Source organism: Macrobrachium nipponense, chromosome 8 (genome assembly GCF_015104395.2).
Source record: "Macrobrachium nipponense isolate FS-2020 chromosome 8, ASM1510439v2, whole genome shotgun sequence".
In the NCBI taxonomy this organism is placed as follows: Eukaryota; Metazoa; Arthropoda; class Malacostraca; order Decapoda; family Palaemonidae; genus Macrobrachium; species Macrobrachium nipponense.
Window position 1 is genome coordinate 46,315,766 of NC_087203.1, and position 72,089 is coordinate 46,387,854.

The 72,089-nt window shown below is 36.4% G+C and overlaps 1 protein-coding gene and 1 pseudogene across 1 annotated transcript; both read left to right on the plus strand.

The window, feature by feature from the left end:
* Positions 1-13,345: 13,345 nt before the first annotated feature.
* On the plus strand, positions 13,346-21,347 carry LOC135223078 (cubilin-like; annotated as a pseudogene).
* A 5,764-nt stretch (positions 21,348-27,111) lies between these two features.
* On the plus strand, positions 27,112-45,506 carry LOC135223252 (cubilin-like). Its single transcript, XM_064261738.1, has 8 exons — positions 27,112-27,272; positions 36,968-37,257; positions 37,636-37,775; positions 39,451-39,575; positions 40,497-40,563; positions 41,756-41,923; positions 42,810-42,923; positions 45,042-45,506. Exons 2-8 carry the CDS (start codon positions 36,999-37,001, stop codon positions 45,207-45,209), a joined length of 1,041 nt encoding a protein of 346 aa, XP_064117808.1. The 5' UTR covers positions 27,112-27,272; positions 36,968-36,998; the 3' UTR covers positions 45,210-45,506.
* Positions 45,507-72,089: the final 26,583 nt, after the last annotated feature.

Here is a 72,089-nt window from a genome sequence, read left to right on the forward strand (position 1 = left end):
TTTGATGAATTGTCCAAGTATACATTTCGTGGAACATTTATACGAGACCGTGAACTGCCGTGTGGAACCATCTGTGTAATTAGGGAACATCCATTACTCATGGTAATGAAGGGATGACGTCATGATAGCCTTCCATGATTTCCATATGCCCAGAACACCTTTTTTCTTTCTTTCTTTTTTTGGGAGCATGCGCAGTTCAGTTCAGCTGAGAAATTTTCCGTGTAAGAGTTTATGTACTAGAATTTTACCGAAATGCAAAAAACAATTCTGCTGAAAACTGTATTTGGTTTATGTATTCCACAAGAAAATTTTATATGTATACAATTTTGTCTACATGTAAAAAATAAAACAACTGATTATTATTGTTAGTTGGTATTTAGTATAGAAAAAATTTATATAAAATATATTTCCATTTCATATTAACGGTTGATATTATGAAATAAATTATATAGAATATATTGTCATTACTATTAACAAAAATGTATATAAAATATACTGCCAGTTAATATCATAAAAAATTTAAATAGAATATATTGCCAGTTATGACATTAACTGGCAATATATTCTATATGAATTTTTTTATGATATTAACTGACAGTATATTTTATATAAATTTTTTATAATAGTAATGACAATATATTCTATATAACTTATTTCATAATATTAACTGGCAATATATAGAATATATTGTCAGTTAATATTTTGAAAAATTTGTATATAATATATTGCCAGTTAATGTATAACAAATTGATATAAAATATATTGCCAGTTAATAGCATAAAAATTATATAGAATAAAATGCCAGTGAATGTTATAAAAAAATGATATGAAATATATTGCCAGTCAATATTATAAAAATGTATATATAATATATTTCCAGTTAATGTTATAAAAAATCATATATAATATATTGCCAGTTAATATTAAAAAAAATTACATGATATATTGCCAGTTAGTATTATGAAAAAAAAAGAGAAAAATATGATTACCAGTTAATAATGACCACAAATATTAGATAATAGAATATAGCATGAAAATCTTATAACCAAATACTGTACTATTGATAATTGATTGTTACAGTAAGGTAAAGTTGTTGCCAAATTCACGTCACTGGCAAAACGACTTTAACTAGTTGGCACCCAAGTGCCAGGTGAACGTGTCGTAACGTCCAGGAGAGCCAATTAGTGTCACCTTTAGCCCCCTCATTATTCACTGATTATGGCTGACATGAATTTTCATGTCTCACAATTGCACTTTCTTTACACAGGAATTGAGACCCTGAGAAAAACATTATTATTATTATTATTATTATTATTATTACTTATTAATTATTATTATCAGTATAAAGATGCATCTATCACCTTGTGGTGAATTTTATTATCATTATTTTATATTCGTTATTATTATTAGTATTTTGTATATTGTTATTACTTCTGATAATAATCTTTATTATTAACATTATTATTATTATTATTATTATTATTATTATTATTATTATTATTATTATTATTGAAGACTCTCTTTTAAATTATTCTTTTTAAAACAGTACATTCTTATTGTTATTATTATTATTATTATTATTATTATTATTATTATTATTATATTATTGCACTTCTTGTTGATATTCCTCTTAGATCTTAGCATCCATTTAGACTTCAAGTAACATCTGAAGTTTCGTAGAATGAAGCTGCAGAGTTGGGAACACAAAAGGACCTTGATCAGGAACGAAAGTTCCGAAGTGCCATGTATGTCACTGCGGTTTTAGGCACAACCCACACCCCCTCTAATCACTGCCAAGAGCAGGTTTTTCAGCCTGCTCCCTCCGTAAGAGGTTGTTAGTGCTGTCAGTGCACCTCATAAGGTATACCGTAGGCATTACTTAAGGTTCTTTTCAGCATCCCTAACTTCAACCCCTTTCATTCTTTTCGCTGACTCGGGGAGTGAGCCTACAAACTACTTTGTTTTTCTTGTTGGGGGGTAGGAAAGGTCTATGGAAAAGCCTAAAAAGGAAAGGTGTATTGGGTTGAGTTAAATATACTGGAATTTTAGGATATGATATTTATGATTTATTTATTAGAATGAAAATGTAAAAAGTAATTAATGTATAATTATGTTAAATATAAAGAAAAACTTTTCTAATAAAATATAGCGTATTTATTTTATTTTTCGTTGGTGAAACAAGTCTCTATATGACCATAGATTTTAGCACGTGCCCGAGTAAGCTGGAGGTCGGATCACGCCTTGTTTACTATACCTGCGCTCTTATTCTCTTTTATCCATCGTACTTTCCACACTCTCTTAACTATTGTTTCAATGTTTTTTCAACGCTGAATGACCTCGTAGGTCCCAACGCTTGGCCCTTGGCCTAAATTTTATGTTCCAATTATCTATTTATTACTTTATTATTTTTTTCTTTTTAATAATCTAGATCTCTTTTTATATTTCCCAATACCTCGTCTTACTTCTTCCTAATGAACACCATAATATTCTTTGGAAGCTTGAATTTCAAGTCAGTGGCTGCTGAGGTGGTGGGCTTTTTCCAGATGAGTAGGTTCATCTTCTGAACAGAATAATCATTTGATAATAATAATAAATGCTGATTTCACGGAGCTTATTTTTTAAGAATAAAAATAGAGAAAGGAAAACGGAGATGACCTGGATGGATTCTACTATACTCTGTTTTTTTCATCTGTCCATCCTCCTGTGGTGTTTGCGTATGGTAACACAGCGTCACGGGCTATAAATAATATCCTGTTTCGAATATTAACAGTGTAATTCGCGTACAGTAAATTATTAAAACACTTTTTAGTTGCAAATGTATACCCAGATATCCTTTTATTTACCTAAAACTTACACATAGCGTAACTATTTAAAGCTCCGGACGCAGTGTTACCATGCGAAAACACCACAGGCAGATGGACAGATGGAAAAAAACAGAGTATAGTTCGAGGTTTCACAAACACCGCTGTGCATTGTAAACCCCACGAGGAATCAATTAGTATCAAAGAAAAGATTAGAAGGATAGTATTACGTAGATTAAATGAGACCGTTACTTCTTTCTGATGAACACCATAATATTCTTTGATAGCTTGAAATTAGAGTTAGTGGCCCCTGTGGTGGGTTTGTTCCATGTGAATAGGGTTCATCTTCTGAATATATTAATAACAATAATGGTAATAATAAGTACAATGAATAAACCAGTGATCTTTTTTTATATTTTTTCTCGACTAGCTAATATTAAAATTGTATGATATCATACCACTGAATCAGGTGTATGTTCTGTAATTATGGCTGGCAGAAGAATTCGTTCCTACAGGCAACACAGAAATGTCACTGGAATTAACAATATACCCGAACATAAATGATTGTGTGATTGGAATAAAAATGATTAGTGAAGACAATTAAAAAAAATACAAGATTCAGAATAAATGACGAGATAGAGAAAGTGGATTAAAAAAAAGATGAGAATTTAAATTACTTCCTTTTTATAAAAGTGTGGCTTTCATATACAGAGGCTAATCATTCTCTCTCTCTCTCTCTCTCTCTCTCTCTCTCTCTCATTGGTAAAACTTGAAGGATTTGTAATTTCTCCACTTAAATGACAACGTAAGTATCCTAGTCTTCCTTTATAAGTGTCATAGCACAAGTAATATTAGTAGTAGTAGTTATATTACAGTATTCTGATAAATAGATCATTATTACTGTATAGATTGTTCAAGAATTTGCTTATATTTATTATGATACTGTAGCAGCAGTGGTGCAGTCTGTTTGAAGTATACAAACTTACACTGAATAAGTCTAAGTTATATATTGCTTATACAGCTAGGCGACTTAGGGCTAATTGGTGACCGCTTAGGAATGCGTACTCGGTCGGTATTCAGCCCCCTACATCCATCTGTATTGAGCTGGGCCGTAGGTAACTATTTGCAAAGGCCATCAGGTTGAAATGAACTGGTATGGGTGCAATAAATGAGATGGTAAAGAATACTGTCATCTGGGTCAGCCATTATTGATTAGTTCAAGTATAAGTTAAAGGAAAGGTATTATTCAAGTAAATTAAAAAGTATTGCTTAAGTTCATCAAAAGATAAGTGAGTCCCCGGTTTACGACATGTTTCGGGGTTATGGCGCTTACAACGCTGATCTAACAGAAGAAATATTGCTCCAAAATGGTAGAATAATAAAAATGTGGAGTTTTATTTATGTAAAACTCAATAAATACAGTTTACATCGTTTTCAATACACCCAAATCATTAAAATTAAGGTTTTATTGGCTGTTTCGACGATTTTCAACGATTTTTCGGCTTTCAACGATTTTCAGCTTACAACGCGGTGTGGGAACAGAACCTCCGTCTTAAACAGGGGACTGCCATATATTTATGAAAATATATTAATTAAAAAGTATTACTTAAGTTCTCAGTTTGACAGAGATAAATATAAGGCTGATGATAAACAGTAATGGTAAGTGGTAAAAGTTTAATACTGTCCTCCGTTGGGGGTTAATACCGTCGGTGCACCCCATTCGGTGCACTGTAGGCATTATTTAAGGTTTTATGCACCTCTGTTTATATTCTCTTTCTTCCATCTTACTTTCCACCCTCTCCTAAAAGGTGTTTCATGGTGCAACTGCTTTGAGGTTGTCCTCCTGTTACACCTTTCAAACCTTTTCACTTTAAGCTTCCCGTTTAGTGCTGAATGACCTCATGGGTCCCGGCACTTGGCCTTTGACCTGAATTTTACCTTTCAATTCCAGTTAATAGTGACATTTCCTTCAACAAGTGAAAATGACGGGAATAAAAAAAATAAAAATAAAAGTAGTATAATGTGAAACAGTTAATGGTTTCCTAATTTCATCAACAACAGTTGAAATACTCCTCCTGTGGTGCACTGTAGGCATTTACTGAAGGTTGTCTGCAGAGTCACTTCCTTGGGCAGGCCACTAGCTTCAGTGCGTACTTTGAACATCTTACTTTACCTCCACTCCTGCTTTTAATTGCCACAATAACCCTTGAACCAATCGATATCTTCAGTCTGTATACACACACCAACACAAAGCCTTAGATCCAAATGCAGAAAGAAATTAAAAAGTCTGAAGTCCGTGGCGGGATTCGAACTCGCGCCCAATATGTCAGAATGAGATAGATCAAATTAAAAATTCTGAAGGCCTTGGCGGGGATTCGAATTCGTGCCCATTATGCCAGAATGAGATTAACGTTTAACCACTGTCCACAAAGACTTCTAAACTTCTCGATTACCTCAGTGAGCAGATGGCAGCCCCCTAATGGATGGTGTTCCTTTAGAGATGAGGTTATACATATATTCCATACCCTGACGGATTAGCTTTGTCTTGAGTTATGCCTCTGTTAAGTGAAAAGTATTTTGCAAAATTGTTTCCATCCATTGGCTGAATGATTGTGTATCGTTTTTTGTTACATATACCCAGGGCTGGCGCTTGGAATTGGGGTCCAATTAGAAAATTGTAGAGATGAAGACGATTTATTTATGTCTTAGTATAAAAGCGCCTCAGTGGCGTGGTCGGTATGGTGTTGGCGTGCCACCTCGGTGGTCGCGAGTTCGATTCTCGGACATTCCACTGAGGGGTCAGAGATGTGTATTTCTGGTGATGGTAGTTCACTCTCGACGTGGTTCGGAAGTCACGTAAAGCCGTTGGTCCCGTTGCTGAATAACCACTGGTTCCATGCAACGTAAAAACACCATGCAAACAAACAAACAAAGCAAACAATATAAAAGTGATTTTCCAAGTTAAAATTTTCTGTTAATATAGCAAGTATAATAATGTGAGGAATAATACTTCCTCTGTCTTCATTTCACGTTTTCGGTAACGGTTTATTCCTCTTAGAACAGCGGTCGCCAACCATTCGAACTTCATGGACCACTAAATGTATAATTTTAAATTTGCCGGACCACTAATAAGAATTAAAAAAAAACGTAAATGCATTTATTTGAAATGCGTTTCATGTATACTACATTAGAATAAATTCAAATTTGTAATGTTTAATTTATTGTAATTGATAAAAGCTGTTGGATAGTTATGTTGGTTTTTTTCTGTTAAATGCCGGATCCAAATTTTTAATGTTAAATCGCCTTAAAATGGTAAATCTAGCATTAAAAATGCTAAATTGACAACGTAATGCTCTCTGTCTTCTGTGCAGTTTGTATCAGGGTTGCCCGAAGAGGATTAAGAAAACATAAAAATTTAAACAATGTCCCAATTTTTCTGCGGACCACTAAAATTTACTCATGGACCACCAGTGGTCCGTGGACCACCGATTGGCGGCCGCTGTCTTAGAATATAGAAAAGACTTCAAACGGTAAGCCAGAGGCTGGGCCCCCTTTAAGGCCCGGAGCCGAATTTGATCCAATTGGTCAAATAGGCTTAAAACCGGCCCTGCAAATACCCCATTCTTGTGATCTACCTTCGCGTATAATCCAAGACGGGAATAATTTTACGAGGCAGTTCTCGTCATTTTTTATCCTACCGGGATGAAGCATGTAAGAATTCTCTCTCTCTCTCTCTCTCTCTCTCTCTCTCTCTCTCTCTCTCTCTCTCTCTCTCTCTCACATTCGAAATGTGCATGCTTTGCAACGTTACATATTACTGTTTCGTTTTTAAATGATAATAAATGACATTAATTCTGTACCTTGTTCACATTACACGTTTAAAAAAAAAAGGACGGTGTTCCTTTCGTGTCTGCATTTTTAAAAAGTTAATCAGCTGGGTAAGGCCACTTTGAAGCTTACACTTCGAAAACGCACACACTCCATTCTCACGAAACTTATTCATTCATTCATTCAAACGCTCTTATTCCTCCTCGTGGCTTTCTCTCCCGGCTTCCCATTGGTCTAGAAACCCGCCGTCATCCGACAGCGTGATTGGTCGAGAAGCCACGGGAAGCTCTCTCGAAGGTATACGAACCTTTCTTCGGGCTAACTCCTTTTCGGGGGGCGTTGGTTCAGCCTGGATTCTCGTCGCTGAAGACGCAGTTTTTTCATTTCCATCGCAGGTTTTATTGGATCTGTTCTGATTTAACGGTGAAGCTACGTGACAGTTGAGAGTTATTGGAACTTTGTTAGATAGTGACCCCCAGTAATGTTCGGGAGACGTTACCTAGGACTAATATTTCTTTGTGGTCTTCGTCTTTTTGATATTTGCAGTCTTTTGTTTCGTGTTTTTGCCGTCATCCCCAACGGGTTTGTACTGAACACGCCGCAGAGGTGGACATATACCGAGTTAAAATCCTTGGGGGTCATTATCTTGCAAAGATCAGTAATTTTTGTAAAAAAGAAAAAAAAATATGACGAGTAAATTGGATGTCATGGCCACGATAACATGTAACAGTAATGGCTTTGTCTATAGGACTATACCTTTGTAAATTTAAGTTCGTCCCCTGGTGCTACGATGTCCTTAAAATCTGTCAAATCCAGGCCACAAATATTCTAGAAATTTGTAAAGGAACACGCGAGACCTCTAGGACTATCTGTGAACCTCTCAAGGTATTGTTATCGTTGGAAGCTTATAGGCCTATATGGTATCAGACCTTCGAGGTATGGCCGCAACCATTTCATTTTTTAGTGTGATTAAAAACGCCCATGCGTCATCCTTGTGCAGAACTGGTATTGATAAGTTACACCAGAGTAAAATCCCCATATCCAGTCCAATTTGGTACGTATCGATGACCCTAGTAGTTGTGACGACACAAATAAAATCGGCCCAATATCGTACTCGACTCCCGCCCGTGATGGATTCATTCTCAAATTTTGTCATTATTTGAGCAAAGTTTGAGCTTCGTCGTCTTTCGTGTGTTGGATTAAGGCTTTGTATTTATTGACTAGTTTTATATGTGCTCAAGATGCTTTTGTCCTTCATTTATGGTGTTTTGGAGCCAGACTTTTAATGTATCTTATTTTTATGTTTCTCATTTTATTAGGAGTTCGTAGTCTGTTCAAGTCTTGGGTCCTCACTTTATAAAAATACAGATCATAGAGAGAGAGAGAGAGAGAGAGAGAGAATGTACAGAAACACTTAGATAGCCCAGGAGTGGCTTTTCCATTTTCATTTTTGTCATAGAGGCAAGTTTCTCTTAATACAATGTTGGAGAGAGAGAGAGAGAGAGAGAGAGAGAGAGATGCTCTCTAGTATATTTACTTGGTTTCTAATCGTTTCCTCTTGAAGTACAAAGCAGTTTTATCCGTAGGCTCTGTAACTTACCAGTACTATAGCAGTAGACCGTGGATATGTTTTTGGTACTGAAATCTAAGTAAACATAAGTAAATGTAGTTATAGCCTAAGTGAATGTCAAGTATATTCATACTTATACTTTCTGTATATCAGTCGGGACAGTCAACGTGCAAAATGACGAATAAAAAAATATAAATGAAGTAGTACTAGGTTTCTCACGATTTCCGTCTCGCATACCGAAATGCTGAATTGACGTAACGTATGCAAAAAATATAACCACTAATGAAGACGCGGGTTTTTCTAAGGAGTGGGTGAGGTAATTAGCTATTAATTGGGTAAGGGACCAAGAAAAGCTACCTGCAACCTAACCCCCCCCCCCCCCTCTTTTTGCCAGAGCCAAATTAGTACCAGCTTTCAGTTTTCCCAATTAAAAGAGAAACAGGGTCTAATGAGCATCTGTTAGGGAGGTATGTGAATTTATACGTTACGAGTTTTACCAATTAAAAAAGCGAAGGGTAACAGTCATGGCCTTTGAAAATAGGCGAATATTTTACTAATAATTTGCAGTTCATGACGTAGATCTCCTTAAGGTTCTTTGCAGCGTCCTTTCCTTAGGCCTCTCTAGCTGCAACCCCTTTCATTCCTTTTACTGTACCTTCGTTACTATTCTCTTTCTTCCAACTTTCTTTCCACCTTCTAACAGTTGTTTCGCATTGCAACTGGAAAGTTCTATTCTGTTACGCCTTTGTGTCTTTTTTTACTCAGGTTCCAGTACTTGGCTTTTGGCCTAGATTTCATTTTCTACTTTTTTTCTGTTAGCGTTGTATTCAGACGTAATTTTATGGTGGTCGTATTTACGCAGAAAAGCGATCAGCGAAGTCAGGAGGCGATTGTAGAAGTGGTCAGGGAATTTCTCAAAAGATAATTATGAGTTTCCAGAGTGGAACTCTTTTTCCAGCCTCTCATTACAGGTCGTTGCGTGTAATTATCGGTCGTAATGTGCATGAATTAACTGAATCAAGAAAATTAGGAGATTCGAAACATTCGCTGTTAATTTGAGAGAAGATGGGGTATGAGAGTTTCACAGAGGATTGCATAGGAAAGAATTAAGACAAATCAATAAGATCTATCCCTGAATCTTACACGTAACTTACAGATCATATTGTTACAGGCAACATTAATTTAGTAATTTAGCTGGTGTCTTTGTATGAGTATTTATTAAGGTAATTTAAGACTGATTCGTATGGATTCCCGTAGAGGGGCTTAGTGCCGTCAGCGTGAGGTGCACCGTAGGCATTGCTCAAGGCTCTTTGCAGCGTCTCTTCCTGAAACCCCCAGCTGCAACCCATTTCATTCCTTTTACTGCACCTCCGTTTATAGTCTCTTTCATCCATCTTACTTAATTCCACCTTCTAGCAATTCCTGTTAATTTCCGTTTCAGCGCTGAATGGCCTGATAGGCCCCAGCGCTTTGCCTGTGGCCTAAATTCTATATTCTTTTCTATTTTATTGTCTGGCCTAAATTCTATATTCTTTTCTATTTTCTTGTCTGGCCTAAATTCTATATTCTTTGTGTTCTATTGTCTGGCCTAAATTCTGTATTCTTTTCTATTGTATTGTCTGGCCTATGTTCTATATTCTTTGTGTTCTATTGTCTGGCCTAAATTATTTATTCTTTTGTATTGGGGAGTTAAGAGCGTGCTTGCAGAATCTCCAGTGCTTGACTTCATGGCCTGAATTTCATGGTTCTTTCATTCTTTCCATCTCCAGGAACAAGAAAAATGAAGAGGCGGTTGCCAACTTCCCTTTTCCCGAGAGCAGCGATGCTACTCGTCGTGACCTTAGCGCTAGCCGAAGCCTCTGTTATACCACAAGCTTCGGACGACGCCCAAAGAGAGGCAGTGAATTTGGCAGAAAAGGGTGACGGCTCGCTACCATTGAGCTCTCGAGAAGTGTCGGACAGGGCTCATGCCCTCAGGAGAGCTCGCAGGAGGGCAGAGCAGGAGCAAGCGGCTCTCCACGCCAGGAGGTTCGTCGACGAACAGAAGGGGAACAAAGGACCCTCCTTGAGCGACGTCGATTTCGAGCCGGAAGAGGAGGAGCGCTACAGTACGTATGAATTTTTTTCGATTTTGTGAAGATGTTTTTGTGTCGCATCTAAGATCATTTAATTTCATTGTTACCTGAGCTGTGGAAATGCTGGAAGATATTGTTTTGCAAGTATTATTATTATTATTTATTTATTTTTTTTTTGCTCTATCACAGTCCTCCAATTCGACTGGGTGGTATTTATAGTGTGGGGTTCCGGGTTGCATCCTGCCTCCTTAGGAGTCCATCACTTTTCTTACTATGTGTGCCGTTTCTAGGATCACACTCTTCTGCATGAGTCCTGGAGCTACTTCAGCGTCTAGTTTTTCTAGATTCCTTTTCAGGGATCTTGGGATCGTGCCTAGTGCTCCTATGATTATGGGTACGATTTCCACTGGCATATCCCATATCCTTCTTATTTCTATTTTCAGATCTTGATACTTATCCATTTTTTCCCTCTCTTTCTCTTCAACTCTGGTGTCCCATGGTATTGCGACTTCAATGAGTGATACTTTCTTCTTGACTTTGTCAATCAACGTCACGTCTGGTCTGTTTGCACGTATCACCCTATCCGTTCTGATACCATAGTCCTAGAGGATCTTTGCCTGATCGTTTTCTATCGCTCCTTCAGGTTGGTGCTCGTACCACTTATTACTGCAAGGTAGCTGATGTTTCTTGCACAGGCTCCAGTGGAGGGCTTTTGCCACTGAATCATGCCTCTTTTTGTACTAGTTCTGTGCAAGTGCCGGGCATTCACTTGCTATGTGGTTTATGGTTTCATTTTTCGTATTGCACTTCCTACATATGGGAGAGATGTTATTTCCGTCTATCGTTCTTTGAACATATCTGGTTCTTAGGGCCTGATCATCTTGTGCCGCTGTTATCATTCCTTCAGTTTCCTTCTTTAGCTCTCCCCTCTGTAGCCATTGCCAATTGTCATCGCTGGCTAGTTCTTTAGTCTGTCTCATGTATTGTCCGTGCATTGGTTTGTTGTGCCAGTCCTCTGTTCTGTCTGTCTTTCACCTGTCTCTGTATATTTGTGGGTCTTCGTCTACTTTTATTAGTCCTTCTTCCCATGCACTCTTTAGTCACTCGTCTTCACTGGTTTTCAGATATTGCCCCAGTGCTCTGTTTTCGATGTTGACACAGTCCTCTATACTTAGTAGTCCTCTCCCTCCTTCCTTTCGTGTTATGTATAGTCTGTCCCCGTATTTGCTCTTGGGTGTAGTGCTTTGTGTATTGTCATATGTTTCCTGGTTTTCTGATCTATGCTGCGGAGTTCTGCCTTCGTCCATTCCACTATTCCTGCGCTGTATCTGATTACTGGCACTGCCCATGTGTTTATGGCTTTTATCATATTTCCAGCGTTGAGTTTTGACTTGAGTATCGCCTTAAGTCTCTGCATATTTTCTTTCCTGATCGTGTCCTTCATCTCTTGGTGTTTTATATCTCCTCCTTCCATTATTCCCAGGTATTTGTATCCTGTCTCATCTATGTGTTTGATGTTGCTCCCATCTGGTAGCTTTATCCCTTCAGTTCTCGTTACTTTGCCTTTTTGTATGTTGACTAAGGCGCATTTTTCTATTCCAAACTCCATCCTGATGTCCCCAGATACAATCCTTACAGTCTGGATTAGGGTATCTATTTCCTTGATGCTCTTACCATACAGCTTGATGTCGTCCATGAACATCAGATGGTTGATTCTGTTGCCTCTTTTCTTGAGTTGGTACCCGGCATCCATCTTCTGTAGTACTTTTGTCATGGGAATCATGGCTACTACGAAGAGTAGTGGGGACAGTGAGTCGCCCTGGAAGATCCCTCTCCTGATATTAACCTCTGCTAGTCTTATTCCAGAGCTTGTAAGTATTGTATTCCAGTTGCGCATTGTATTTTGAGGAAGCTGATGGTGTTTTCCTCTGCCCCATATATTTTCAGGCATTCTATTAGCCATGTGTGTGGTATCATGTCGAAGGCTTTCTTATAGTCTATCCATGCCATGCTTAGGTTGGTTTTCCTTCTCCTACTGGTCTTCATTACCATTTTGTCTATCAGGAGCTGGTCTTTTGTGCCCCTACACTTCCTTCTGCAGCCTTTCTGTTGGTGGGGGATGGTGTTTGTCTCCTCTAGGTAGCTGTATAGCCTTTCACTGATGATACCTGTTAGTAACTTCCACATTATTGGTAGGCAGGTGATAGGCCTGTAGTTACTGGCAATATTTCCCTTACTCTTGTCTTTTTGTACTAAGGATGTTCTTCCTGTGGTCATCCATTTGGGTGCATGGTGATTTGAGATACAATGCTGGAGTTGTTCTGCTGTTCGTAGGTGTAGGGCCTTGAAGTTTTTGAGCCAGTATCCATGGACTTCATCGGGACCTGGGGCTTTCCAGTTTGGCATTTTCTTTAGTTGGTGTCTGACTGTGTCTGGCGTGATCTCTGTGAATCTTTGTTTTATTCTCCCTGTTTCTTCTTCCTTGACTTCCTGGAGCCATGTTGCATGTTTGTTGTGTGATACCGGATTGCCCCATATGTTTTCCCAGAGTCTCTTACTTGGTTCGGCTTCAGGAATTTCTGGGTGGTTTTCTTCCCCTCTTAGTTGGCTGTATAGTCTTTTCTGGTTGGTTCCGAATAGTTTGTTCTGTTGGTATCCCTTATTCCTGTTCATTATTATTATTATTATTATTATTATTATTATTATTATTATTATTATTATTATTATTATTATTATTATTCAGAAGACGAACCCTACTCATATGGAACGAACCCACCACAGGGGCCACAGACTTGAAATTCAAGCTTCCAAAGAATATCAAGGTGTTCATTCGAAAGAAGTAATAGAAGTTAATGGGAGCAGTTATTAGAAAACAGATACATTAAGCAATAAATAAAATTATTAAAATACTACCTGTGTTTAACGTAGACTAATTTACCATCTTAACGAACCGTCTGTTGGCGTATGTAATAATTACGTAAAGAATTTACATCGTTATCCTGTATGCATTATGTGGTTTTGATAGAAATCCTTTCGTTGCAGTCGGCTACTGCAAGAACGCCTACATCCGCATGTGGCCGGGGAACTCCCGAAAATTTTGGTCCTATGGCTACGTCTACCTGAAAGAACCTTACCTGGCCAACTGCACTGCACTATGCTCTATTACTATAACACCAGGAAGTATCCGGTAAGTGAGGTGAAACGAATCCAGGAATTGGAAAGAAATCGTCATATTTGAATACCTTGTCTCCCTGGTATAAAATTTCTGGTTTTTATTCCTTGATAAATTGAATGACTTGTCTCCCTAGGATAAAAATTCTGGTTTTTATTCCTTGAGAAATTGAATGACGTGTCTCCCTAGGATAAAAATTCTGGTTTTTATTCCTTGAGAAATTAAATGACTTGTCTCCCCTGGTATAAAAATTCTGGTTTTTATTCCTTGATAAATTGACGGACTTGTCTTCCTTTTGTAATAATTCTGGTTTTTATTGTAATCGAATGAAATTGATAACACGGTTCGATATATTTTACTTTCTTTATGATAAGGGGGAGATAAATGCTTGCTATGAAAGGTCATCGTGATGATATGGAAGGTATCGTTCACGGACAAAAATAATACTCTCTCTCTCTCTCTCTCTCTCTCTCTCTCTCTCTCTCTCTCTCTCTCTCTCTCTCTCATTTCTATGTTAAGTTGTTCATTAGGCTCTGGAGATTATAACCGGTCTCTATGGGTATTTAGATAGACTGCAAGCTAACGAATGATTTTAAAATGAATATTTATTGCATTTATTTGCGTCTTATATTTCCTATTATTACTAACACACTTTAAATACACACTCATACACACACACATTATATATATATATATATATATATATATATATATATATATATATATATATATATATATATATTAGTGCGTGTTTTATGTATCGATATAAACATATCTGTGGGTTTCGAGTGCCTTCATTTATGCATTCAGCTACGTTAATTACATATTGATATGTCCACTTCTCTGTTGATAGAGCTTAATAACGTCTTCATAATTGCAAGAAGTGGAAAAAATATGTTGTACAGCAAAACATACTCACGACTGACCCTTCCATAGAGTAGGACTTACCACGAGGGAACTCAGCATTTATTTAATTACATTTTTAACTTGTACCCGTGCAATACTTCATGTTTACAATCTAGTCAGACGAAGTTTGGACAACATTCTCACGAGTCTGTGCCTTCTGTCTATGCATGTCTTTTACTGTATGTCCGTTCATATTCCCTTTCCACCATCTTAATCTCCTTAACCCTCTCCTAACAATGGTTTCATAGTGCAACTGGTTTGAGGTTCGCCTCCTGTTTCACCTTTCAAAGTTATGCACTCTCATTGTCCCCCTTTCAGCGCCGGGTGACTTCTACTAGGTCATCCAGCTCTTGGCTTTTAGCTTAAGTTTCTGCATTTCAACTCCGTCTCTGCTTCCACAGAACGACGATTTCTGCAAGTTCGGCTTCAGGGTCAGAGGATCATTCGAGGGTCACACGGACTCGTACGCAACCTGTACCGACACCGATTACGTCTTTCTCAATGACTCGAACGGCCATGAAGCTTAGTAAGTACAGTCTTTCTACCTGTTCTTTAATCATAACGTTTTTTATTTCTTCGTGATTTAAAATCAAACACACACACACACACACACACACACACACACACACACACACACACATATATATATATATATATATATATATATATATATATATATATATACATATATATACTATATATATACACATATATATATATATATATATATATATATATACATACACACACATATATATACACCATATATAATATATATAAAATATATATATATATATATATACTAAATATTTATATTATATTATATATATAGTATATATATATATATATATATATATATATATATATATATCATATATATATATATATATATATATTATATATAAGTATATATATATATATATATACTATATATATATATATATATATATATATATATATAGATATATATATATACTATATATATATATTATATATATATATATATATATTATATATATATAGATTATGATAATATCATATATATATATATAGTATAATATATATATATATCATATATATATATATATATATATATATATATATATATATATATATATATACTGCATATAATAAATAAAATACGCAAAAAATAAATAAGCATCGCTCGCTGTGTATAATGATAAACTGATTCAGACTCTCAGGTCATAGACCCTTCATGGGAGTAATTATTTATGAAATTAACAAGCTTGCAAGCAGAAACCAATTACAAGTAATGAGATCTCCTGACTCTGAAGGAAAGTTGACTCAGTGATTGACGTTGGTATTTTTTTTTTTTTTTTTTTTTTTACAATTGAATCCATTAGTAAATATTCTAGATCTTTGGAGAGGGTTGTTAATTATAAGATATATATATGTATATATATATATATATATATATATATATATATATATATATATATATATATATATTACACAATTACAATGTTCCCCTCGTATTCGTGGGGGGATTTGTACCAGACTCTCCCCTCCCAGTGAATAGCTTGAGTCTTCAAATAGTTGAAACCTCTATAAAAACACTTAAAACTGCCAATTTCATTAATTAAAACTCAAGAAGACCTCACAAAAAATGTTTATCCCTGGTTATTTTAAGTTTTATCACAAAAAATGCATTTTATGATGAAATTGATAAAAAAGATAAAAGCTAATATTTCTTATATAAAAATACCGCAAATAGGCGAATTTTCCGCAAATAATGGGGTATATGTTCCAGAGAAAAATCCACGAATACCTGAGTCCGCGAATACAAGGTTTCACTGTATATATTTTTTATATATACACTTCCATATAAGGCGTGTGTACCTTAAAATCAAGTATCACTTGAGATAACTAATCTCCAACTTGTGTCATTTCATTTGTCTCATTTTCCATTACAGTTTCTGTGGAACCAACAGCGTCATTGATTGGACGACTATCGAAGATAACTTCGAGTTTCATTTTGTGGTAAGTCTGAGTATAGAACCAAGGGGAAATCCCCCGTAGGTGGTCAGTGCCGTCAGTGTATCTCACGCGGTGTACTGTAGACATGACTTGAGGTTCTTTGCAGCCTCCCTTCCTTAGGCCCCTAGCTGCAACCCCTTTCATTCCTTTTACTGTACCTTCGTTCATGTTCTCTTTCTTCCATCTTTTCCACCCCTCATAACAATTATTTCATACTGAAACTGCTTTGAGGTTTTCCTCCTGTTACACCTTTCGAACTATTTTACTCTCAATTTTCCTTCCAGTGCTGAATGACCTCATAGGTCCCAGCGCTTTTTGTCGTCTAGGACAGTAGTAGGATACTCTAGTTTTGCACTACATATACTACATATAGGTACTTTAAACTTTAGCAGTGTGTTTCTTGTTTGTATGCATTTTCTCTCTTGCTCACTCTGTGTCATTTTATTTTTATATTCAAAAGAAGTCATGGTCATCTATTACCCTTTCATCCTTTGCTAATACATAATAATGGCTGACAGTAACTATACTCTGTTTTTTTCCATCTGACCACCCGCCAGTGGTGTTTGCGTATGGTAACACTGTGTCCCGGGCTTTAGATAGTTACATTCAGCTTGCATTCAATAATTATAATACCCTATTTCGAATATTAACGGTGTAATTCGCATACAGTAAATTATAAAACACTTTTCAGTTGCAAATGTACGCCCAGATATCCTTTTATTTACCTAAAACTTACACATAGCGTAACTATCCTAAGCCCGGGACGCAGTGTTACCATACGCAAACACCACAGGCGGGTGGACAGATGGAAAAAAACAGAGTATAATCAGTGATACATCTGTATCTTGTTATTGTATAGCCCATAGGTAATTAGCTATTGACAGTTACTGATTAAGAAATCACCACAAATTTCAGCATCTTTCATTTAGGTAATTGGCATCTTTTCATTGTTACTTTTTAGCTATACTTTACAGATTGATAATTGAGCTGTTGATTTATAAAATCAATGATTTAATTATTATTATTATTTTATTATTATTATTATTATTATTATTATTATTATTATTATTATTATTATTCAGAGGATGATCCCCATTCATATGGAAAAAGCCCACCAAAGGGACCATTGCCTTGAAATTCAAGCTGTCAAAGAACATGGTGCTCACTAGGAAGTGAGAGAAGGCAAAGGGAAATGCAGAAAGTAGAGATCTCACTTGTTAAAACGAAATCATAAATGAATAAATAGATAAAAATGTATTAAAATCCAAGGAGAATACCATTAGGGTAATAATGCATTTCATCTTCGCTTGAACTTTTGAAGCTTCAGTTACACGACATCTTCACGTCCACCTTTCAGACTAAAGCGGACAGTCCAAGGGCGAAAGGCTTCTTCACGATCATCGAGAGCTTCAAGCTGTGTGGAGGAGCCTTCACCACAGAGAACGACGGTCCAACTGGAACCTTCACGAGTCCACTCTTTCCCAATCACTACCCGGGAAACGTAGCTTGTAACTGGTACTTTGCGGTGAGTGAGTTCCCCAGCCTCTCTCCTTTTTGTACAATGTAGGTAAAGATTATCATTATGAAGTCTCATTGAAAGTTATTGCTGCTTCAGCACTGGTTGCTTAAACTGGCAAGCAACCATGAGAAGACTTTGATAAGAAAAATAGAGAAGTTACTCTATAGAATCAACAGTGCTGAAGCAGCAATAACTTTCAATGAGAGTTTGAAAGAGGGTCTACTACCCGATTATTATTATTATATTATTATTATTATTCAGAAGATGAACCCTATTCATATGGAACAAGCCCTCAACAGGGCCATTGCCTTGAAATTCAAGCTTCCAAAATAATAATAATAATATTATCATTATTATTATTATTTTTTTTATTTATTTTTTTTTTGCTCTGTCACAGTCCTCCAATTCGACTGGGTGGTATTTATAGTGTGGGGTTCCGGGTTGCATCCTGCTCCTTAGGAGTCCATCACTTTTCTTACTATGTGTGCCGTTTCTAGGATCACACTCTTCTGCATGAGTCCTGGAGCTACTTCAGCGTCTAGTTTTTCTAGATTCCTTTTCAGGGATCTTGGGATCGTGCCTAGTGCTCCTATGATTATGGGTACGATTTCCACTGGCGTATCCCATATCCTTCTTATTTCTATTTTCAGATCTTGATACTTATCCATTTTTTCCCTCTCTTTCTCTTCAACTCTGGTGTCCCATGGTATTGCGACATCAATGAGTGATACTTTCTTCTTGACTTTGTCAATCAACGTCACGTCTGGTCTGTTTGCACGTGTCACCCTATCTGTTGTGATACCATAGTCCCAGAGGATCTTTGCCTGATCGTTTTCTATCACTCCGTCAGGTTGGTGCTCGTACCACTTATTACTGCAAGGTAGCTGATGTTTCTTGCACAGGCTCCAGTGGAGGGTTTTTGCCACTGAATCATGCCTCTTTTTGTACTGGTTCTGTGCAAGTGCCGGGCATTCGCTTGCTATGTGGTTTATGGTTTCATTTTTCGTATTGCACTTCCTACGTATGGGAGAGATGTTATTTCCGTCTCGTTCTTTGAACATATCTGGTTCTTAGGGCCTGATCTTGTGCCGCTGTTATCATTCCTTCAGTTTCCTTCTTTAGCTCTCCCCTCTGTAGCCATTGCCAATTGTCATCGCTGGCTAGTTCTTTAGTCTGTCTCATGTATTGTCCGTGCATTGGTTTGTTGTGCCAGTCCTCTGTTCTGTCTGTCATTCTCCTGTCTCTGTATATTTGTGGGTCTTCGTCTACTTTTATTAGTCCTTCTTCCCATGCACTCTTTAGCCACTCGTCTTCACTGGTTTTCAGATATTGCCCCAGTGCTCTGTTCTCGATGTTGACGCAGTCCTCTATACTTAGTAGTCCTCTCCCTCCTTCCTTTCGTGTTATGTATAGTCTGTCCGTATTTGCTCTTGGGTGTAGTGCTTTGTGTATTGTCATATGTTTCCTGGTTTTATTATTATTATTATTATTATTATTATTATTATTATTATTATTATTATTATTATTATTCGGAAGATGAAACCTATTCATATGGAACAAGCCCACCACAGGGGCCACTGACTTGCAATTCAAGCTTCCAAAGAATAAGGTGGTGTTCATTTGGAAGGAGAAAGAGGAGGCAAAGGGAAATAAAGAAACTAGAGATGTCGCTTATTAAAAAATAAAAAATAAATAAATAGATATGAGTACTTTAACGAGACAGGTCCAGCTAGGTTCTCCCAGAGCTCTCAGAAAGGGTTTGGTGTTTGGAAACATTCATTACTAACATTTATGAAGACACAACTAGATCAGTAGGCCTTATCGAGGGTCATTTCAAACTCCGCCACATGAAAAAGTCAGAGATATCCCAGTTTTTAAAAGGAATAAAGAATGATTTGTATGGCTTTTTGGAGTCTTCTGGCAGTTTTCAGGCACAAACACTACTCAATGGATAAGTCAATGCTTATCTTGAAGGAAGTCTCCGAGTAATTTGTCCTCCTCTGTAATATTGATAAGGTAGATCTCACTGACTGCAGCTTCTCTCAAAGGATTCATTGATTTGGAACCCAGCCTCCTTGGCACCAGCACTAGTCTAGCTGGAGTTGGGGGGTAAGAAACTCCCACCGATTTGCTTGGAGCCGAAGTCATGCCAAGAATGGCAGGAAGGTTAATGCCAGAACCGTTTTTTTATTGTCATTACAAAGGCTATCTATCCTAGGTCTGACTGAAACAAGGAAGAAGAAAATATTTGGTACCAATGCATATTTAATGTTATCTATCCATATACCATATTTTTCATTTATAATCTCAGTCCTATTGCTCGTTTGTATTCTCAGTATGATATGGAAGCTATCAGAGTACTGACTTGAATTACGATATATGTATACCTTCAAATTGGAGTTAGGATGAAGCTGTGCATTCTGTGGTATAAGTGTTCTCAGCAGCACTTCCCGTTGGTATTGGAATCGTTGATGAGAGCCTCCTCGCTGTTATTGTTAGAGGTCAGGTTGTGTTACATCTTCTGTGGTATGGTCATCCACTGTCTTGGGTTGAAGGCATTTCTTCTTAGTTGGTATGGGATTAGCGTCCCACCTCGGTGGTCGCGGATTCGATTCTCGGCCATTCCATTGAGGAGTGAGAGATGTGTATTTCTGGTGATAGAAGGAGTTCACTCTCGACGTGGTTCGGAAGTCACGTAAAGCCGTTGGTCCCGTTGCTGAATAACCGCTGGTTCCATGCAACGTAAAAACACCATACAAACAAACTGAGGCATATATTGCTCTTTGGATTATAGCCCAGTCTTCAAATTTCATAACGTTTGTGTACTAAATTGCTAATTTTAGTAATTCTGTTATCTTTGTTGTTTTACCTCCACATTTAGGCCATTTTCTTCCATGTAGGATTGCTCAGCAAAATGATAGCCACTTAACCATTTCCGTTATGTGAGTACACACAGTTGAATTATAATACCAACAACAGGGGAATATCTCCCTTTCTGCACCCAAGCAGTCAATGAAAAAGGTCCGAAAACACCGGAACCTAGCACTATACCCCTGGGCAGCTAATCGATCTCATCCATTTTCCCACTCTGCGACAGATCCCCGTAGAAGAAGGGTACGAAGTATCGGCCCGAGTCATCTGCAAGCAGTTCGCCCTGCAGGAGCCTTTCAACAACGGAACCGAGTACTGCCTGGATGCCCTGCAGTTCACCTACGAGGCACCGTACCCCTCAGAGACGCAGAGCTACTGCTCGAACGCTTTAGCCGAGGAGAATCACGTCGTCCACAGCATCCACCACTCCTTGTTGGTGTCCTTCAGGGCGGACGAGCTCATAGCAGACACTGGCTTTAATTGCACCTATGAGTACATTCTCTATGGCGAATAAGTGGATCGGTCACCAAGCGGATGGTTTCCTGTAGTTCTACGGAAGGAATTGTCATACGATGGAAGTGGCTTATATACTGACATATATCACCTATGATGCCTTGTAATGGGAATAGATTGTTAATCATGCAAAAAGTTATTGTAAAATATGTAAACCTGAACAATAGGAATCCTTTGTATGATGTGTGTAGAATAAAGATGACACTGTTATGCCATAGTATGCTCTCAGAATGAAGTGCAAGGAAATGTCCTTAATCAGTAACTGAAAGTTTGTTAGAATTTCAAGTGTTTGCACATTCAAACAGACAGAGACTCAGATCATAAAACCTAATCAAGTGTTTGGTTCAGACACCAGAATAAAGAGAGACTAAAACAAAGAGATAAGAAAAGAAAATAAGAAGGAAAGAGAGATGGATGATGAGCGGTATGATCTCTTTGGTATGAAACTTGAGACGCATGACATACAGATACCATCCTACTCAAGAGCGAGTTACGTTCTGGATTGACGTTTGTAAGTTAGATCGTTTGTAATTTGGTTACTGTACTTTCCATGCCTAGCTAAGTACAGTATTATATAAAGTCAAAGCAATACAGTACCCTATCTTTTTCATCCTAAAGCACAACTTCCCCACTGGACGAGTGGATTGCGTATCACGTGTCAGTCTGGCAGCCCGAGTTCGCTCCCTGGTGCTGCCTGTGCTGAATTGGAGGAATTTATTTCTGGTGATTAGAAATTCATTTCTCGATATAATGTGGTTCGGATCCCACGATAAGCTGTATAGGTCGTTGCCAAGTAACCAATTGGTTCCTAGCCACGTAAAATAAAGAAAAAATCTAATTCTTTGGGCCGGCCCTAGGAGAGCTGTTAATCAGCTCAGTGGTCTGGTTAAACTAAGATATACTTATTTACAGTACTGTACGTAGAGAATAGGCTTCCAAAACAAAATTTGAACTTATGGGTGACAGAGGGTAGCACGCTGAACGTAATTTTAATAATTCGCGGTCCCATTTGTTTGTATCTGAATGTTCATAAGTAGGGTGGTCTCTGTATATGCAGATGTCTGTAACTTTAGGACGTGTCCTTGTATACCATCAATAAAGGAACTTTCCTGGGTCTTGCAAATGGAAATAGAATTCTGAACCTTAATGCTGGGTGCTATGCGGCGTTATCATCATTTTTTAATAAGAAAACTACTAATATTGTACAAAACTCAAAGAAAATTCCACACGGAAATACTTTGAGTACTTTCACTGAGACAGAGGGGGGTTGGGGCCAAATAGCATCTAGTTACTATACTGAACTAGATCAAACTCTGCTTGATGAAGGTTTAGTCATTTAACGAGCCCGTTGAGTCCCATTTCTAGACTGACTCGCTTAACGGTTTTGTTTTCAAGTGAGAGGTAAAATTGCAGCAAGGGAACAGCTAGGTTGGAAGAAAACTCAGTGAGATCACTGAAAAAATATAAGGCTGGAAGCAGTGCAGCTATGGAACCCTACAAAGAGCCTTAGTTTCACTGCAGTGCACTCTATAAGGTCAAATGTTGCTGTACTTCTGTACATGCACACGTGAAGAAAAAGAATGACATCCACAATCTGCCGTTACATTTTGAATGGCTTCTGGGTGAAGTTTCTTTAATTGCCAAAACATCCCCAGATGATTCACAGGCTCTATTGTGAACCTGTTTCTATGAAGTGTGTTTCAAGTTTCAGTGACTGTTTACTTAACTCCTCTTTTATCTGGTGTCACAAGCCAGGTTATACATATTGGCCAGTTTGTACCTGGGAAGATCCAGGCATAAGCCTTTTTGTACCTCAATTACTGTATAAGGGAATATTTCTGGCTTTGATAGCTGCCTAGAATCTGGCCTAGGTTATTATGTACCCAGATTTTATACCCGGATGAAGTTTACACTTGACCTTCATATACCTGGGGTAGAAAATAACTTGAAATCTACGTACAGAGGTTCTGCATTTCATTGTAGCCTCAGCTGTTGTGTATCCCTAGAACAGAGTCCAAACAAACAAACAGAACAGAGTCCTCCTGGTGTAGCAGGCCAATGCAAATCCTGGTAGGTAATATCAAAAGCCATTTTATACCCTGGATAAAAAATGGCCCAGACCAAAATTTAATTTGAGTTCCTAGTAACATAGGCTGTTATTGGCCTTTATGGGACAGAATCATCCCTTGCGTAACACCGCTGAGAGTGCTCTTATCCAATTGATACCCTGGGAGAGTCTGCCCAACTTATGGAAGATTCTAGTTTGGGGGATTTTATATTCACAGTATTAAATGGCCTCGACCAGAGTTTAAACTTTGCTTTACGCTAGAAGGGGTCATTACTTGATTTACTTCTTCAGTTGACTTTCAGTTGGGCGACTTCCCCACAGTATCTTCTCTCTCATCAGTAAATAGGTTTTCGACTGAATTAGCCTTCTCAATGACACTTTTGCCAGCTGTATTCGATCAATCAGTTTCTTATGGTCAGTATTATAAATTTTGTTGCTTTAGAGTTCATACACAAGTTGTGAGGTGTCTTAAATGTGAACTGCAATCTTGAGCATGATTTTGACTCCACGTATTCCTGATTAAATGCTGCTCTCCATCAACGCCTCAATGGCGTGGTTGGTATGGTCTTTGTCTGCCACCTCGGTGGCCGCGATTTCGATTCTCGGGCATTCCATTGAGGGGTCAGAGATGTGTATTTCTGGTGATAGAAGTTCACTCTCGACGTGGTTCGGAAGTCACGTAAAGCCGTTGGTCCCGTTGCTGAATAACCACTCGTTCCTTGCAACGTAAAAACACCATACAAACCAACAAACGAAAACAAACAATCCATCAACGCCTGCTATCTAGTTCTGCAGGCATTTGATTGCTTGCTTGGATTATGAAACCCAAGGCACAAAGTAACATGGCCTGTATTCTCAATTATTTTAATTTTTCCTTACCCCTCTTAACCTGCAAGATGGTGTGACAGAGTCAGCTTCACATAAGAGTAATGGGACAGCCCGTGTTAGCTACCGGTCTCCTTAGACCATGCCTTGACTTATGTGCCAAAGGCTTCAGTGTGATGGTCGGCAATTTGAAAGTTGAACTGATAACATTCGATCCTTTTGTGACAACCAAGTTACCTTCTGAGCTTTTTTAGTGATGGCTTTAATTCAGTAAAATTAACATTTCATTGAACCTGTGTCATAAATTTGCCAAAGAGGGAGTACAGAACTCGGTCTTCGGTTTCAAGACGTGGGTATGTAATGTTTTCTTGGGATTCGCATTCAGTTTCGAAGTCAGCCCCTGAGATATTGAATCGGAGATGCCGAACCGAGTACAATACTCAGTGGTGTACGTGGTATCAGAAACGGATGCCTCATAGGAACAATTTGTTGATATTAGGGTTAAATCACTCTTCGACTTGAATATTTGAACTGGAGGTTGTGTGTTCACCTGCGTTTGTTTGTAATCCTTTTTGTTTCACAAAACATCTCACTAAAGTATAGAGAACTGTGAACAGACTTTTGTGCAGTTGGGTAGTGGGGAAGATGATGAAAATAGACCTTGAAATAGATATAGACGCTCTTTTTGAGTGCTCTACAGTCCGGATGAATTCTTCAGTCATAGAGAGCAGAAATTGTTGGGTAGTAGGTATGAGGGCTCAGGATCTCTCTCCTGTTTTCGAATATTTTTGTTGCTTGATTGTTTGTCACCAGATCTACTTGTTCTTTGCCAGTTGGTGCCATGTAAATTAGTGCCATTTAACCTGGGTGTTTTCGGGTAGCCTTCTTCACTGCCTTTGTTTGAGGGTACACTCAAGGGAAAGTGAATTAATTCAGTGTTTTTTCACCTTGATATATTCATTCCTGTTTAGCCATATTAAGGTCTTGACCTGCCACCTCGGTGGCCGCGAATTCGATTCTCGGGCATTCCATTGAGGGGGTTAGAGATGTGTATTTCTGGTGAAAGAAGTTCACTCTCGACGTGGTTCGGAAGTCACGTGAAGCCGTTGGTCCCATTGCTGAATAACAACTGGTTCCATGCAACGTAAAAACACCATACAAACAAACATTCATTCGTTGTCTAGTATTCATTCCGTTTATCTTTCCATCCATGTATATGTATATGGACCATTGCTTTGTAGAAGCTTGCTGGAATACTTCTTGGTTTGTGGCTTATTCAGTGAAAGTTATTGTACCATTATGAATAGCATAAATAAGAATAGCAAGAAAAAGCTCGGTTTTACCTAATATTACTTAGTATTCTTATCTGACATATTGTGTGTGCATTCAGCCACTTATTGCATAATAACATGAGAATATTCCGCTGTGGCTTTTTACACGAAATCCACGCTGGAATTATGCTAATTCCATTTATAAATATCAGGACTTAACGTAAAATCTTGTCTAGCCTTTTACACAAAATCCATCGAGAATGTCTGGCATTTAGACTAAATTTACTCGTAAATTGGTATTTAGACAAAATGTATGCGCAAGTATCTGGTATTTAGAAAAAAGCCACGATAAAGTATCTGGTATTTAGACAAAATGTATTGGAAAGTATCTGGCATTTAGACAAAAGCCCACGATAAAATTTCTGGTATGTAGACAAAAGCCACGATACAATATCTGGTATTTAGACAAAATCCATTGGAAAGTATCTGACATTTAGACAAAAGCCAACGATAAAATATCTGGTATTTATACAGAATCCATTGGAAAGTATCTGGCATTTAGACATAAGCCCCCGATAAAATATCTGGTATTTAGACAATATCCATTGGAAAGTATCTGCCATTTAGACATAAGCCACGGCAAAATATCTGGAATTTAGACAAAATCCATTGGAAAGTATCTGTAGACATAAGCCACGGCAAAATATCTGGAATTTAGACAAAATCCATTGGAAAGTATCTGGCATTTAGACATAAGCCACGGCAAAATATCTGGAATTTAGACAAAATCCATTGGAAAGTATCTGGCATTTAGACAAAAGCCAAGATAAAATATCTGGTATGTAGACAAAAGCGACTCGGAAATGTTTGACATTTAGACAAAATTCACTGAAAAATATCGTCGACATTTAGGAGAAATATCATGGAAAATCTTAGACATTTAGACACCATCTACAGGAAAATTTTAGACACTTAGACAAACTCCTTTCGAGTCGAAGATATTCGATATTTAGACAAAATTCACTGGAATATTTGCACTAAATCCAGTAAAAAAAAATGTCAGATCTTTATATTATTTCATTACTTGCCCTCGTTTTATTTCATTATTTTCCCTTGTCTAGTAAGAGGAAATAAGAAAGAAATACTAACATACTTTTAATACCAACATCTCGTCGTGGAGACCAGTTCTGTGGCAAATCTGGTGGGAGGAATATATTAATCTTTTTTTTTTCCATCAGTCATATGAGTCTGACGTCATTGAGATAAACCTAGCGACCTCTGAGATATTACATCTATGAATATACGTATTGCCAAAGAGATATTACACGATTTAATCTGAAATAACCCGTACTTTTCTCTTACGAAAGACTGTCTCTCTTAGTAAATGACTTCTCATAGTAATATAAATGCGACCTCTGAGATATTACATCTATGAATATACGTATTGCCAAAGAGATATAAAATATAATCTGAAATAAACTGTACTTTTCTCCTACGAAAGAGTCTTGCATAGTAAATGCCATCTTTATAATGATATAAATGCTTCACCCAGTTTCCACGAGTCTTACGGTGCTCACGTATACCTATCAAAGTGTGCGTTAATTATTCAAATGGCATATCATGACGAGATGTCATTATATTAATTCACCGGTCGGATGTAATTCCACCCGGTGCACGAGAAGAGACTCCCTCCTCCTCTCTCCATCCAGTCGAGTGGAAACTCACTCCCCTGTGGAAGGCGGGACACACACACACAGAGCGCAGGCGCGAGAGAGATTCGAGTGAAGACAGACGTTTGAATTTGAAAACGTCCTCGACCGTAACGGTTCTCTCCTCAGGGGCCGTCGATTCAAAGGTATTTTGATATTTTACGTATACATTCTTATTGATTTCTTTGTTAATTTATCTGTTTTTCTAATCGCTGGTCTATTTCTGTATTTTCCCGTTGCATTGTTACTTCTTTCGAACGGACGCCATAGAATTATTTGGGAGCTTGGATTTCCAGTCAGTGGCCCTTTTGGTAGGCCTTTTTTATATGAATAGGTTCATCTTCTGAATATATATAACAATAATAATAATGTCATTTAGATTTAAGGTCGGTATCCTACTTCACGTTCGAGACATCTCATCAAAATGATAACTTTCTTTTCAGTAATACCACAAAATTTTCGTTGATTTTAAGATGGCAACACGCCAGGGTCATTTAGTTAATATAAATGGAGTGATTTGATGTCAGGTTTTAGAAATCTAAGCAGAATAAAGTGTTATTTAGGGTGATGTTTTATATATATATTATATATATACTTTTTCCCATGTTGCCTTGTAAATTATTGAAATCATTTCAACTGCTAAAGATAGTGTTGGATGAAGTTTTGAAAGAGAGAGAGAGAGAGGGGGGTGGGGTGATAAGTGAAATTCTTTCAGTTTGGCGGCAAAATTCCGCTTTTAGTTCCTGATCATGTTCTGTTGCAGTATTTAAGATTCATTGAAGACCAAATTACAGAAATAAGCAGTGATGTTCGCATGAATAGCCCACCTGATTCGTAACCGTGATAGGAGAAGTTGCTTATGTTTAAATCCTTAATATAAATCAGTTGAAAAAGAAAGCTTCCATTTTCTCATTGCACTTGATGCAATGCAATATTTATGGAGAAGGTAAAAATAATTATTATTTATATCCTTTTTCTTTTTGGTCTATCACAGTCGTCTTATTCGACTGGGTGAATTTTAGTGTGGGGTTCCAGGTTGCATCCTGCCCCCTTAGGAGTCCATCACTTTTCTCACTATGTGCGCCGTTTCCAGGAGCGCATTCTTCTGCATGAGTTCTGAATTATTATTATTATTAGTAGTAGTAATAGTAGAAGTAGTATTTGGTGACTGAGGAGAATCGAGCAGATTCTCCAAAGCTCTTGTTTGTATATATATTTTTGATACTTACATTTACAACATTGTGGATTTATTCACCATTTTATTGTCTCATGCTGTTATTATTATTATCATTATAATTATTGTTATTGTTATTATTATTCAGAAGATGAACTCAGTTCATATGGAAGAAGGCTACTGGGGCAATTGACTTTAATTCAAGCTCCCTGAGAATATGGCATTATTATTATTATGATTTTTTATTATTATTATTATTCAGATGGTCCTTATTCATATGGAACAAGCCCACCACAGGGGCCACTCACTTAAAATTCCAGAAACTTCCATGGAATATTATGGCGTTCATTAGAAAGAAGCTGGAAATACAGTAAGAAGAGATACCACTTAATAAAAAAGAAAGAAAAATAGGTAAATTGAAATGAAAAAAAAAAATCAAAACCTACAACCTTGCAAGGGGAGCTTCTATATGGTGACATTCCTGTGTGTCAAGTTGACGATGACATAAGTAATATTAAAGGCAGCTAAACCATCATTTAGAGAACTCTTGTACTGAAGGTTTTTTATATTTTATTTTATTTTCTCTCTTTTTTAAAGAGCGGGACACTTCAGGGACACCTGGACAAAAGATGTAGACTGTCACGCAATTCGACCGTAATCACGCAATGTCATTGATTGAAAAGTGTGTCAGTGTTAATTTGTGACGTAAATTGCCGTTCATTAGTTGTACAGATGACCTCATTACCACCATCAGAACCTCTTATATTTTTCCCTCACCTTCATCCCTTCTTCCCCGAGGCTATGGAATCTTCTTCTTCTTCTTCTCTTTCCTTCCTTTCTTTTTCCACCTTCTTCTTCTTCTTCTTCTTCTTCTTCTTCTTCTTCTTCTTCTTCTTCTTCTGTGGTAATGGTTGTCGTTAACTGAAAGCTTTCAATTCCCTCATCATTCACTGTAAACGAATAAGTAATTTCCCTGGTATAGTGGTTAGTGTCGTGACATGTTGCTCAGATGCCGCGGGTTCGCGTCGCTCCCATTGCGATGAACGATCACTGGCTCTATCATGATCAGTTCCTGCTGCAGTGTTGGGGGGGTCTTTAGCGGTGGGAGGTTGAAACCAACGTTCTTTGGAAGCTTGGATTTCAAGTCAGTGGCCCCTTTGGTGTGGTTATTCCACGTGAATAGGTTTCATCTTCTGAAATAATAATAATATGTCATAAGCTCCTTAATTTTCGTCTAAACTTCGTCCCTTCTTCCCTTAGGCTCTGAAATCTGTACTAGAGTCGTCTCTGCTCTAGAGATTCATGGCATTTCTTTGAAAGTGACCTATACGATCATTCAATAGAAAGGGCATGAACTGGTGGTCCTCACCAGTCCCTCAAGATTATTTTTTCACCATGTTCCCATACTCCCGTAGTTGAGTAGCGCCGTCTGTGCACCTCACGTGGGACACTGTAGGCATTCCTTAAGATTCTTTGCAGCATCCCTCCCTTTGGCCCCTAGCTGCAAGCTGTTTCATTCCTTTTACTATACCTCCGTTCATATTCTCTTCCATCTGACTGACCATCCTCTCTAACAATTCATTCATTGTGCAACTGCTTTGAGGTTTTCCTCCTGTTACACCTTTCAAATCTCCTTACGGTCATTTTCCCTTTCAGCGCTGAATGACCTCATAGGTCCCAGCGCCTGGCCTTTGGGCCAAAATTTTATATTCCAATTCCATCACTTCCTTTAGGCTTTGGCATCGCGCCTCCCCTCTTTGTTCCTGGATTGGTCATTCATGATATAAGTAAGTGGATTGGAAGGTGTTAAGACCTTAGAGCAACAGTGAATGAAATCAACATGGGGGTGAAACTGAAGGACAAAAACTAGCAAGAGGCGGCGGGTTTCAGAAAAAATTACATCGATCAGAAAAAGATTCAGAAAAAATTACATTGATCAGAAAAAGTTTCAGAAGAAAATTACATCGATCAGAAAAAGTTTCAGGAAAAATTACATTGATCAGAAAAAGTTTCAGAAAAAATTGCATTGATCAGAAAAAGTTTCAGAAAAAAATTACATTGATCAGAAAAGGTTTCAGAAAAAATTACATTGATCAGAAAAAGCTTCAGAAAAAATTGCATTGATCAGAAAAAGTTTCAGAAAAAATTACATTGATCAGAAAAAGTTTCAGAAGAAATTACATTGATCAGAAAAGGTTTCAGAAAAAATTACATTGATCAGAAAAAGCTTCAGAAAAAATTGCATTGATCAGAAAAAGTGTCAGAAAACATGACATTGATTAGAAAAAAGGTATTCGCTGATCCAGCGGCGCGCACGCAAGAGAGGGAGAGAGAGAGCACACTTCTCAGTCACGAAGAGAAGAAGAAGTGAGGAGGGTAGGAAGAAAAAAAGTAGCATTATCCTATTATCTCATTATCTATCCGATTGAAAATTATTAAAGTGATCAAGTCAGAGCCTGGTCTGGTACGAGATTACGTGGAAATTAAGCTTGGCAGTTACTGGGAATATTCCAGAGAGAGAGAGAGAGGAGGGGGGGGGGGGGGGGGGGGGGAGTCCCTAGTGGGTCATACATCGCAAGTTAAGACTGATAGCACGCAAAACGCATTCCAATCTCAAGTAACTTAAGGTTAAGTGGAAGAGAGTTTTATTTGAAAGCCAGAACCCTTTGCAGACCATTAAATGAATCAAACTGTTAGAATCGTGGTTAGCTTGATTGAAAGCTTGTTCTGTGTAATATTTTGTAAAATTGTGTTTTTAGAAGCTATTCAATAGTCATCCATCTTCCTATACCATAATTAACGTCTGGTGGAAATGTACGTCCGTACCTGAAGAATTTGTACGTTACGATATAAAGTTGATATGTCTATCTATAAAGTTGATAATGTCTATCCATAAAGTTGATATGTCTATCTATAAAGTTGATAATGTCTATCCATAAAGTTGATATGTCTATCTATAAAGTTAATAAAGTCTATCCATAAAGTTGATATGTCTATCTATAAAGTTGATAATGTCTATCCATAAAGTTGATATGTCTATCTACTTGAGAGAGAGAGAGAGGAGAAGCATACAAGGAATAGAATGAAGGAGCAAAGGTAGCCCTGTAATTTAGAGGAAATAAGTTCTTCTATAGAAAAGTGAGTGCAGAGCGGAAGGTTAATGAGCAAATGGAATAAATATGCAAAACGGATGGTTATTTCTGAAGAGAATATTTGAAGAATTTTCTTTCATTTAGCATGAAAAATGAATGTTACAAAAGTTGATAAGGTTTGAGTTTGAGATTGATAATGGAAATGAACGTTTAGGACACAATGTGGTCAATTCATTTATTTAGTCATTATTATTATTATTATTATTATTATTATTATTATTGTTGTTGTTGTAACTGAATCCACACTTCCAATTCAGTAGGAGGCTTGGCTCATCCTTTTTTTTTGGAGGGTGGGGTTGGGGGGCGTGTTGGGGGAATTCAAATTCAAAATGGAGTTCAAATGTTTCCCTTTTATTATTATTATTATTATTATTATTATAACTGAATCCACACTTCCATGTAAGTAGTTAGGCTTGGCTCAATTTTTTTTGGGGGGGGTTGGCCCGTGTTGGGGGAATTCAAAATGCAGTTCGAATATTTCCCCTTTTTAACGATATTGTGATAAGTTGATTGAAATGTATTATCAAGAGCATAATTACTTTCTTGTGAAAGCCAGGTGACACCAGAACACCAAACCGTCAAGATATTAACAAATGAAGGAGAATGTACGTCATTTTTCGATGAATGCGAATTCTTTTGTAAGCGCCAGCAATGATACAGTGTATAGCCAATTAATATACACGACCCTCACGAACGAATCCAAGAACACATACGTCATAGCGCGAATCATATACACTACATTACCGCGACTCCGTGGTGACGAATTACTCCTCAGATCAACTGGTAGGAACCGGAGACCAGGTGTGAGTAGTTTGTTCACCTGAGCAGAAGAACCCCCAGGTGGAGACGAACATTCCTTTCCGGTGAGGTCACGCTCAATTGAGGAGGGCAGATTCTGCTCGCATGAAAAATTGCAATTCTGCACACAAATCAACAATGATATCAGTGGCGGATCTGGAAACCTTTCATTTGAGGGTCACCTAGGTAAATATATATGTGTATATATCTATATATATATATATATATATATATATATATATATATATATATATATATATATATACACATATACATATACACACGTAACTTGTACACAGATACGGTACATATATATCATTATTTATATAAGTATATGTGCACACACAGTAGTAGTAGTTGTTGTTGTTGAAATAAATAATTAATTAAGCAAATTTTTGCTACTAACAATGGTTTATTAAATTAAAACAAAGTTCTATTATTCATATCCAAGGGGGGCCCACGTGACCAGGTGACCCCCCCCCTTAAATCCGAAACTGTACAATATTTGTCAGTCAAAGAAAGGTGCATAAAAAATTTGCATATTCTCAAAGTAACTCGAGATGTTGGGATAAATGGTCGAGAGAAAATCCTTGTCTCTTGTAAAAAAACTTTTTTTTATTTATTAAGCTCTAAAATTGTTGTTCTTTTTTATTAAGCTCTAAAACTGTTGTTTTCTTTTTATTAAGCTCTAAAATTGTTGTTCTCTTTTTATTAAGCTCTAAAATTGTTGTTTTCTTTTTATTAAGCTCTAAAATTGTTGTTCTCTTTTTATTAAACTCTAAAATTGTTGTTTTCTTTTTATTAAGCTCTAAAATTGTTGTTCTCTTTTTATTAAGCTCTAAAATTGTTATTCTCTTATTAAGCTCTAAAATTGTTATTCTTTTTTATTAAGCTCTAAAATTGTTATTCTCTGTTTATTAAGCTCTAAAATTGTTATTCTGTTTATTAAGCTCTAAAATTGTTATTCTCTTTTTATTAAGCTCTAAAATTGTTATTCTTAGGTTGAAAAAATAAATATTCTCAGAAAACGATCTCTGTTGCTAGCTTCGTGAGTGACTCGTTTGGGGTTTAATGTTGGGTAATTGTGCACCTGTAGGATACTGACCTGCAAGCATTTCCCTACTCATTAAGGAAAGATATCAACCGGTGATTACGTCGACTAGATGAGGTCTCTCGCCCTCTTATGAGAGATTAACCTGTGGAGGGTTCTCCCTAGTCTTAGAAAATTTATGAAGGCAGTACCTAGTTATTAAGTTGAATGAACCTGTCTCGTTATTATGCCTCGATGTGCAGAGGTCATTAAAGAAACATTGTTACCTGGTGTTCAAGGCGACGAAAGAAATCGAGTTGCTAAAACTCAGGAAATCATCAAAAGGTAAATAAAATCTTACTTGGTGACTGCTGGGGGTGGGAATATTATTCCTCTCATTATAATATCTGACCTCAGATGCATCTCAGCAGCATCAGTGTACCAAATGCAGCGTCCTTTCGGCCACTGCCTGCAACCCCTTTCATACCTTTAACTGTACCTTCGTTCATATTCTCTGTCGTCCACCTTACTTTCCTCAACCCTCTCCTAACAGTTGCTTCGTAATACAACTGCTTTGAGGTTTTCCTCCTGTTACACCTATCAACCCTATTTACTGTCTTTCCATTTCAGCGCTGAATGGCCTCATAAGTCCCAGTGCTTGGCCTTTAGCCTAAATTCCATATTCAATAAAGTGCAACCCCTTTCATACCTTTTACTGTACCTCCGTTCATATTCTCTTGTCTTCCATTTTCATTTCCTCATAGTGCCTTTAAAACATCTTGACTCTCAGTTTCCCTTTTAGCATTGTGAATCACCTCATAGGTCCCAGCCCTTGGCCTAGATTTAATGTCCTATTTCATTAGATGCTTCTCATCCATCTGCGAAAACCTTTGTGTCATTGAAAAATGAGTGGCACTCACGAAGGCGTCATTCGCCTGATTATACCTAATCTAAGAGAGACGTTTCACTCCCCCGTGAGAAATGGAATAACGCACACACTCCACTAATAATAAAAACAGATGGATGACTAACCAACCGAAAGTATCACCTGCTGATTATAGCCGGTAATTATGCCGAGGAAACGAATCCCGTTAATACGTGTGATTTATATCGCGACGTTTGATAGATTGGCGTCGGTATTTTTAAATCGATCTCGTAATTGGCACCGATGTGCAGGTGTTTTCTGCTTCGTGGTTTATAGGTATGATACTTTTTTTTTCTAGAGTATAGAGGAACTTTATATTGGGATTTCGAAAATGAAAGGTTTACATCATATCGAAAGCACTTCACATAAGCAACAGATATCCTAGGTGTTTTAATAGATTTATAAAAAAGGAAATAATTTTTCTAACCAATGGTTTGTTTTTATTTCGAGATTTCGAAATGTTCAAATATTATTTCCAAGGACTTCACATGAACAGTAGTCCAGGATATTCAGAGTGTTTTAATAGATTCTTAAAAAGGAGAAACATTTTTGCTTACTCGGGGAGTAAGCCTACCAACTACTTTCTTGTTCTTGTTGGGGGGGGGGGGGGGGGGGCGCTGTTAGGGAAGCCCTATGGAAGAAGCCCAAAAAGGTCTGAAAAAGGTGTTTCGCGTTGAGTTAAAGATACAGGAATTTTAGCTTATTTATGATTTATTTATTAGAATGAAAATGTGAAAAAATAAGTAATGTGATTGTTAAACAGTACAGAAAAATTATTTCGGATAAAACAGGGTAATTTTTAAATTTTCATTGGTGAAACAACGCCCTATCTGCACGCGCCCCGAGTAAGCTGGAGTTCGGATTGCGCTCTGTCATAACAAAAAAAAATTTATTTGTCAAAATTTCGAGATTTGCAAATCTTCAAATACTATTTTCAATTTCTGAGCCTTTTTTCGAGCGCGGCATTTACAACCGAGGCCAGGTAGCGCTTTCACACCAAAGTTTAGAGGTGACTTGTGCTATATATAATGTAAACAAGGCGTGATCCGACCTCCAGCTTATTTTGGGGCGCGTGCTAAAATCTACAGTCAAATAGAGTATTGTTTCACCAACGAAAATTAAAATAAATAAAGCCATATTTTATTAGAAGTAATTGTTCTGTACTGTTTAACATGCACATTATTTAGTTTTTTATATTTTCATTTTAATAAGTAAGTCATAAATATTCTATCCTTAATTGTTATATTTTAACATTTTTCTTCTAATGAATAAATCATAAATATCCTATCCTAAAGTTTTATTTTTTTACATTTTCTTCTAATAAATAAATCATAAATATCCTACCCTAAAATTCCTGTATCTTTAACTCAACGCGAAACACCTTTTTCAGACCTTTTTAAGGCTCTACCATAGACCTTTCCTGCCCTCCAACAACAACAACAACAAAGTCATTCTTAGGCTTACTCCCCAAGTAAATGAAAAAAAAAATAATTGAAACTTCCCTCAATTACAGAAATTACAGACAAGGATAAAGGAGGGTGAATTTAACGACCAGTCAGTCACAAGCACAAATTAGGAATTTCTTTGGTAGTGGTTGGTAGTCGAGAAGCTGATTAATCCATAAGGTCTGGACTACACTATACAACATTTCGTGACTGGGGCCACAGTTGGATGCAATTGCGCCCTCAGGTTGCCAGGGCCTTCAGACACGCAACCTCTCTATTGCAGACGCCGCATCGGAACAGCAGAAAAAGAAAAAAATAATAAATAAATGCAGCTTTACTATCGTACACCCCAGTAACGCCTCAGTGGCGTGGTTGGTTTGGTGTTTGCTTCTCACCTCGGTGGTCGCGGGTTTGATTCTCGGCCATTCCATTGAGGAGTGAGAGATGTGTACTTCTGGTGATAGAAGGTCACTCTCGACGTGAATATAAATGAGTAAAGACGAATTCCAAGAAGGGAAAGAGAAACAGTGGAGTACTGCAAGGCCTTTCGACTACTTGTCCTTTTACATAGCAGATTTAAGAAATGTAAAAATAAGTTTACAAGGAAAGCTCGTGTATATAGTATAATATATATTTATATACTGTGTATGTTGTATATTAGGATTGTATTACAACTATATTTTATAATTATCTATGCCAGATGTATTAATTAACGATTTCAGTACTAGAAATGAAACCATTATAGAATTTCAGTTCTGTGATTTGCGTGAAATAATTGTTGCCTCTTTGTCAAAACTTATAAAGTATTTAATAACAGTAAAAGTATCTTTATTTATGGTGTATATTTATGCATATTTTTGCACAATACAACTACTCTCATTAAACGTATATTCCCCGTAGGGGGGCTAGCGTCGTCAGTGCACCTCGTGGTCCACTGTAGGCGTTACTAAAGGTTCTTTGCAGTCCCCTAACTGCAACCCCTTTCCTTCCTTTTATTGTACCTCCGTTCATATTCTTTTTTTTTCCATCTATCTTCCCACTCTCTTCTAACAGTTGTTTAGAGCAACTGCGAGGCTTTCCTTCTGTTACACATTTCAAACCTCCTTCTCTCTACTTTCCTTGCAGCGCTGAGTGACCTCATAGATCCCAATCGCTTGGCCTGTGGCCTAAATTGTATAGTCTGTTATATTCTACAGGGTGTCCATAAAGTCCAAGTACCATTGCAAGTATTTATCGCTCAGAGTGGTACTGGGATTTCATGGACACCTTGTATATTATATTATTATTATCATAATATATTCAAACGATTGATTTCAGGTCACTTTGTCCGTACGAGAAGCAACTGGAAATGACTCCTCTTCCTCACCGACTCCTCTTCTTCTCGTCGGCCGTGGTCCTCCTGCTAGGGCTGGTGGGCCTGTGCAACGGCGCCCCCAACAACTCCACAGGCCACCCGGATTTCGAGATCCAGCCTCGTCCTCATCTTCGGGAGGAGAAGAAGGAGCTGGCGAAGAGTAAAGGCGATCCCAGAGGACAACAGGCGGACGACTCCGAGGTGGAATTCCTTGGAGACTTCAAGCCTGAAGATACCAGCAATGATCGATATGGTGAGAAATAGCTTTTATTATTATTATTTATATTATTATTATTATTATTATTATTATTATTATTAAAGGGAGGCCAGTGGAAGTACATCATATTTAGTACCATCGCCATAACTGGCAACCTAGTTATAAGCCTAGGTCTACAAATAATTAATAAAAAATGAATAAATATACCCCTAGGTCTATAAATTTTATATATTAATAATAGATTATATATTATATATATATATAATAGAGAAGAGAGAGAGAGAGAGAGAGAGAGAGAGAGAGAGAGAGAGAGAGAGAGAGAGAGAGAGATAAGACGGTCCGTCACTCATGCTGACACCAATTCCCATCTTTTCTCATAATTCTGACTTGTCTGTCACCCACCCACCATTCCAGTGGCGTACTGCGCCGATGCCATCGTGATGATGATTCCTGGAAGGTCCAGGAAATTCTGGTCTTACGGGTACGTCTACCTGCAGGAGGCGTACCCGGCTAACTGCACCTTGAAGTACGTGTTCACCACGAGATCGAATCCCGTAAGTAACTTAACTGGAGAGCGGTGTAATTCGTGCACTTTTTCCAAGCGTTATGGAGACAGCTCTTACCATCTTTCTGGTATTCTTCTTGTAATATTTGAACGTTTTCCGACATCTTATAAAACATTACTGTCATTCTTCTTGCATCTATAATGCAAAATTCGTCGCATGGTAAGGTAGTGCCTTTCAGACATGACTAGGCCTAGTGCAACCTAGGCTCATGTGTTTATTAATTTTATATTATTTTATTTGATTTTTTTTTTAGGATCCCGAGAAATTTATTTTCGCTTCCTGATCCCTGTATACTCCGACACCTTTTAGCATCTTGCTGCTATTTTTCATGTATATTTGAGGCAGAGCTCACCACACCTTTTAAGGTGTTGTCTTGCAAACCACAATAGGCCTATAGCGACCTAAACTCATCTTGTTGTTTTTCTTTTAATTTATTAGGCTCGGAAAGATTTCGCATAGATTATTGTACGCTGTATCTGACATCTTGTAGCATCTTACCGTTATTTTTTTCGTATATTGGATGCAGAGTTCGTCATAATATGTCAAGGTAGCGTCTTGCTTCTATATGATTAAGTAAGGACGCCTTATATAATGTATTTGAATGATAGGACATTTATAATTATTTCACTACATTGAAGGTTTATACTTTCTATATAGCAATCATGAATGTAATAGCAGTTTAAATACGCTAAAAAGTATACATATATACGCATACAAAGGAGATTATTAAGCTTAGACGGTTGGAGACTGGTAATTATTGTCTGCAGACCGTTCGTGTATTATTCGTATTGCTGTCGTGGTAATATATACTCTGACGAGCTGCTGTCTCATTTAAATATTCCACATGCTAATGGCGTGCATAATTACTGCCCATTTTGTAGCTTTATATTTCACCAAGTTTTTTCTGTTAATTTACATGTGACAGATTGATACATTAGTTTCGACGAAGTATTCCAGGTGTCATTGGTGGATTTAAATATTTCCTTCAGTCATTTTTTATTTCCTTTATTTTATTGATATTCGTTTCTTCCCCTTGTATTTTATTTCATTTCCATGATTTTAGTGACATTAGTTACTTCCCTAGTCTTTTATTTCCTTTATTTTAGTGACAGTAGTAACTTTCCAGTCTTGTATTTTACTTCTTTTATTTTAGTGACATTAGTTACTTCCCCTAGTCTTTTATTTCCTTTATTTTAGTGGCATTTTTTTTTACTTCCGCAGTCTTTTATTTCTTATATTTTATTGATAGTAGTTACTTCCCCTAGTCTTTATATTCCCTAGTTCCTTCCCGTATATTTCTATTTCCCTTATTTATTGACATTACCTACTTCCCCTAGTTTTTTTTTTATTCCCTAGTTCCTTCCCCTTTTTTTCTATTTCCCTTATTTATTGACATTACCTACTTCCCTTAGTTTTTTATACCCTAGTTCCTTCCTCTATTTTTCTATTTCCCTTATTTATTGACATTACCTACTTCCCCTAATCTTTTATTTCCTTTATTATTTTACTGACATTAGTTACTTCCCCTAGTCTTTTTATATTACCTACTTCCTTCCCATTTTTTCCCATTTCCTTCATTTATTGGCATGAGTAACTTCCCCTAGTCTTTCTTTATATATTCTTAACTTCCTTTTAATTGTCAAGTTCATCCAACTCTTGGCAGGATGACACCTTCGCGAAATTCGGCTTCCGCGTGACCGGCACCTTCAAAGGACCCAACATCCAGTACACGTCTTGTACCGAGACCGATTACGTCACTCTGGACGACACTGAAGGGATTACGGCCACGTGAGTGAAAACTCTCTCTCTCTCTCTCTCTCTTATTTATTAGGTTTTTACCACTTCCCTTTTTCCATATATCTTTACTTATCTAGGCCTTCTCTCCTTTTCGCTCATTCCACGTACGTGGAACTTTCTCTCTCTCTCTCTCGTTATCAGGTTTTTATTACTTCCCTTTTTCCATATATCTATACTTATCTCGGTCTTTCTCTCGTATGTGCTCATTCCACGTACGTGAAACTCTCTCTCTCTCTCTCTCTCTCTCTCTCTCTCTTTATTTTATTGGGTTTTTTACCACTTCCCTTATTTCATGCATCTAAATTTATCTGGGTTTTTGTATTCCTTTTCTCTATCTTCTTTTTATTTTCCTACATTTTTACCACTAATATCCCCTTTATTGTAGTGCCGTCAGTGAGCCTCGCGTGGTGCACTGTAAGTATTACTATAGTGTCTTTGAAAAGTTCCCTTTTATAGACGTTTACTTTACCTCCATTTCTCGTCTCCTTTCTTCAGTCTTGCTCTCCAACCTCTCTAACTTGTTCCATACGAATAGGGTTCATCTTCTGAATAATAATAATAATAATAACAATAATAATAATAATATCTTATATATTATCTTTTCTATTTTTCTTATTACTCGCTAGAAAAGATAATATATTAGATTAATTCGCTGAATTCTGCCATTTTATTCAACAGAATTTGTTTAAAAGATCGTCTTCTTCAAAATAATAATAATAATAATAATAATAATAATAATAATAATAATAATAATAATAATAATATTAACAATAATAATAATCTTTGGAAGCTCGAATTTCAAGTCAGTGGCTCCTGTGGTGTGCTTGTTCCATATGAATAGGGTTCTTTATCTTCTGAATAATAATAATATTACTTCCCTCGTGATTAGAATAACCTTTTTTTTTATTGAAGGTATTGTGGGACCAGCGCCACCATCAATTTCATCACTGGTTCGAACTATTTCGAGTTTCACTTCAAGGTGGGTAACTGTCTCCCTCCTGTTTTCAGAACTGTTCTTGCATGTAAACGGATGAGAATTATTGAATTATTCAACTATTATTAATCGTAGGTTTAATAACTGTTGTCGCAATTATTCTTAGTTGTAGGTATAACATTATTTGTGTTTTACGGTCCAAGTGTTTTTCCGATTAACCGCCTTTGAGGGTAGAGAATCTAAGCATAGTGGTTCAAGTGAATTTTTAAAAAATTATATTTTTTATTAAAATAATAATATTTATATTAATAATTTATGGGGTCAGTCTTTAATGCCATGAAAACTGACCACATGAATATAATACATATTATATTACCCCGTAGAATACGGACTATGCAATATTTAATAAATAAATGTGACGGGTTTTCCACTTGATTAATGTGTGTGATCTTTATCTCCAGCTAATTATATATTTCCAGGAAGCTGTGCTTAGTAATAGGATCTTATGAATTTTGACTTTTACATTATTGAATATCCCTTGGCATATAACTAAAGGGCTTCTTAGTTTGTTGGTCCTATAATTGGATAAAGCGAAGAGTAGTTAGTCTTAAAAGTAGTAGATACTGAAATAGTTGGAAGAAGACCAGGAAATGATGGAAACTGAAGCAGAAAATCCAAGAGACAGAAGGTGGAGACACAGAACTCATTTAGCTTCGAAATCCATAAACGGAAAATATGACAAAATATGACATGAAGGAATAAAATATGACAAAAACATTAATGATGATGAAGATTTATGTATATACTGTCAGGCTAAGAGGACTCGACCATTTTTATGTTTTATTTTGTCTAGTCTACAAGATTATTTACTTATTTGGCAGGCTAATAGTAGTCGCCCTCTCATGTTTTATTTTGTTATGGCTACATATTATTTTATTTATTTATTTATTTATTTATTTATTTATTATTTTTTCTTTTTGGCAGAGCCAAGAGAACTCACTCTCGGTTATTGTCAGGCTAAGAGAACTTGCCCCATTCATATCTTATTTTTTGTTGACATATTTATTTACTTATTTATTTATTTATTTATTTTTTTTGCAAAGCAAGAGAGCTCGCACCTCATTATTGGCAGTCTGAGAGGATTCGGCCTTTTATGCTTTGTTGTGACTAGATATGAATTTTGATTTTATTTATTTATTTATTTATTTATTTATTTATTTGATTACTTTTTTTGCAGAGCCAAGAGCACTCGCCCCGTGCCAAGGGATTCTACGTGACCATCGAGAGCTACTACCTGTGCGGGGGCCTCGTTAATTCGGACACTCATGGCCCCACAGGGTACATCTCATCCCCCTTACACCCGGACAATTACCCCCCGAATTCCAATTGCTTCTGGTGGTTCACGGTGAGTGGCGACAAGTCCTGTTTGTTGACTGACCTCTTCAGTTGTAGGTCCGGCTCTTCTTAGACTTGACTGAGAGATTTGTTTTTTTATACTTGACTGAAAGGTTTCTTCTATACTTGACTGAAAGTTTTTTTATACTTGAACGAGTCTTTTTTATACTTGACTGAAAGGTTTTTTATACTTGAACGAGAGGTTTTTTTTATACTTGACTGAAAGGTTTCATATATACTTGAGTGAAAGGTTTTGTTATACTTGAACGAGAGCGTTTTTTTTATACTCGACTGAAAGGATTCTTTGACTCGACTGAAAGGTTTTTTTATACTTGACTGAAAGGTTTCTTGGCTGAAGGTCAGCTATTTGAGGTGTATTTAGAGATACCATTTTGTCACTTAATTTTTTAAATTCATTCCTGTATTGTTAAGATCGTTTAGTGTTTCGTGTTAGAGGATTGGGTTGCTACAATTGATGTTTTTCAAGTTCAGTTGATTTCTATTTTCACGTAATTGCTGGCTAATTATATAAATACATATATATGTGTGTGTGTGTATATATGTAGTCTACATATATATATTATATATATATATAATATAATATATATATTTATAATAAAATATATCTATATATAAAAATACATATATATATACCTAAACTGTAAAAATAGATAGGGTTATATTATATATATGTGTGTGTGCATGCACGTATAACCTGTATAACCGCCTCTATAAGTCAGACGTACTATATATATACATTATGAACTCTCGAAGTCCTAGTGATGCCAGATATTTCACGCACAAAAAAAAAAAAAAAAAAAAAAAAAATTGCACGCAGTTCCATCCATTGGCAATTTGGCAGAGGGCATTGACGAGCACCTCTTGTCTCATTGCAGTCCCCGGAAAAGACGACTGTGAAGATGGAGTGCAACAGTTTCCTTCTGGAGGACATGGCCACCTTCCCCAACGGCACCCAGTACTGCGTCGACTACCTCAGCCTCAGTTACGAGGTATTTGCCTTTTTATTTATTTCTTTTTTTTTTCGGGTTGGGGTGGTTGCATTGGGCTGCGAAGGACTGACAAATGGTTACTATAACTGGTTCACTTAAAGGTAGATTCTTGGGTGAGCCCTACGCCTGCGAGATGTTCGTTTGGCGGACGCTGCTGATTGGCTGGGAGCTGCCTACCTCCTCCCGGTACCAGCCAATCAGTGGCCTCCAAACAAACGTCTCGTAAGCATTTGGCTCGTCCAAGAATCTACCTTAAGTGAACCAGCTATAGGTATTTGCGTTCTTAGTTTTCTTGAGTTTTTATTTGGGGGGGGGGGGGAGTAGGGGTGAGGGGAATGCATTTTGGGATTGACAACTGGACAGAGTGGACAGAGAGAGAGAGAGAGAGAGAGAGAGGGTGGGGGTAGGTTACCTTTTATAGAAATGCTGAACAAAGGTTCCCCAGGAGAGAGAGATAGAGAGAGAAAGGTCATGCTATAAATAGCGTAAATGTTACGCCGGGGATAGAATTAGCGTGAATTATCAGGTAAATATAACCTGCTGTATTAAGATACGCTTTGCATTTAAAAAATAAAAATATCTCTCTCTCTCTCTCTCTCTCTCTCTCTCTCTCTCTCTCAGTCGAATCGGTGATCAGTCAGTCAACTTCCTATGGCTATGGCATCTAGCCAGTGAATAAGGTACCCAGTTAATGATTAATTAGATAGACTTGTGGTGAGTAAGGTGAATCAGTTAAGTAAATACTCATGTAATAAGGTGGTCGGCGTCCCAGAGCCCTACCAGTTGATGTGTCTTATATATATATACATATTATATATAATATATAATATATTACTAGATATATATATATATTATATCATATGTTATATACTAATATATATATATATATATTATATTATATATATACACACACACACATATATATATATGTATATATAAGTCTGCCAACAACTGATCGAAATTTCCAATTAGCTGTGTCGATAATTCCTTAAAACTACGAATCAGGATAAAAAAAAAAGAGGTTAGAAATCATATTTATATATACGAACACACACACAAACGCAAACGTAATTATACATCACAGTTTCTGGCAGATTGAGGTCTTGGCAAGTTCAAATTGACTGTTCCTCAGCAAATGGCTCATCTGGTCGTTGCAAAGCGCATTATACATTTTGTTACGCAGTGATGCAACGTTTGCCTTTCTTTGCTGATAGGCGAAGATGGTACGTTACGCAGATAGAAGAGTTTGCCATAGCAGTGGTTAGCGAATAGAATTGAAGTTCTGGTTTTAAGTATGCCAAATGACCTAGTTTGAGGGCGTCTAATGACTGAGTATGAGGTTCCAGTTTGAAGCACGCCAAATGACGTAGTATGAGGGGGTCTAGTGACTGAGTATAAGGCTCTAATGCAGTGATGTCTAACGAATCTGATGTGAGGATGGCCACGGATTTCGTGCATGCCTCGAGTCTAAGGATGTTTATGGGTAAAGTGCAAGGATGTTAAAGGATGTCGAATGAGGTCCCAGGATAATAGGACTTAAGGAGGACTGTGCCGATCTAGTATAAGGATAGCTAAGGATCTTGTGCTGTGGTATCCGAGGACTTATTACAACAATAACTTCCTTTTTCTTTCTGTCTATTCCATCTCCTCTGATTATCTCTAGCCATCTCTCTTATCGCAGCCATTCCTTATCCTCTAATTCAGTGGTTCCCAAAGTGTGTGTGTGTGGGGAGGGGGGGGGGGGGCATGTAGCAGAATGCAGGGGGCCAAAATCTGGAATTATTTATGTATATAAAACCACAGTTACCGTAGTCATGGGTAATGCTTGGCGATGGTGGGTCATGGACAAGTATCCTGTCTTTTGCCACCTCTCTCATTTCATCCTTTCCATCTCTATTTCTTCCCACCTTTATCACTGCATCCTCTCCATCTCCTCTATTTCTTGCCCATCTCTCCCCCTGCATCCATTCCATCCCTATCTCTCTCTCGTCACCTTTATCACTGCATCCTTTCCATCTCCTCTATTTCCTGCCATCTCTCCCACTGCATCCATTCCATCTCCCATCCATCTCTCACCTCTCCATTGTTGTCTCCTCCTCCACCTCCCTCCGGAAACAGGCGGTGTCCTCAGACCAGACCACCTACTTCTGCAACAGCGACATGGACACCCTGACGAAGACCATCTACAGCGCCGGCAGCAACCTCCTGGTCAACTTCAGGTCAGACTCGGCCAACCACTTCTCCGGATTCAACTGCTCCTACGACTTCATCTTCTTCGGCGTCTGAGGGAGGAGGTCTCCCAGGGGCCCGGATATCCCCCAGGAGTCGGATATCCCACCCAGGGGGAGGACGGCTGGATCGTCGATGGATCGCGATGAAGATGGATGTCCCCGTGGTTTTTTTGTGTATGCTGACGATGCGATAACCTTTGATGACGTCATCATTAGAAGCGTTAGCGAGGTCCATTGCTATCCATGTCATATTGAAAGTTATTTATGTAAAAATTACAATATTTTCTGTCTTTATCTTCCAAAAGGTATAATGTGATTATTAAAGAGGTACTGATAAAACATCTGGAACTATTATCTTGTGTGAATTTCATTTTATTGAATAAAAAGTAATATAAAAAGAAACAGACTTCCCCAGGTGGTATGATCATACCAGCAATTTTTACTAAATGATGGATGACCTGTATTAAAGATAAGTCACCCACGCTGGTACTTAATTGTAATCTCACGGATGCTTGCAATTGGGCTTACATTGGTCTTGCAAGCAGGAATCACCTACTGTAGGGCATTGATCAGAGAATATACCAAAAAGGCCTCATGAATTATATCTTCAAACGCTTGTGCCCGCTTGCTTGTGGTCTTAGGATGCTTGCATTGTTCTTGCAAGCAGGAGCTCACCTACTGTAGGGCCTTGACGAGGGAATATACCAAAAAGGCCCTATGAATTACATCTTCAAAAGCTGGTGTCTGCTTGCTTGTGGGCTTACATTGTTCTTGCAAGCAGGAGCTCATCTATTGCAAGGCTCTGGTGAAGGTATACAGCAAAAAGGTCCTATGAATTATATCTTCAAACGCTGGTGCCTGCTTGCTTGCGGTATTAGGATTCTTGCATTTGGGCTTACATTGTTCTTGCAAGCATGAACTCATCTATTGCAAGGCTCTGATTAGGGTGTTAACGCAAAAGGCCCTGTGATTTATATCCTCAAACATGAAGGAAGCAAAAAATAAACTGCGTCTTTCTCCGGACACTTGTGCTTACGATCAATATAAATGTTTGACGAACCTGTGTTCGTTGAGGTATGAAACAGGTGAATTATTAATAGCTGAACCATTTACAACAGTAGAAATATGATTCCGACTACTAAGAGTAGTATTAGTATCATGTGAATGTCCAAAGTACAATCAGCAGCGACCATCAACCTTTTTATTTTATTTTTTTTTAAATAAATCGATTAGTGAAATTTTGTGAGAAAAATCATCATTTGTAGTTAATCCTTTATAAGGTATTTGAAAAATTGTCATTTAATTGACAAAGTATAAAAAAAAACTATAACTGAAAACAAATCCTTTGAGAGCTTATAATCAGCTCTGTGGTCTGGTAAAACTATTTTAGTTAATAATTATAAAAAAAATAATAATAATGAAATCTACCGAAGTATTGCATATGAATGGGTTGATCTTCTAAATAATAATAATAATAATAATAATAATAATAATAATAATAATGAGGTAAAAATATATAATAATATTTCCCAAGTGTATTTAAATAGAGTTCGTTCTGATTCTAAATAATAATAATAATAATACTAATAATAATAATAATAATAATAATGAGTAAAAATATACTATTAACATATTTCCCAAAGTGTATTTAAATAGAGTTCGTCTTCTGATTAATAATAATAGTAATAATAATAGTGGCAGCCATATTCAACCGCATCGATAATAATAGTGATAATGAATATAAGGAATCGGAGGAAAAAGTTGATAATTCGACGTAAAGGTCGGGACGTGACTTAAAGAATCGACACGCAATATTATTGACAGCCGAGCTTCACCTATACACAACATTGCTGCAAGATTATATATATACATATCAGTTTGACCTTTTTTTTTTTCCATTCGTGAGGTATAGCGCCAGAGGATGTTGGTGGTTATAGTGAGATTTTTTTATTTATTTTTTTATGGGATGAGGTTGCTAGCCTCATCATGCTCTATCCCATGGCTTTGTCCCCAGTGTGTTTTTCTGTTGCTGGTTGATACCCATCCAGGTACTGACCACAGCTAACGTTGCTTAATTTCGATGATCGAAGACGACCAGATTATAGTATATATATATATATATATATATATATTATATATATATATATATACTATATATATATATATATATATATATATATATATATATATATATATATAATATTCAAGACAAATCTTGCACTAATGGCAGGTGGCTTTAGAGATATAGCAACACAACAGTCACAACCACGTTCAATCTTAAGCTTTAACTGCAGAATCTTGAATGAACCACATGTCCGTTACAACTTCCACAATCAGCAGTGATTCGAACTCTCCCCCCAACACCTCCCCCAGCCCCCTAGTCTTACACACACACCACACACACACAACACCTTTCCACCATTCACTCGTATCTTCCACATATTCCCACTCTTTCTGGATACTATGGCCTGTCTTTTTCTAATACCTCTCTTTATCCCTCTATCCAACCATTTCTAGGTCTTTCCTCCTTCTCACTAACTCCGATTTCACCCACCCAGTATCGTCACTAGACCAGTCAGTTTCATCTTACACCAATGTTTTTACCACTTGTAGTAACACTACATTTCTCACATTATCATACGTAGCTCATGCTACGCTATATACAGTCGACCTTAACAGCTTTAGCCTTATATCCATTTAAATTTAACAATCAAACTTCACTTCCATAAAGGAGAGTAGGCTTAGCAATCCCTTCACGCATTCACAATCCTTTCTGGCAGCCAACTCCCTTTCTTTAACCATCCACCTTAATATTTATTGCTCCGTCTTCCTGGTTTCCATTGATCTTCATAACCTGAATTTTGTCCATGCTTTCTCGCAAGTTTCTCTTCCTGTATACATACACTGTGTGTGTGGTTAGCAACATACTCAAAACAAAGGTGTAGGCCTATATAAAGCAACGAATAACTTGCATCCAAAGAGAGTATACATATGTACGTATGTATCTACATTAGTGTCTAGTATCCGGTGCTTATTAGGAAGAACACATTCTTACAAAATTGTCTGGCAATGATTCTAAGGAAATTATATACTAAGTTGATTTAGGAGCATCAGATAGTACGAAGTTCAAAGTTCATGAATTGCAAGCAACATGCAATATAGGCTTATTTACGTAAAAACACCAAAACGTGGTAATACCACTGAATATTCTGCAGTTTATTTTTTTAAACTAAGACTCCATTTACTCCTAAGATGTTAGACGCAAGGAGTTTAATCAGCTTGTCGAATATTTCCTAAAAGGCAACTAACAAAAGCCATTGGATAAGTTTTGAAATGGCAGAGGCGTACGTGTAGATAAAATCTACTAGGAAATGATGCCCCCTGTTCCATCCTAACTCTGAATGCTATCATCTTGGGTGGAAATAAATATTAAAAAAGTCATTCCAGAAAATGCCATCGAAAGAATATAAATGGGTCGTTGGTTCGTTCAGTCGTGATGACACAGAGGTGTGTTGGCAGAGTTGCCAGATATTCCTTTCATTTTCGGTTCGTCACTAGACTCTAAATACTGTTGGAAAAAGGTATGCAGTGGCTCTACGAAGCTTATGTTATTTTTCTGGTATTAAAGAGTAAATGACATGGTTGTTTTACGGCATGACTAAGTCAGTACATTCGTCAGTTATTTGTATGGGACTAGCGTACCTTTCCTGCACCCCGCCTCCCCCAACAGGGAGCATTACCTACTTCCTAAGGTAAATATGGCCCTGTTAATGCTTCATTAATTACTCTGAAAATAAAGTGTTAATAAGCCGTTACGTATGAAGTACAAATAAATCGATACCCTTGAAGTTATTTTCTTATCATTCAGTAAGTATTTCCATTCAAAAACGATACAGATGACAACTGTGACCCCATGGAGATCGGTAAGTCTAAAGTTTTCCTATCTAAAATGGAAGCAATAGGCAGATGTGAACAGCAACATGCTATTAATGTAGCTAAATTAAGTCAAGAAAATATGACTAAATCCCATCCACGACAACTATGATCCCTTGGAGATCGGTAAATGTAAAGATTTCCCATCTAAAATGGAAGCAGTAGGCAAATATGAACAGCAAAATGGTATTAATTTAGCAAAATTAAATCTAGAAAATATGATTAAATCCCAGCCACGGAGGCGGCGATAACTAAATTAGTCTAACCTCCCCGACCTTAGGCATATATGAACAGCAACATGCTATTTATATAGCGAAATTAAATCAATTTGACTAAATCCCATCCACGGAGGCGGAGATAACTAAATTAATTAGTCTAACCTCCCCGACCTCAAAAACTCTGTAAGTGGCGCCGCCTGCCCTCTGGCGGCCAGAAGGGCGAACTAAAACGAGCGTCCCGCGTCGCCATAGTGACCGCGGATGCATGGCGGTCAGTTGGATATTGTGCGTCCCTTACGGCGGTGTTTTTACTCCCGTTTAATGTGATGTGGAACTTGACAATGACTATAACTGTGTACGAAGGAACTCGAGGATGTGCTCTTCGATCCGAAGGACGAGTAAGTAGATTATCTGTGGCGCAGTCGAAACAATTCTTGATATGGAAATGGTGGCAAATTGAGGAAAATATCTTGTTTATCAGGGCTGTCTGATGGTAAAAAAAAAAATGGTCGTTCTAAACGAAAGTTTTTTGTTGCCCTAGAATTGAATGTAACATTTACTTTATTATTATATTAAATATATGAAATTGGGTCAGTTATACATGTGATATACTATTATTGTGATATACTCTATACATATAATTTATATATATATATATATATATATATATATATATATATATATACACATACACACACACACACACACACACACACACACACATATATATATATATATATATATATATATATAATATATATATATATATATAAACAGGATAAAAGGCCCATTAAAACGGGTAAAAAGTTAGGACTATATTTCGGGGGACTAACTTCCACCCTCATCAAGAAGTAAATGACAGGAGTTACAATAGCGAAATATATAGTAGGAGATATTAATTTAGGTCACGTAATCTCGTGTGTCTTTTGTTCAAAAATAGTAAACTCAAACATATGATTCCCTTCACTGGAAGGGAATTATTTTTTATAATAATAATAACTTCGTCATTGGCTGTATTCGAAATGTTTTGTGCTTTGAACAGCAGTTTATGCATATACAGCTGATATATACAATATATACTTAATAGAGGTATATATATATGTATATATATATATATATATATATATATATATATATATATATATAAAGCCTCATATACTGATTAATATTGAAATCATCATACATTGAGACTAGAGGGTTCCAAATCCTGGTTGGCGCTGTGGCAGTTACCAGTTACACCATTACACATTCTCCCAACCTTCCCCACCCTGCCTCTCATACCAACTGTTTCATAGTGCAACTGCTTTGAGGTTTTCCTCTTGTTACGCCTTTCAAACCCTCTTACTGTCAATATCCGTTTTCAGCGCTGAATGACCTCACGGGTCCCAGTGTCTAACGTATGGCCTAATTTTTTTTTTTTTTATTTCATTTATATCGTTATAATTTCTTTTGGGTTGAAGTTATGACCAACATGTAGCTGAGTCGATGTCAAATGTTATGTATGGCATAATTTTTGTGACATCATGCATGCATAATATACATACGTGCATACATATATAAATATACACACTACATGCCGCATATATGTATATATTATATATATATATATATATATATATATATATATATTATTTCACTTATTATATAGCCACGATGAATTATAACTTGGAAAATGTAGCGTTTTTTCGACAATCTTACTCTCAGCTTAGTTGGGGTTAAGGGACACCAAGTATTACTATTTTAAGGGCGAATTGGCCCCATACACTGAACGATTGTCTGTATCGTTCGAAAAACATTGTATGGGCTTGTCTAAATGCAAAAGTGGGCGAAGTTTCGTGGTCTGAACGATCCCGCGGGAATCTGCCACGACCAGGAATTGCTGGCTTGTGACTTATGTCTGTCATACACAGGTCGTTCAATGTATGTTTGTCTGCCGACATAACGCTATCGCATGCGTTACTTCTAGAGATGATGATGCCGTATCTTCCCGAGACAAAATCTTTGTTCAGACTGAAATCGGTGCGGAGATCATTCCTTCCCGAGACAAAATCTTTGTTCAGACTGAAATCGGTGCGGAGATCATTCATTATGTCTGACTGTGGTGTTTTCGTATGGTAACACTGCGTCCCGGGCTTTAAATAGTTACGCCATGTGTAAGTTTTAGGTAAATAAAAGGATAACTGGGTGTACATTTGCAACTGAAAAGTCTTTTAATAATTTACTGTATGTGAATTACACCGTTGATATTCGAAATAGAATATTGTTATTATTGTTGAATGTAAGCTGCATTTTCGGGTGGAGTGTGCTGTATTGTCCCCCCTCTTTCCCTCCCTCCCTCCAGGACGGTAATGCCATTCACGCATATCACTCGATTGATAAAACATCTCTTCGCCACTTCATTTTTATGGGGAAGTATTCGTTTTCATCATTCGTTTTCGAGACTTTTCCAGTCACGACTGTTAGGGTGGTAATCCCTTAATCAAAGGAACCTTACATTTGTTTACATATTCATTTATTGATAACATGTAGCCTAGCACTGATACGTCTTTTTAACAGCAGACACCTTTATTTAAAAAAAAAAAAATCCTTAATTGTTTTTCCTTATAACTCGGCTCGTCATAAAGATGATGTCAGCATTGTATGTATGATTACCACCCTAATATGCTTGACTGAAAAACGGTCTCCAGAAAGAATGATGCAAAGCGAATACTTCCGCATAAAAATATAGTGAACAGGTTATTTGTCTGGATAAGTTGTACTACGGTCCGGGAGAGAGGGAGACCGAACAACACACTCCACCCCCCCCCCCCCGCCTGTCGCTCAACCGTAATTCGTTAATCAAGATGCACCATTCTTAGGGCTCCAGTTTAAGTGAATGCATTAATATAACAGCAATGCTATTGATGTCAGTGACTCTAGCGATAAAGGTGACAGCTTTAAGTAAAAAGCAGTACAACCAGAGCTTTCTCCGTTCTAAATAGGGTCAATGCAAAATTAACATTTCCACAAATTCCATTAAAACAGATGCTAAACCAAGTTACGTCATATCGTATCTGGCTAAAACGCACTTTATAAAAATTAAAAGTATATACTGATATACTTACGTGCAATGAAGTAACACGTAGCTTAGTAGCAGAGTAGGTGTGGTCCAATAAAGTTGACATCTTGCCGTAGTGAACAGCGAGAGAAGCAATTTTCCCGCCACTGCGTCTGGCTGTTCCATTCGCCACCCCGAAAAGCCAGTTCACACTTAACAATAATAACAATATCCTATTTCGAATATTAACGGTGTATTTTGCATACAGTAAATTATTAATACACTTTTCAGTTGCAAATGTACACCCAGATATCCTTTTATTTACCTAAAACTTACACATAGCGTAACTATTTAAAGCCCGGGACACATAGCGTAACTATTTAAAGCCCGGGACGCAGTGTTACCATACGAAAACACCACAGGCGGGTGGGCAGATGAAAAAAAAAAAAAAAAAAAACAGACTATAGTGTATGCGTGTGCGTGTGTGTGTGTCGATAACGACAATCGTTCAGTGTATGGGGCCCTTTGGTGCGGATTCTCTGTTGTTTCAAACGCAAGCGATCTTGTATTCCGGTGTAGTACACTCATACCTCGTCGTTACTTCCGTGATGGATACACACACGTTTGTGTGGGTTTGTATGTGTGTGTAATAATTATAAGTATATACATATATATACATATATAAAATTTGTAAACATATAATTTATATATATTTGTGTGTGTGGTAAAGTCCACAAGAATTTCTTGTTACAACACATCTTGTATTAAATATATATATCTACTGAGCTTATAGCTTTCGTCCAACTGCTGTGGACGTGATCACTAAAATGGCGTATAATATAAAACCCAGGAAACTAAACAGAGAGCGAAGCCATAAGATAAAAATGCAAAAAGCAAAATTGTTCAATCTTCGCCTAAAATTACGAATAACAGCACATTTACAAATGCCCTCACAAGGTAGTCTTCAATGCATCTTCTGGTGGATCTGTCCAAGCACTTATTATACAAAACCTGACCATTTTTTAAAAATTTATGTTCTAAAATCCCTTTCCCGGGCGTGTCTAGCTATAGATATATTATTATTCCCTAATTTACATGCTGCAATGTGTTCATTATTGCTTTCAAGCGAACGACCGCTTTCACCGATATAGCAACAATCACAATCCAAATAGCCAGTGGCATAAACACCAATATCTAAATTTAGATAGTTGTGGACTAGGCCTAACATTCATGATAAGTACGACATAGTACTATTATGTTACACACACACACACACACACACACACACACACACACACACACATATATATATATATATATATATATATATATATATATATATATATATATATATACACGGTAATACACACACACACACACTTATTTACGTAGATATATACACATCCATACACACGCAAAACCAGAAGAGCCTATGTACCTCAACAAGAAGCTATGCGCACACGCACACAGTACTACTATTACCGATAATAGTATAATTCCCTCTCATACATCTGTGAGGCGTTGGACTATATCAACATCATCGCAATATTCGAACGAGCGGAAGCCGATATCGAAAGTAGAGAGGAATTGCGCGAAGAAGAAGAGGAAGAGTAACCGGTCGCGAAAGCACGCAAGATTAGAGAGAGTCCCACCCCACCCACCCTCCTTCCCCCCTTCCTTACCACCCACCCACCCACCCGCGCCACCTCGATCTGCGACAACACTTCCATCCTGGGACGTCAAGCTGAGAGGACGGGACGCGCGCGCTTATCACGGACGCTTTAGTAGTAGCTTTTATTTTTCGTTTTCTTCTTCTTATTCTTCTTCTGCCGGTGGGAGTGTGAAACGGCTCCTCGAAAGTGTGTACCAGCAGCCTTCGGTGAGAGGATTATAACCATTTTATGTGTAAATACTATATTTATATATATATATATATATAATATATATATATTATATATATACTATATATATATATCATATTATATATATATATATATATATATATATATATATATATATATATTAGTGAGGTGGAAGAACTGAGGTCGAATTGTGATCGATTCCATCTTAAACAATTCGACTTAAAATTAACTTGTTGCCGACGCTGTGTGCGTGCGTACGTGAGTTCGTGTGCAGAGGCTGAAATTGTGTGGAAATCTTGACAGGCAAATGCAGTGACGTGGAATATGAAATGGGTGTTGCGTGGTGACAGTAAATGACAGATAAAAAAAAATATTCAAGCATTGTGTAGCCTTTGAATTATTGGAATACATGAACACAATCGTTATTAATTGCATTGTTTTATTAGAATGATTAATTTTAAGTGTTAATAATAAAGAGATGAATAAACATTATATGTGCATAAGACTTCTTTTGTTTATATGAGATTGTGGCAGTATAAATGATATGCAATGTATGTATGTATACAGATGTGTGTGCATATATGCAGAGAAATATATATACATACTGGTATGTATAAATATAGTATATACATAGTATGCATGTATACATGTTTATACATGTACACCATATAGTATATATATATATAATATATATATATATATATATATATATATATATATATCGAGCTAAAATGTCCTTTAATATCTAATTTGCTCTAACCTCGAGGAATTAATATATTTTCATATATGCTTGAACCAGAAAGGGAATTTTTTTCTCGATAATAGACTTGCCTGGACCCGGGCGCACCCATGGAGCCTTTTCAAATCCAGGAACGTCAGTGAAGCTTTTTCCTACTACACCACCGCAAGGTAAAAGCTTCACTGACGTTCCTGGATTTGAAAGGCTCTATGGGTTCGCGACGGGTCCAGACAGTCTATTATCGAGAAAAAAATTCCCTTTCGGTTAAGCATATATGAAAATAATATATTAATTCCGAGGTAGAGGCGAATTAGATATTAAAGGACACTGTAGCTCGATATATGTATATGAATCACGGAAATGTGATATGAGTTATATACATAAATATATATATATATATATATATAGATATATATATAATATACATATATATATATATATATATATACTAAATATATATATATAAATATATAAATATTATATAGAGGTATATATATATATATATATATATATATACATATATATGAGTATGTGGGCATATATGTATGAATACCCACACAAACATGTACATATATATAATGTGTTTGTATCCTCACAAGATGCTTGCATGTCACGCAATGTCCATACGTAATACAGTGTAATACACAGATGGGGGCGAGTGTATTATGTAGTTGGTACACCCTGTAGCCTCTACCTACTGATACTAACCTAGCCTAACTTTCTTGGCCTGAGTTATGTTCCTATGTGTGTGTATATATATTATATATATAGTATATATATAATATATATATATATATATAAATTATCTTTCTCTATTCTATCCAATGTGTTTCTACCTCTCTTGCTTACTATAGTAGATTCACATCAACTGTGCATCTGATGTCTAGGCCAGTCCCTTACGACGCTCCTGATTGGCTGTTGATAAGCATATCACAGGGCTGGAAACCCTCAGTCTCTCGAGAGTTCAGGATGTATGTTTCACCTCTCCTGAGGGATACTTTTGAAAGGCGTATCTCCTAGGAGAGGTGAAACATACATCCTGCTTATGTGACCTCTCTCGAGAGACTTGAGAGTTTCCTGCCCGTGATTGGCTTCTTAACAGCCAATCAGGAGCGTCGTAAGGGACTGGCCTAGACATCAGATGCACAGTTGATGTGAGTCAACTATAGTATCTCAACTCTTTCATCAGTCTAGTCTTAACAGAAATACTCTCTTCTCCTTATCTGCATATTAATCCTTGAGACCTTATGCACTTCCTCGTTGGACGAGTGGTTTACGTGCCGAGTTCGAGTTCCCCGCTCTGCCAACAAGGAATCAGAGGAATTCGTTTCTGGTGATTAGAAATTAAGATCTCGATGAGGTTCGTATCCCACAATAAGCTGTAGTAGGTCCCGTTGCTAGGTAGCCAATTGGATCCTAGCCACGTTGAAGTATCTAATCCCTCGAGCCAGCCGTAGGAGAGCTGTTAATCAGCTCAGTGGTCTGGTTAAACTAAGATTTTCTTCAATTTTTTGGGACCTTACGTGACGCGATCTGTCGCTTCCTATACACAGTAGTGCAGCTGCCAATCCTATACCTTTCTCACAGGAACCACACGATCATTTTTCCAGATTTAATTTTTACCTTTGCTTCCTTTTCCGTCAGTATAATCTTCATCATGTTTGTATTGATTTTCAGTCCTGTTCTCTCCGTTCCTTTCCTCTCTCTCTCTCTCTCTCTCTCTCTCTCTCTCTCTCTCTCTCTCTTTTTGACCGTGCTGTTTTACATAAAGAAAGTGGTCAGGGCACCTCATTTCGAAGTCTTCCTTTGGCCTCTGTTACTCTGATGAACTGGAAAGGGCTCACCACTGATCCTTGATGGATACCATTTTCTAATGTGTGTTTTTTATATATATCTATATTTATATATATATATATATATATATATATATATACTATATATCTAATAATATCTATAATAATTATATATATATATGTGTGTGTGGTGGGTGTGTGTGTGTGTGGTGTGTGTGTGTGTAGTATATATAGGGTGTCCATAAAGTCCCAGTACCATTACAAGTATTTATTGCTTTTAATGGTACTGGGACTTTAAGGACACCCTGTATATCAGTCGTGAATCATGATAGTGATATCTTAGACATGCTTGAAGGGATGACGTGTCATCAGCATATGACTAAGCAAATTATATGTAATTGAATTATGAATTAGTAATAAAAAAAGCGTAGCAAGGCAGGAGAATGGCTTCTCATGATGTGATTGGAACGTGCAAGCTACGATACGAGTTTTGCCTGCGTGACATTGATTATTCGAAGTATAATAATCTAATTTACATAGCGTTCACTGTCGATATCCTTGCTGGAACGCCAATAATGGTTTAAAAAAAAAATGAAAACTGGTGGCTGACCTACGTAGGATACCTCCCTGAGGATGTCCTTCAATTGGAACTTCTTCAGAAGCTCAGGCGAAGATGCAATGCATGACTACCAATATACAATGCTTCTTTCATTTTAATAATTTAGTTAAACTTTTTGTATTGATTTGTTAATTTTATTTATTTTTCGTTTTTGATGAGTGATCTCTTCTTTATGTATTTCACCTTTTTGTTGCTTCTTTCTAATGAAAACCATCATATTCTTTAGAAGTTTGAATTAATTCAAGTTAGTGGCCCCTTTGGTGGGCTTGTTCCGTATGAATAGGGTTCATCTTCTGAATGATAATAATAATCATTGTTTTGGATGCTATGCACTATACCCTCTGGCCAATCTTGGTTCGCCTCTTGCATTTCTCGTCCTGCCCAATAATGCCCACATTACTTTACTTTACTTTATCTTCCCGCTAGTGGTATAAGGCTGATACAGTTTCCCTCGCTTCCTCTAGGCTCTGGATTCCATCCTCAAGATCGCTGACAATTATGTCTATCCACCTCGTTCTTGGTCTACCCATCGGTCTTCTTCCTATTTGTACTGCTCTCAGTGCTCTCCTGGGGCCTCTATTCCCATCCATCCTCTCAACATGTCCAAATACCCACATACCCATCTAATTTGCCTGGAACATATCCTCGAAGTACGATCTTCGGGTTACGTAACGAGATGAGTTCATTATAGAACTTAAGTATATTCTGTCGACATCGTCATAACGTATGTTGTATTTGAATCATATTCGAAGTAAAGTATTATTATTATTATTATTGAAGGATGTTGCTGCATCAGTTGCATTTACCTTGTAAATAGTCTTCTCTATTTATCTAATGACTGCTTTTTCTCTGCTATCACAACTGGCGAGTAAAAAAAAATAGAGAACACCCTTTACGAGTTAAATGCAGCTGATGCAGCAATATCTTTCAATAATACTTGTTTGAAAGAGGGTTTCCTTAAAATATTATTATTATATTATATCATATAATGCTCTGGGACCGTCCTCCGATCTGTCATGTAACTCAGGGCTCTGTGGAGATTCTGCTTGGTCAACGCTTCAGGACTGCCATTTGTCATCGTCAGTATAGAAGTATGGGTTGTACTCAAAATCAACGCTATCATTCAATGGTTGCATTGTTGCCCACTCTGTCATTCCCCTATGTGGTTATTAAAAGGTTAACCTTTCTTCCGTCTCCTTTTTATTGCAGTATGAGCAAGGTTTCCGCCTATTTATTCACTATAAGGGTGTGTAGCTGCACTGTTACCAGTATTTTCACTTACTTAGGGAGTAAGCTGCCTCCTTATGCCTTGTAATGAAGACTTCCTGGGGATTCATTACCCCTCTGCTCTGTCACTAAGGGTCAGAAGGCCTTTGAGGCTGTCCACCATTTGCCTTGTGGCTAAAAGTGTGTAGGATTACCCTACGTGTGTTTTTGTCTTGTCAATATAAAGACACAGGGACAATTATTTTGTTCTGTTTCACTTTTATAAACTGATCTTCCGAAGCCTTTCTGCATTTTCTTTACAGTGTTAATATTATTATCATTATTATTTTAGTTTTTTTGGTCTATCACAGTCCAACAATTCGACTGGGTGGTATTTACGTATAGTTTGGGGTTCCGGGTTGCATCCTGCCTCCTTAGGAGTCCATCACTTTTCCTTACTATGTACGCAGTTTCCAGGAGCACACTCCTCCTGCATGAGTCCTGGAGCTACTTCTTCAGCCTCTAATTTTTCCAGATTCCTTCTCAGGGATCTTTGGATCGTGCCTAGTGTTCCTATGATTATGGGTTCAATTTCCACTGGCAGTGTGTGTGTATGTGTATGTATGTATAATGATATATATTACATATATATATTAGATATATAATTAGATAATATATAGATTATTACAAATATACGTGTGTGTGTGTGTGGTGTGGTATCTATATAAGTATGTGTAATGTATATATATATATATATATATATTTATATATATCATATATATACTATAGTAATATAGGGTATATCATATGTATATTTTTTTTTTATATATATATATATATATGTACGTATGCATTACGTATAAATATAGTATATATATATATATTATATATATATATATATATATATGTGTGTGTGTGTGTGTATGCATGCATCATGTAAACATATATAAATATAAAAGTCCACCAACAGCGCTCATTTGCCACTGCAGTAAAAATCGCATACCTGCGCACCATACGAGAATCAAGGATTAACCTTGAAATTCGCGCTCGTCGAAGCATTCCACAGACGGAAGTATTTCTGAAACTTCGGTTTGCGTTCGAAGTATGCACGTGTGTGTGTGTGTGTGTGTAGCTCTCGAATTCCTGGCAATGAGACGTCACTGGAATGTCTGGAATGACTGAAATTGGCCTTGGAGCTTGGGAATTGAGGGAGTTGTTTGCTGTGGTGGGGTGGAGTTGTTGTAAGATGACATTGAATGCAAAAATGCATTTTTTGCTTGAAGGTTCTTGGCATTACGTTTAAATTTTATATTTGTTATATATAATTTGTTCATTCCCAAATGAGAAAACTTTTCCTTATGTGAGTGACTGGACAAAGTTAGGTGACTGATACAGTGTTCGTAAGTTTATCTGATTAATTATTAGTTTCTTAACGGACATTCATAGCATATTTATCACATTATTGTTAGTTTTATAACGTTTATATTGAGCTGGCTCAATAATTGTTTCTTTGTAGTGGGAGTTTGTTTATCAGATCGCTATTAATTTTATCAGTATCGGTGCTAGCTTACAATGATTTATTATTATCAAATCGCTACTAATTTTGTCACAATCGGCGTTAGCTTACAATGATTTATTATCAAATCGCTACTAATTTTGTCACAATCGGTGCTAGCTTACAATTATTTGTTAATTATCAAATCTCTACTAATTTTGTCACAATCGGTGCTAGCTTACAACAATTTTTTTATCACAATGATTGTGGTTGATATAATCAAAGTAATGGGCGACTTATGTATCTAATTTATTGTTATGTTTATCAAGGCTAGGGACCTATCGTCCTTTTGAAATTTATCAAAACCTTTCGAAAATCTTTAGCATTGATGGTGATGTGGTTTAGAGTGTGGAAAAAAATGACTTTATCGTCAAATGTTTATCAAATTCAAAATTGTTGAGGTTTATTTTACCAATTTAGTTTCGGCTTCATCAGAGGCATAATGAACATGATTACAATCACGGTTTGTTCTATTAATTTTTAAGAACTTCCTGCTCATTCGGTTTTGTCAGAGATACCTTTATCTCGCCTTATTTGCCCATATCACTTTATCAGTCAAGTTTACCATCGTCCTGACATAACTTTGCCACACACCAATGTGGCATTTATTCGCGTCGTACTTACACTCATCACGTGAGTGGTTAACTTTATCAAATTTGGCAATTTTTCCGTCTAACTTTTATCACATTTGTCACTGTTCTGGGCTTTCAGTATTTTCGTAAGATTGGATGTCACGTCTCTCTGAGGGGAAAACCCTCTGTAGGAGGGTAGTGCCGGCAGTGCATCTGACGTGGTGCACTGTAGGCATCACTTAAGGCCCCTTAGCTGCAACTTTTTTCATTCATTTAACTGTACCTCCGTTCATATTCTCCTTCTTCCATCTTACTTTCCTCAGTTCTCTCCTAACAGTTGTTTCATAGTGCAGCTGCTTTGAGGTTTTCCTCCTGTTACACCTCTCTCTCTCTCTCTCTCTCTCTCTCTCTCTCTCTCTCTCTCTCTCTCTCTCTCTCTCTCTCAACTCTGGATGGCCTCATAGGTCACAGCGCTTGGCCATTGGCCTAAATTTCATATTCCATTCCTTTCATCATCTGAATAATAATAAAATAATAATAATAATAATAATTTCGTCTACCAGTATAGCATGGCTTCCATACGCCTTACATTCCATCCTGCAAAATTCGCCCCTATACTGCCTCCTACTAACCTTCCCCCCCAAACCCCCCGCCCCCCGCACGTGACCCCGTGACGCCTTTCGCCATTCCCCCAAAGCCCCCGTTCCAGCAAACTGCTTCCGCGGCAGACTTGTATTCAAGACGTAGGTGTAATGGCTTCTAGATTGTTTAGTGCAGGATACATTTTCGTTTATCTCTGTTGCATTACGTGCAACAATCAGCATTGTGTAGTTTCGGATTTCATTTCGTTACTGTGGAGAGTCTTCATTATGGTTGAAAAAAAAATTAATATAGAATATACTGCTGCCTTGTGTGTGTGTGTGTGTATAAAATAAATTCTCATGTTAAAACAGGATACGTCTCATGTATAAAATTCTCATTAAAACACTGAAAGCTAAGGACTATATTTCGGTGGGAGGACCTAACTTCCACCCTTTCAAGTAGTGTTTAATGCCTTTATACTTGATGTATATATATATATATATATATATATATATATATATATTATATATATATATATATATATATAATATATATATATATGCTTAAAAATCGCAGTAGATGCACGTGACTTCATAAATAAGCGAATTCCACAGGAAAATGATAGTCAGAAATCCAAGCGCTTTCGTCTTTACTCAGACATTGTCAAGGAGCTAATGAAATACAATTGGAGAGAAAGGTCTCAGGTACACAACGAGATCAAGAATACCAGATGGTTAATTGTCAAAAGGGTAAAAATTAAAAGAGATAATCCCGGATTATCGGATATCACATGGTCACAAACCTAAAAAGATATGACCCTAAACCGATACTACAAAGTATCTTTACAGGTGCAAAACATGTAAAAACTGGATATATTAATTTTGTTGCTAATATTTATCAAAGATAGTAAATTTTGTTTTAATGGGGAATTTTTTGTACAAAAGTTTGGGATGGCTATGGGTAATCCCTTATCTCCTGTCCTTAGCAATATTTACATTGAATTTTTGAGACAAAACTCTTACCAAGAATTTTGCCCCAAAAAGTTATATGGTTTAGGTATGTGGATGATATTTTCTGTATTTGGCCAGTTTCACGAAAATCTCCAGGAATTCTTAATAATCTCAATAATTTAATCCCTTCTATAAAATTTACTGTAGAGGAAGAAAGAAATTGTAATTTGAATTTTCTTGATGTATCTGTCCATAAGAAATGATAGAAATTTCACCTTTTCAGTCTTTCGAAAATCAACTAACATTGCCTCTTTTGTTCATTACTACTCCAATCACCATCAAAATGTTAAATTCTGTTTTTTCTGGGATGTTTAAGTCTTAAGGGCTTTACGTGTCTGTAGCCCGCAGTTTATTGACGCTGAAATTAAAACTATTTATGATATTGCATTGAAACTTAAATACCCTAGGACTTTTGTAGATGTGGCATGGAAAAGAGCTAGAAAAACATTTTATTTAACTAATGACAAACTTGAATTTAACTAAATAAGCATAACATTTTAAAATTACCCTATGATGAAAGGTTTTTAGATATTCCTAGAATTTTAAAGCTTTTTAACATAAATGTTGTTTTCAGTAATATTAATGTCAAGAGTTTAGTAATCCAAAAATTATCCTAAAGATCTTCCAGGTTGCATATATGAAATTCCTTGCAAAAAGTGTGATAAAGTCTATTACGGACAGACCGGTAAATCTCTTTCACAACGTCTCAAACAGCATCAATATTCTGTGAGAACTGGGCAAATATCGAATGCATTATTCGTACATATGAGAGATTTAGATCATCTTATTAACTGGAGTCAAGCAAGAGCCTTAATCCCATGTAATGACACAGTTAAAAGGAATATCATTGAATCTTGTTTCATCAAGTCAAATAATAGAAATGTTCTAAACTTAAGTCTTGATTTATTTAAACTTGATGCTTTCACGATGAAAAAAGTTGTAGATAAATATAAGCAACAAAATTAATATATTCAGTTTTTACATGGTTTGGACTGTAAAGATAATTTGTAATTTCGGTTAGGGTCAAATCTGTTTAGGTTTGTGACCGTGTGATATCCGATAATCCGGGATTATCTCTTTTAATTTTTACCCTTTTAACAATTAACCATCTGGTATTCTTGATCTTGTTTTTTTTGTGTACCTGAGACCTTTCTCTCCAATTGTATTTCATTAGCTCCTTGACAATGTCTTAGTAAAGACGAAAGCGCTTGGATTTCTGACTATCATTTTCCTGTGGAATTCGCTTTTATATATATATATATATATATATATATATATATATATATATATATATATATATATATATAATATATATACATACAATACATACACACACACACACGCACAAATTTATTCCTAAGATCTGGGAAAGGCCAAGACCTTGGCCACAACACTATGTATGCTGTGGTGGTATGCAAACTTAAGTAATGCAGCTCGCTCACGTGAATTCAATCGATACTAGTTTTTTTTAAAGCTCCAATAGATCCGTGAAATATGCGGCTCTTAGCGATAGCGGGGATTGTTCCAATTGTTCATAGGGCACCGTTGCACCACCACACAAAACCCCCCTCCCCCTCCCCTACCACGCCCAAGGGTGTGGGCTGCAAATATTTGGGCGTTTAGTCACATTGCTGGTGGACGCTTGGTTTTGTAGCTTGTCTCTTGATTTCACGGTGCAGTTGCTGTATGTACGTGTGTGTAATCTTGAATATGTATGTATGCATGTATACACATATATGTATATTGTGTATAATTATGTATATATACATATATATATGTATATATATGAATGTATTTTATATATATATATATATATATATATATATATATGTGTGTGTGGTGTGTGTGTGTGTGTGTGTGTGTGTGTGTGTGTAGATATATACATATATTATATATGCATTATATGTATATATACAATTATGCATATATATATATATTTGTATCTATATATGTACAAGAATATATGTTTATCAATAAATTATATATATATTAATATATATTATATATTATATAATATTATATATATATATATATATATATATATAATGATTGTCTGACACAGTTTTTTGCTATTCCCAGACTTCAATGAAGGATAAACAGAACTACTACAATTCCAATATATTTTCAGCATTTTTATACGTAAATGTGATTAATTTTCTATTCTTTGGATATACGCATCTCTTTATACCTATAAATATAGGTATGTACTTTAACCTAGACACTTTTGTACATATAAGCAATGGTATGTGTTAAGGTATTGGCATATAGTACATACTTACCTGGTATTGTTCCATGCAGTAGCGTTTATATTGAATAGGGAAACATCTTATCGCGTACTCGGGGAGTAAGCCTACAAACTACTTTGTAAAGAGCCTTAAAAAGGTCTGAAAAAGGTCTTTCGCGTCGTGTGAAAGATACAGGACTTTTAGGATAGGATATTTATGATTTATTTATTAGAATGAAAGTGTAAAAAAAATAATATGCGTGTTAAACAGTACAAAACAATTATTTCTAAAAGAAAATAGCGTATTTATTTCAGTTTTCGTCGGTGACACACTGTTTGACCGTAGATTTTTTAAGCAACTCGGCCACCCAAGTAAGCTGGCAGGTCAGGGTCACGCCTTGTCGTTAGAATTTCAAAAAGGCCTTATTCTGTGTACTAAAAGATATAATGTTGTGGAGACTATTTTCATAGGTCGTTTTTGGTTTAGATTTGTGGAATGAAATTGTTGATATATATACTATACATGTACATATATGCATATGTATACATATAGTATATGTGTATATATATGAATATATGCACATGTATATATATACATGTACATATATGCATATATATACATATAGTATATGTGTATATATATGAATATATGAACATGTATAGATATATATATAGTATATTACTATAGATATTATATAGTATATAATAAGTATATATATACATACACATATATGTGTGTAATGCATTGCATATGTAACCTTTATTACCTTTTTATCTTTTCAGGGAGGATATTCGTATCCCTTGTAGTAGTGTAAGAGTGATCGAAACAGACGAATCAAAGTGCGTCATTTACGATCAGTGCCCGAAAGAGAAAGAGAGAGATAAAAGAAATATAAAGAGAGAAAACAAAGATCAAAATTAGAAACCTCTGGAAAATTAAGCCCACAGAGAACCGAGCAGAGCAAAATATTTTGGAAAAAATAAAAAAAGTGCTGAGGGAATTTTGACCTTTGAAAAGGATTTGCATTCATACCACCCTGAACGCCTACCCTCGGCGGCTTTTGGCGACCAGTAGTGCTTCTTTAGGACTCTCTCTTAGACCCTTGACCCCCTGGGGCAGCGATGACGGAGGTAATGAGCATGGCCTCCGGAGGGGGGGTGAACCTGGGCACTTACACCTACACTTCGGAGCCGCGGATCGTCGAGCACCACAGAAAAAACTCGAGGTGAGTACCCGAATATTTTTATATATTTTATTTATTTTTTTTTTTTTTGAGGGTTTGTTTTCTGCAGATTGAGTCTGTCTTCACAGGAATATTTTGCATTGGATTGAGAAGGTTTTGGTCGCTTTGGGCGTGTTTTTTTGGATGGCCTTTTGCAGGATATTTGCGCTTTTTTTTTTCAGCCATTTGTTGTTGTGACAGGTTTTGAAGGCGGTGTGTGTGGTGTGTGTGTGTTTTTTTTTTTATGCCGCTTCCATCGCTGCTGCTTCACATCCTCATATTTCACTTGTTTGGAGATATTGTTTTCTTATGCCTGCAGTTTTTTTTTCTTTTTGAGAATTTTTCTTTATCTGCAGTTGTTTTAATTCATTACTTAGAGAAATAGTTCTGTCTGCAGTTGTTCTTTTTTTTTTAAATTATATTAGAGATAAATTGTTTTGAATTTATTTATTTTTTAAATTTTTGTCTCATGTTATTTAATTTAGAAAGAATATTTTCCTGTCTTCAGTTTCTTTTTTTTTCTGGAGAGTATTTTTTCTTATATTTGCAGTTATTTTTTTTAGATAATTTTTTTCCTACTTCAGTTTCTTACACGATTTTCTGTACAGTTAAAAATTTTATTTTCCATTGTTCTATCTGAAGTTTTTTTTTTTATTTGCTTTTTTATCATAAGATGTCTTCATCTGACTAGGCTGTAAATTTAAGTACAGAGTTTTTTCTTTATTTAGCCGCATTTCTTGTGGTATCATATCTGCAGTCTTAAGCTGCGCTCAGATAATTTTGTTTTATTAGCATGAGGAGAATTTGATCGCTTTGAGCATCTATTATATATCAGCCTGCGCTGGCTTCATTTATTTTGGCGTGTTTTTTTTACTTTATTGTTATGATGAGCGTTAATCTAGGTTTTGTTTTACTTTATTGTTATTATCAGCGTTTTTCTACGTTTTTTTTACCTTATTGTTATTATTATGAGTTTTTCTACATTATTTTTACTTTATTGTTATTATGAGTGTTTTTCTACTACGTTTTATTTTTACTTTATTGTTATTATGAGAGTTTTTATACTTTTTTTTTTACTTTATTGTTATTATGAGAGTTTTTCTGCTTTCTTTACTCGATTGTTGTTATGAGAGTTTTTCTACATTTTTACTTTATTGTTATTATGAGAGTTTGTCTACGGTTTTTTTTACTTTATTGTTATTATGAGCGTTTTTCTACTACGTTTTATTTTTACTTTATTGTTATTATGAGTTTTTCTGCTTTCTATTACTTTATTGTTATTTTGATCGCTTTTCTATTTTTTTTATTTTATTGTTATAATGAGCGTTTTTCTACTTTTTTTTTACTTTATTGTTATAATGAACTTTTTTCTACTACGTTTTATTTTTACTTTATTGTTATTATGAGAGTTTTTCTGCTTTCTTTTATCTATTGTTGTTATGAGAGTTTTTCTACATTTTTTTTACTTTATTGTTATTATTATGAAAGTTTTTCTACGGCTTTAACATGTGTTTAGTGCTGTTCATCGCTACCATTATTTAGTACAGGCATTCTTCATGGCTTGGAGTGCTTGTGAAACCCTGCAATGCAAAGGTTTTTGTTTCTATATATTTTTTTTTATGTCCAGAGTGGTTATATTAGTTTGTGTACAAAAAACAACAACTTGAGTATTTATTCCTTTAGCCATTCCAGTTTTCTCTGAAATATTTTTTTCCCCTGGCGTGTGCGTAGCTTTTATTTCGAGAGCGTTTTTATTCTGCAGCTTTCCGCTGATTTAAGAGTTGTTATTAGATGTTGTTGTTGTTAGAGATTAAGCTGGCCTTATGCCAGCACGGGCTCTTGCTCATAGAGCAGCCCGTAGATTGTTTGTAGTGCTCAAATTTAAAGGCATGCAGGATTTTTTTTTCTCGTTTCAAGTGAATTACTTGAATGACTTTCCTTTAGTCCCTATTTTGTTCAGAGATTGTTTTCAAGTGCATCATTGCGTGATCGGCATGGTCTTGGCCTGCCACCTCGGTGGCCGCGAGTTCGATTCTGGGACATTCCACTGAGGTGTGAGAGATGTGTATTTCTGGTGATAGAAGTTCACTCTCGACGTGGTTCGGAAGTCACGTAAAGCCGTTGGTCCCGTTGCTGAATAACCACTGGTTCCATGCAACGTCAAAACACCATACAAACAAACAAACAATAGAACATGTTTATGGAGAAATATTACCTCTGGATTAGGTTGCCTCAGAAGCTTAGTGTGTTTCTGACCTGGTGGATGTCTGTTGTTGTTGTTGTTGTTGTGTGTGATTTTTTTTTTTTTTTTTTTTTTTTTTTTTGTAATCGCAGAAATTGCAAGAGTTGTCCGTTTTTAATTTTTTTGGTAACAGCATAATTTGGATGCTTGACGCCATTTTCATTTAACTCTGTGAGCACTTTGGCTGATTTTGTAGCCACGGCTTTGATAAATGGCATCGAGTTTTGACCTAAAATTAATATATTTAGTCTGCCAGGTTTTGTAAACTCCTTACTATGCAGGTATTTTGATTAGCGGAGACACCTGTCAAAATCATCGATAGGTTTTTGTCGTCTCCAGCATTTTTTGGAATTTTAATTTTAATTTTTAGGTTGTTCAGTGGTCGTTTGAAACCTTGTCTAAGCCTCTGTCTATTTATTTGTTTTAAGTGGTGATCTGTTTCCGCTTTCTGCATTGTTGCCAATTTGTCAGAGCTTCCAACATACGCTGATAGCTTTACTGCGAACTCTTTCCATGAATTTCAACTGTCATAGTAAAGCAATAATGATACGATTGCTCTAATATTTACCTATATTGCAAATAGATAAGCAGGAATAACTTATTTCCAAAGGTTTGTTTAAGTTGGTCCCGACTTTTGGCGGGTTAGCACAGACCAATTGGCAACAGTAATAGCAGGTGTTCCTCTTCTTGAGGGGCTCGGTTGCCTGATGCGTCTTCCCCTCCTCCACTGCCTTCTTTCTGTCAAAGGCTTCGTCATCCTCCACCAAACCTCTTCTTTTCTCCATATCTTCCTTCATTCTATCTCGCCATCTCATTCTCTGTCTCCCTCTCGATCTTCTTCCTCTAACAGGTGTTATTCCCCCTTATTTGCCTATTTTCTTTCGCCCTATGACCTAATTTTAAAATATATTTCACTAAGTGTTCCTCATGGGTCACTTGGGAATATATTTCCATAGGAATTTTCTCTCCCTGTCTCGTTAGAGGGTAGTGCCGTCAGTGCACCTCACGCGCTGCAAAGTAGGCGTTACTTGAGGTTCTTTGAAGCGTCCCGTAGCTGCAAGTCCTTTCATTAATTTTACTGCACCTCCTTACTTTCTTCAACCTTCTCCTAATAATTGATTCATAGTGCAACTGCTTTGAGGTTTTCCTCCTGTTACACCTTTCAAACCTTTCTACTCTCAGTTTCCCTTTCAGCGCTGAATGACCTCATAGGTCCGAGCGCTTGGTCTCTGGCATGATTTTTTATTTTCCATTCCATTTCTGCTGTTGCTTTGACAGGGTTGGTGATTTTTCTATTTTGTTAAAAAATAAAAAATAAAAAAAAAAATCAGTGATTTATTTTATCTTTTTATTTATTTGATTTATTTATTTATTTACTTATTTTTTTGATTTGTTAGATGTTTTTTCCATCCTTTTTTCCTCAAAATGTTTTTTACGACAGAAGTACTCTTGATTTATCTTTTAGGTTTCCAGTTCTGGCCTAAAGTATGTAGTACTTGCAATTTTTTTTATATCAAAATAAATAGATGCAGCACAGTTATGCTTAAGTTTTCATTAACCTCCAAACCATATTTTTCAATTTGTTTCCTTTCAAATTAAAAAAAAAGTTTAAGTTGAAAATCATTTTGTTAATGAAAAAATCAATGATTTAATTATTTGATTAAATCACTCTGATTTAATCATTGCCAACCCTGTGATTTGCGAGCGTTTGGATCAGTGGATTTAGTTTGATCTACGATTAATCTTAGAGCATTTGGAACTGTAGATTTATTTGATCTACGACTAATATTTAACCATTTTTTATCTCGTTGATACCTTCGGTTTTATTTTCTGTTTATTTCTGTAGCTTAGTTTTTGTTTATTTCTGTTATTTTATTTACCTTTTTTTTGAGGTTTTGCTTAATCTTGAAGAAAACGACATCCACACTTTTCTGAGGTTGTGTTTTTTTTTCGTGATGGTTTGCATCTTCCAGTTGTATTTCTAAGTGGAATCGGTTTAACATGAATGAATCAGTTTTGCGTTCTCTCTCTCTCTCTCTCTCTCTCTCTCTCTCTCTCTCTCTCTCTCTCTCTCTAACACACACACACACACACACACACACACACACACACACACACAACATCTTATATATATATATATATATATATATATATTATATATATATATATATATATATATATATATAATTATATAGTATATACAGGGTCCATAAAGTCCCAGTACCATTACAACAATTTATTGCTTGTAATGGTACTGGAACTTTATGGTCACCCTGTATATATATATATATATATATATATATATATATAGTATATATATATATATATATATATATATATATATATATATAATTACTATCTCAGTGTTTTATTAAAGACTTGACAGAAGGAAATATGAAACCGCGGTGAATCTAAGCAAACATCTTTTCGTGCTTTCGTGGACATCGGTATAAAAGAGGGCGAAGCTTTGCAGACGCTTATCTGTCACCACCTGTAAAGAGATGGCTTGAAAGCACGAAATGGAGAGAGAGAGAGAGAGAGAGAGAGAGGAACTCATTTAAGAAACTCCACAATAATGGGCATGATTTCATACTGTAATCAGAAACAATACAAGAATTAAAAGTTGTATTTATAAACAACTCAAGGATGTATTCTGTATGTAGAAGCAGCAAAAATTTGTAGTAAAACAATTCTAAATACGGCGTTGAATCATACGAAGTTTTGTGTATGTTTTTTGTATGAATTCCAGTAACAACAAAGTGATGAATTGTTGATCATTTAAAGTCATAATATAAAGTCGTCCAATAGTTAACAGTTAAAGTCGTATATAAAGTCATCCAATAGTTAATAGTCTTAATATAAAGTCATTCAATATTTAATAGTTAAAGTCGTAAAATTCATCCATCTTGTGGTTACTCTGCCAAACGTTGGGAATATAGAATCGTCCCTCTGACTGCACAAACAAACAAGCAAAAGCACAAACAGATCGAACCTCTTACGTAAGAGATTGTTGGTCAACATGGAAAGGAAAATTGCCGAGAATAAATGTGACTTCGCGTGCATATTCCTGACCCACTTTTTTTTTTTAATTCCTCCGTCGCTGTTTATTTTATTTATATATTTTTTTTACTTCATCTCTGGTCATTTCATGTCTCTAAGTCACTTGGGTAGCTGGGGGGAGGGAGGGGGTTGCTTTTATGAGTTTGAAATATACGGCGTGTATTCCGTTACATTTTGTTTTTTGCTTGTTCGTTTTTTTTCTCTCCAAAGATATAAATCTACTGGGACGGGGGAGCCTGATGCCCCTTTTTCTAGCCCAGGCCAGACGCTGGCAAAAAGGAAAATGAGAGACATTAATTTTGTATTTTTTTCTTCTATTTGTAGATATTAATTTCCTTAGGAGCTCGATTTGCAAGCTGTAGATCTATGAAATGTAGGCCTAGTGTTTGCCTATTGTATTGCATATGTATTGTATGTATTTACATAAATATATAGAATACTTGTGCATGTATATACTATATAATTTTTTTATTTTTTTCTCTCTCTCCTTGTAGATGTTCATTTCCTTAGGAACTCGATTTGCAAGCTGTAGATCTATGAAATGTAGGCCTGCTATTTGCCTATTGTATTGCCTATGTGTTGTATGTATTTACATAAATCTATAGAATACTTATGCATGTATATCGCGGGGGTATAAAATGTAAATCATGACCTGTTTTGTCTTTAGCAAATCCAAGGATAAATCTCCCACTTCATCCCGTGACAAATAACATGACTGCAGTGGCTTGGAAAGGATAACTCCATTCCACCTTATCATTATGAACATTCACGCCCGAAATATATATTTCTTTATTTATTTCGGTTTCCGTGTCGTACTTCAAAGGCATCAACAAACATTTCGACCACAGGTGAGGTCACGTGATTTTTCGCGTCTTGTATGTTCACTTGCATTTCTCATTGCGGGCTTTGCTTGCCTTTTCGTGAGCTGAACTGCGCATTGCTTATTGCATTACGTATTGCGCAGAAAGTTACGTCTCGATTTCGAGGTAAATTGGACCAAATGTGGGCCTCGTTGTTGCCACCAATTGATGAGATTTTGGGAGAAATCCGACATTGGACA

Excerpts from the sequence above, each read along its gene's own strand:
- LOC135223252 (XM_064261738.1), top strand. The coding sequence starts at position 36,999 with ATGACTCCTCTTCCTCACCGACTCCTCTTCTTCTCGTCGGCCGTGGTC. Across the intron at positions 37,258-37,635 it reads TACCAGCAATGATCGATATG|TGGCGTACTGCGCCGATGCC; the intron begins GTGAGAAATAGC and ends CCACCATTCCAG. Across the intron at positions 40,564-41,755 it reads ATTTCGAGTTTCACTTCAAG|AGCCAAGAGCACTCGCCCCG; the intron begins GTGGGTAACTGT and ends CTTTTTTTGCAG.